The sequence below is a fragment of the Garra rufa genome, chromosome 6 (genome assembly GCF_049309525.1).
Source record: "Garra rufa chromosome 6, GarRuf1.0, whole genome shotgun sequence".
Classification (NCBI taxonomy): domain Eukaryota; kingdom Metazoa; phylum Chordata; class Actinopteri; order Cypriniformes; family Cyprinidae; genus Garra; species Garra rufa.
Genome location: NC_133366.1, coordinates 35,608,912 through 35,681,000, shown reverse-complemented (window position 1 = coordinate 35,681,000; position 72,089 = coordinate 35,608,912). Strand labels below are relative to the sequence as shown.

The 72,089-nt window shown below is 39.8% G+C and overlaps 2 protein-coding genes and 1 pseudogene across 2 annotated transcripts; 2 read left to right on the top strand and 1 right to left on the bottom strand.

Moving 5' to 3' along the window:
• Positions 1-16,428: 16,428 nt before the first annotated feature.
• LOC141336605 (uncharacterized) lies at positions 16,429-25,759 on the bottom strand. Its single transcript, XM_073842302.1, has 2 exons — positions 25,545-25,759; positions 16,429-18,883 (listed from the first exon to the last, which is right to left on the bottom strand). The coding sequence occupies exons 1-2, from the start codon at positions 25,717-25,719 to the stop codon at positions 17,688-17,690; spliced, it is 1,371 nt and encodes a 456-aa protein (XP_073698403.1). The 5' UTR covers positions 25,720-25,759; the 3' UTR covers positions 16,429-17,687.
• A 19,726-nt stretch (positions 25,760-45,485) lies between these two features.
• LOC141336612 (uncharacterized) lies at positions 45,486-50,998 on the top strand. Its single transcript, XM_073842312.1, has 2 exons — positions 45,486-45,594; positions 48,263-50,998. Exons 1-2 carry the CDS (start codon positions 45,510-45,512, stop codon positions 49,330-49,332), a joined length of 1,155 nt encoding a protein of 384 aa, XP_073698413.1. The 5' UTR covers positions 45,486-45,509; the 3' UTR covers positions 49,333-50,998.
• A 6,187-nt stretch (positions 50,999-57,185) lies between these two features.
• On the top strand, positions 57,186-59,872 carry LOC141336614 (uncharacterized; annotated as a pseudogene).
• The last annotated feature ends 12,217 nt before the right edge of the window (positions 59,873-72,089 follow it).

The following is a 72,089-nucleotide window of genomic DNA, read 5'->3' as shown; positions in this document are numbered from 1 at the left end:
ACGGCCTCCTGAAATCTGAATAAAACTACAGTGATTGAGTGCTTTAGTCAGTCTGGATGACCGCAGCGACACACAGGACCAGCTCAAACAAGTCTCCTGATCTTCATTTTCCTGCAGGTGTATTAAAGGTATTTTGTTCTCAAAACATTTAACTTCACTAAAATCATAAAACTAATACAATATGACATTTTATTTTTTCTGATAGATGTACTTCTAGTTAAAGTTTCTAATAAACTGTGTATTGTGTCTTGTATTTATTACCCAAACTTTTCACTGTTACAGGGGAAGATATGGAGTAACAGCTGAATATGTTGGCAGGGTTTGTGCCATTAACAAAACTGAAATGGTAATAATCAATGAAACGTATTCCTTTACACTACAAAAAATGTATTTAAAACAAAATTGCTTACATAAAAACATTACCTTTGAAATAAAAAAAGATCAAATACAGACCATATTATCTTTCCATCCAATCCTTACAGAAGATTTGTTCATTTTCAGTGTGGATCTGTTATTAATGACTTTTGTTTGTAAATACATTTCCAACAACTGAAAACTGAGATATTAATATGTAACTTGTTTATGTTATAATCATATTTTAGCACAGATTATATACCAATTTAAAAAAAAAGTAATAGTCATATTTCATTATAAATAAACTTTTGTAGTGTTAAATAGAAAGAGAAAAAGAAAAATCCCTGACAGTGTTTCAGTAACTTTCCAAAAGAGGAATAAATAAATAGACAAACAAACAAAATAACAAGAGATTGATTACAATCTACAGTCAAAAGAGTAGATAAAATTTGCCAACACCCCTCTTTGTAACATGTGTAACTGTTGGAGGATTTGTGTGATCATTCATAGGAAGGTTTTCCTATGAATTAGGGAAAAGTCTATTTCAGTAGGCCAAATGTCTATCCTATAGTTGCTGCATTCCTTTGGATCGTAAAACTGGTGTTATCAGATAGTTGCCCTGGCAAATGAGCCCTTAAGGCCCAGTTGCCTTAATGTTGGTTGAATTGGGGGTTGTTTCTAGAACGCCAACCTAAAGTTGAATTGTTGGTTTTATAAGGATAATTTGTTAATGGTGCCATAGAATGCATTGAGAGAATATTTTAAATTGTTCTCTGATATCTGCATAGAAGGTATTTGGCATTGGAAAAGGTAAAAAAAAAATATGCAGAAATGGTTTTACAGGTCCATTTACAACCCTAGGATTTGCCTCTGGAATGAAATGCTCTGTTATTTGGAAGCTTAATGAATATTAATGATGAGCTCTGCTATGATTGGCTGTTGCATAATAGCTGTTGAACTCTATAGCTGGCACATGGATAAAAATATATATTTAATTACGGAGCTCTAGCCGCTTTTAATATGCGGTTTGTTGAATCTGCCGTTTTGAATCGCGGACGTTTTAGTCTCATTTGTGATCATATTTGCTTTGTGTAAAGTTATAATGTAGAGGGAGTGCTTGCCACACAAGTTGAGCTGCTCGTGATTCTCCAGATCTGTAAATCATTCGTCATCATCAGGCAGTTATTTCTCCATCATTCACCATCATCAGCGCAGTCATATCTCTGTTTATGTGGTAAGTGAAATCCTATGTATAGCAATGTAACAGGCTAGCGCTAGCATTAAGCTAACCGTGTCCCTTCAGTGACTCACGTTGTTTAACTGATGTGCTGACTTTACCAATGATTGGGCGATGCAAATGTTGGAGGCGTAACTATAAACGATCTCCACGACTGTTTCGACTGCCTTCATGTGCTATAGTAATTATGGTAAATACCAAAATCCTAGCTAAAACAGAACCATTAGTTAGTATTGTCTTTAAAAAAAACTATACTATTCAAGATCAGTAAGATATACAGCCTATCATTTATCGTTTGCGTTTTGATCGTCCTGTAGCAGATGCATTAGGGAGTTTATAACCGTTTTAAAACCTTTACCCAAGTAGCATGTGAGGATAAATGCTGCCTTCATGTGATATGGGAAAGATGATGCTTTCCACTTGTGAAGTGGAAATTACCAGTGTGTCGTGTTCATGTGCTTTTGTTGTCGTAGTGAAGAGAAACATGGCGGACTCGAAATTTGTCCTCACATGCTACTTGGGTAAAAGTTTTAAAACGGTTATAAACTCCCTAATGCATCTGCAACAGGAAGATCAAAACGCAAACGTTAAATGATAGGCTGTATATCTTATTGATCATGAATAGTATAGTTGTTTTAAAGACAATACTAACTAATGGTTCTGTTTTCGCTAGCCTACATAAGTTTTTATATAAGCCTATATAATTATATATATTTTATATAGCCTATATAAGTTTTTTTACTTTTAACATCATGCAATGTTTACCATTCAGTATAGTGTCGTTGCTGTCCGCCATGTTGAAAGGTCAAAGTTTATCTCATCTCGGCAACTCGGGTATCATAAAAAATTTCGAGCTTTCCAGTGGAAATTACAACGTGAGTGGGTGTTCATGTGCAATTTCGATGTCGGATTTTGGTATTTACCATAATTACGATAGCACATGAAGGCAGCAAAATTCCGAGTCCGCCATGTTTCTCTTCACTATGACAACAAAAGCACCTGAACACTACACACTGGTAATTTCCACTTCACAAGTGGAAAGCATCATCTTTCCCATATCACATGAAGGCAGCATAAAGCTACATCTAAATTAATCCGGATACAACTGAAAACAGCGTTTTTGTTTTAAAATGTTATACTTCCACCCTAGCGTTTTCAGGTGTTTTCCAAAAGTTTCTCATCCACACTTGAACGTAAGAAAGTGTTAAATTTGCCTTACTGGGCATTCGTAAAACCTCAGAAAAGCTCACTGAGACTATACAAATGGAATTTTTAATGCAATTTCCTCTAGTAAGATCATTTCATTTGCTGATATATATATATATTTGCTATATATATATATATATAGTATGTAGTTTTTTTTTTAAATCATGCTAAATTACTTGAACAACAAATACATTTTTTATTTTAATTTTTTCCTTACAACTTTTTACTTTTTTCTATACAAATGGATGATTAATTTAGCTGTCTAAAGGACAAGCGCAGATCAAGGCTTAATGTCAAGATCTGGGGGCTGTTTCAAAAAACATGCTCAGAAAAGCTGGGATTAAAGTCCAAAACCTGAATTGAAATAACCTAACAAATCAATCTGGGTTAAAGTGGTACCATAAATGACCATTTAAGTTCATACAGTCTCACTAATGTGATCCAGGTTCAGTAAGTCAAGACAATTTGATGTGCACACTGGTTCTTAAGCAGTCTCATTGTCAATTATAGACAGTGTTGGGGAGTAACTAATTACATGTAACGGCGTTACGTAATTTAATTACAAAATAAATGTAACAGTAATTCGTTACAGTTACTTAGAAAAATGTGTAATTAAATTACAGTTACTTATGAAAATGTTTAAGATTACAAATGGGGTTACATCTAAAAATTTTCTTTAAAAATCTGGGATATGTTGAATGATATTAATCTTTTGCTTTGCCTGTTTTTGATATGCACGATGCCTTCTGCTAAAGCCATTTATTAAAGCGGTGCAATTCTGATGCTTTTGATTGGTTTGAATTTGCGGTGCACCACGTCTGCCAATTAGGTTAATCCTCTTTTTTTCAGCGCGTTCGTCCTCCCCTTTGTGAATTCGAGACCAATATTAAAAACATTCATAACAAATTAGCTAGCCTGCTAGCTGCCTTTACCAGACACACTTGTATTTATGAAACCTTTCACAAAAAATATCGCATTTTTTTCTCCTTGAATAAGGTTGGTAATGTCAGATCTATTTTATCACATTAACCCATTTTAATTTTGAGTGTCATTTGTAAAATCAGTGTTTCATCTGAAACGTGACTAATGATTTGAAGGATGAAATCCGCTGCAGTTTAGTTTATTTTCGAATAATATAGATCTATTTTTCTCAAGGGCTTGAAACTTTTCTCTATAATTATCGATGTTGACCAAACGTGCCACCTAGTGGACAAATCTCTCAATTAGTTTGTCCCATTTTGTCTTGCAAAATCGAGCTATCATCTAGTGAAGCACCCCAGTTGGTCACTGAATCTAAGCAGTGTTTTAGATGAAATGCAACTTTATTTAAAACAATAAAAAAAATTAAAAATTAAAAAAAAAACAATACCATGGATTTTATGTCACAGCTACAATGATGGAGTTTGGATTTGGCAGTATCTATTCTAGAATCTATTCTTTCTTCTGTTAGTGAGAAATAATTATTAGCCCTGTATGGTATAATGATTTCCCTTCACACATAGTGGTAAAAAAAAAAAAAAAAAGTATGCAGATTTTTACTATTTTTTTATTATATCAGTAAGAAGAAAAAAACGTGTTTTTACTACATTATTATAATCTAGAATTGTGTTTTCTCTTAAATATAACTAAACAAAATTATCTATTATTTTAAATAGATGCTTGAAATGATTAAGTTGAAAATATCCATTAGAAACTTAAAAGTAATCAAAAAGTAATCAGATGTAATCAGTTTCTTTACTTTTCTAAAGTAATTGAAAAGGTACACTACTTATTACATTTTAAATAGGGTAATTTGTAATCTGTAATCTATTACATTTCCAAAGTAACCTCCCCAACACTGATTAGATCAGATTGATCCACCATGGCAAGTATATTTGTCCCGTTTAATACATTTGAGTTGATGTGTTTTCCTCAGTGTATATTCTTCATAAGAATATGTAAATGTTAGAAAGTCATACAAACATTCATTTTGTTGTCAGGAGTGGAAAAGGTTTACACAAGTAAACAAGTGCTGATGCACACTAAACAGGCAGAGCACAATATAATAGTAGCTTAATTATTTCTGAGGAAAACATACATTTAGCTAAAATATGTGTTGTTGGACATTAAACGTGACACATGTAGTATCATAAACTATAATGTAAGTGTATTTTTATCATAGCAGTAAATGTAAATCAAATGTAAACTGACTAATACAGTCCTAATTATTAGCTCAAATCTGTTCCTCTTCCCAGTTAAAATGTAGGCTGGTTTCTATTATTACTTTTTTAATTTAGTCTTTTAAAAACTAGAGATAGAAGATACAACTGTCATAAAACCAAACATTTTAACCAGGTTGAGTCTGTGTCTCTTTAGTTTTTAGGATATATTATTGGTAAGATAAAACCATCTTCTTAATGTATGGACATTGTCCCTTCACACTTTGTAAAGTGTTTTTGAAACCATTGGACCAAATATTTAGAGAATTATAAATAGCAGTCTCACCTCAGGTGTTGTACCACAGAATTTTAAACATGCAATAGTGGAACCATTGATTAAAAAGACAAATTTGGACCTATATAAAACAGCCATTTCTTCCCAAAGTGTTAGAGAAGGTTGTATTAATACAACTGCTGTCTTTTCTATATTTACATGGGGTTTAGAAAGTGTTGTCCCATGTTTTAAAGTTTTTAATGACCTGTTATTAGCTACTGACTTTGGTAATTATGCTTTCCTCTTGCTTTTAGATCTTACAGCGGCATTTGACACTGTAGACCATAATATCTTTTCTCAATTAGAAAATTGCATTGGTATTAAAGGAACACTCCACTTTTTAAGTTGATTTAATAAGTTGATTTTTACCATTTTGAAATCCATTCAGCCGTTCTCCTGTTCTGGCGATATCACTTTTAGCATAGCTTAGCATAAATCATTGAATCCTATTAGACCAGTAGCATCGCGTTCAAAAATGACCAACGAGTTTCGATATTTGTTCTATTTAAAACTTGACTCTTCTGTAGTTATATCGTGTACTAAGACCAGCGGAAATGTAAAGCTGCGGTTTTCTAGGCCGATAAGATTAGGAACTACACTCCCATTCCGGCGTAATAGTCAAGGAAGTTTGCTGCCGTAACATGGCCGAAGCAGGCGCAGTAATTAGGGGTGCACCGATCCGATATTAGGATCGGAGATCGGCCGCGATATTGAAAAAATAGTTTTTTTTTTCTCTCTTCTTCCTCCGTCGCAGCCAGTGACTGTAAATATAGGTCGCAGCAGATCCTACGTCATTCATTAGCAGCACGTGTGTCGCATGCTGGAACAGTTGGAGCATAAACAACATGGAGCGAGCCAAAGAGTCGGCTGTGTGGAGATACTTCACGCTTGCCACGCCAACATCTTCGACGGCTGTTTGCAATGTTTGCAAAGGAAATGTTTCGAGGGGTGGTGGTAAAACTGCAACATTCAATACAACCAATTTAATCAAGCACCTACAAAAGCACCATGCTAAGGAGCACGCCGAATTCCTGCAGCTCAACAAAACCAAAGGAAAAGGAGACAATACAGCCACAGCCCAGCAACTACCCAGATAGCAATGAGTCGGCGGACCGCCGGCGGCGCTCCGGCGGCAGTAGAAGCGTCAGAATGGCGTAATCGCAAACATGTTTGACGGTGCTCCGCCGGCGGCAGCCGCTTTTTAAAAGCGACAGCCGCCTTCCTACCGCCATCGTTCCGCGGCCGGCCCGCGGGCCAACCGCCGGCCCGCCGCCGTTATATCAAATGCGGCCCTTCAGAGGCAAACGCTATTTTCGAGCGATCGGTATATATATATATATATATATATATATATAAGGAAAAGAAAGGAAAGGAAAGGAGGCCAAGTATGGTGACCCATACCAGGAATTTGTGCTCTGCATTTAACCCATCCAAGTGCACACACACAGTAGTGAACACACACACGGAGCAGTGGGCAGCCATTGGAGCAGTTGGGGGATCGTGCCTTGCTCAAGGGACTCACCTCAGTCGTGGTATTGAGGGTGGAGAGAGTGCTGTACATTCACTCCCCCCACCTACAATCCCTGCCGGACCTGAGACTCGAACCTGCAACCTTTGGGTTATAAGTCCGACTCTCTAACCATTAGGCCACGGCTGAATAATGATTGATCGAACCAGACAAATTTCCATTTGACGTTTTAATTCCACATTTCAAAGTACAGTAACTGTCATTGAAACATGATGTCAGATCACTGAAATATAAATAACAGAAAAAAAAAAAATTCACCTAAGTGCATAAAATAATTCTATATATTTTACATATAGCCTAGGCTACTCTATCGCTTCAGAGTTTCAAAGTAATTTAAATGTCATTTCCTAAACCTTACCTTATCATGGAAGAGTCAAGAATAAACCCTAATGACTTAAAAAAAAAAAATAATAATATGGGATTTAATTCACATATATGATTTTATAATCGCTTCAAATGTGAAAAGTAGTCAAAATGCTGTCAGTTCCACTTCCATTCTAACTCCCAACATGCTAATCATAGCCATGGCTGCTGGTCGATTTTAGTAGAAATCCTTGTATTTCAAAGCGGCTTGCCGCCAGCCGGCCGCGGTCCATTAGACGGAGGCAACTGCCAAAGAAAATGAAGCAGTCGGCCCGCCGGCGCATCTCGCAAGAAATGGGAGTGACGTATTCGGCGGCAAACGTTTCATCCCCGCCAGCGGGACGCACCTATAGCCGACACTTTAGGGCCGGCGGCAAAAAGAAGCCGTGCGGATATTTTTTGCTAGCTGGGTAACTTTGGCAGATGCACTTCAACGGCGTGAAAAGTTTCCGACGGAAAGCTTGAAAGCCTTGGGAATAACACAGTAAGTTTTAGAGTTCATTGTTTTAGATGCTCAACCGATGTCAGTTGTTGAAGATGAGGGCTTCGGTCGCCTACTGGAATATTTGGAGCCAAGGTAGTCTCTTCCATCACGCAAGTATTTTTCCGAGACCGCACTGCCAGCACTGTACAAAAAAGTGCGAACACATCTCAAAAGAGATTAAAGATATAAAGTCAATGAGCTTCACTACAGATATATGGAGCTCTGCTGTGTGTCCAATGTCGCTTTTAAGTTTAACTGTCCAATGGTTGGACATGAGCTGTACACCGCACGGTGCAATGCTTCAGGCTAAAAACTTCCATGGTTCACACACCAGCGATACCATTTCGGCTGCAATTAAGGAGATGCTTGACCAGTGGCACATTCCTTTGAATAAAGTGCACGTCATACTCAGGGACAACGCAAGTAACATGAAAAAGGCCATGGAAAACATGGGCGTGCGGAGCTTAGGCTGCTTTGCTCACACATTGCAGCTTGTAGTCAACGAGGGACTACTGTCACAACGGAGTGTGAGCGATGCCATTGCAATCGGTAGACAAATTGTGAGGCATTTTAAACATTCTCCACTTGCATATTCACGGCTGCAAGATATCCAGCTCCAGATGCAAATGCAACCTAAACGCCTGCAACAAGACGTCAAAACAAGGTGGAATAGCACGTACTTGATGATACAGAGTCTCCTGGAGCAGAAGCGAGTACTCAGAGCTTACATTGCTGACAATGACCTGCCCATACTGGTTGTAGGCTACACGGCGCTCTGTCAAAATGTCATTATATATTACTTTTATCAACTTAAGTAGTGTCAAGTTTTCATATTTAGCCTAACCAATGTTTTATTTCTGTTTCAGATACTTTACAAGTGCACAATCTGCAAAGAGTGCAAAAGATGCACTGACAAGGGAACTAGAAGACTTGAGGAGCAGCACAGCTGGAGCATCAGAGGCTGCAGAGCCACAAGAAAAGGCCCCTCGGGTGGAAGCAGCAGCAGCAGCAGCACCAAGTAAGAGCAGCTTTATGCAAGAGTTTGACCAAATTATGGAGGAGTGTGAAGATCCCAGTGCAGCAAGCAGCTCGAGCTCTGCAGTCCAACTTCATGGATATCTTGCAGAGAAAACCATTGCTGCCTCAGACAACCCATACCAGTACTGGGGAGTCAACAAATACAGATTACCTTGTCTTGCTGCCACTGCCACAAAATATCTCTGTGCCCCCTGCACTAGTGTGGAAAGTGAGAGAGTGTTTCCAACATTGTGGATGAAAAGAGAAACAGACTTACAGCAGAGAGAACAGAAATGCTTGTCTTCATGAGAAAGAATTTGCCATTGCTGATTAAGTGAGCATTCACAGGTCACGAGTGGTGTAACACTGCACTACATGTTTACAATGTTAAGTTATTATTTGTATGTTGTTTGACCAACTTTGTATTAGTTTATTCTCAGGTTCAACTGCTGTTTTTTTTAATTCATGCAGGACTTTGCACGTAATATGTTTACAATGTTTGGTAACTTGTTTGATTACTATTGTATGTGACCAATACACTATTTTGTTTCTAAGCTACATTTTATTTATTTAAATTTATTTTAAGAAGTTTGATTACTTTATATTTTAGATTTGAATGCAGAATTCTTTAAATAACACAGGTCACGAGTGGTGTAACACTGCACTACAGTACATGTTTACAATGTTATATTATTTGTATTTGTGACCAAATTGTTGTTTGACCAACTTTGTATTAGTTTATTCTCAGGTTCAACTGCTGTTTTATTTTGAATTCATGCAGGACTTTGCACGTAATATCCTCCTGAGACCCAAAGAAAAAAAGTGCCTCTTTATTGTTGTTTTTTTGTGATTTCCTACATCCTTTGGGTTAAAAAAAAATTCTACAATTTAGAGTTTTTACGTTTTGTTTTTATTTTTAATTTTACAGCATGTCCACTGTAGTGGACCACAGGACCATTTTAGTTCGAAACGACAGCCAAACTCAGACAACAAAACTGTACAGAATATGGCTGTAAAGGGATATTAATCCAACATTTATGTAACAAAAACAAAACAACTGAAATCAAGCATTTTCCATAACTTGCAATGAGTCTGTTACAGCACTGTGCAGGAATTTTGGCCCACTCATCTTGGCAGAATTGTTGTAATTCAGCCACATTGGAGGGTTTTCGAGCATGGACCGCCTTTTTTAAGGTCATGCTGTTGGCATCTCAATAGGATTCAGGTCAGGACTTTGACTAGGCCACTCCAAAGTCTTCATTTTGTTTTTCTTCAACCATTCAGAAGTGAATTTGCTGGTGTGCATTGTCCTTCTGCAGAACCACAGAGTGCGGTATCTTTCCTGTTCTTCCCTTTCTGTCTCTGTGTCTGTCTCAGTCTGCTCATCTGAGTCTCCTGCAATTTCTTCCTCTTCTTCAACATCTTCTTGTATGTTACATTCAAATTTATTCTCATCTGACAGCTCTAAGTCAGAGTCTCCCTCAACTATCTTATAAAAATCCTCTCTGCTTCAGTTCTGCCTCCTACAACATGCAGTCATTAATTACATTAAGATGGTCCTGATGTCCACTATAGTTGACATTTATAAAAGGATGATATTTTGAAACATAAACAGCTTTGAAAGCTAAATGTATTGTTACTGACACTTTAATAAACAAATATATATGTGATAATAATAGTAAAAAACATGTAAAAAAGCTAAATTTTACATATCTCTGTCCTTCCCATAAAATGTGCTCATTTGCATGTCGGCCATTTTGGATTCAGTGTAAAAGTGGTTCCTAGCATGCCAGCCAATCAAATGACATATCACTAGAAAGCCCAGGATGTCCTCTGCACAGTACAACAGGACTTGACAGAGTAGCTCAAAAAATTCAAAGAAAATTCATGAAAACACAAGGTCCACTACAGAGGACATAAGTCAATGGGCGGGGTCTCAGTTTGGTAACTTGTTTGATTACTATTGTATGTTTGACCAATACAATTTTGTTTCTACTACTACATTTTATTTATTTAAATTTATTTTAAGAAGTTTGATCATATTTTATTTTCGATTTGAATGCAGAATTTTTCTTTAAATAACAAATAAATAAGTATTCAATACATTACATCTGTTTTGTCTTAATTAGGAAAGTTTGGTGCCTTTAGTTTCTTCTACACAGTGGAAGGAAGGTATAAGGTGGAAGGTATGCAGTTTATTATTAATTCAACAATGGTATCGGTATCGGGTATCGACAGATATACAAAGCCCAGGCATCGGTATCGGTATCGGGACTGAAAAAGTCAGATCGGTGCATCCCTAGCAGTAATATCACACAGCGCCTGAAATTAGATCCCAGCTAGGTAACTTCCAATGTGACCGGTGCTAAGTTTGTGTAATTCCGGTTGTTGCAGCTGTCAGAGTTGCAGCTGGTAAACTGTTAGTGGCTGGATTTACCTGTGTGTGATTAGCTATGGTTATGTGGATTGTAAGGGGCTGTGATAGTAAGTCGAAGACGTACTCTACTACCATGTTTCATAGAATTCCCACGAAAAAAAAGCAATTCCGACTAATAAATCAATGGCTGGCTGCTCAGAACATGGATCTCAAAACACCGTTAGAAACGATCAAGAAATGGCGTGTTTGCTCCGAGGATTTTGAACCAGATGACTATTTGGATAGTTTTACCGGTACTACAGCACGGCGTCTAAAGGACACGGCGATCCAAACAATCTTCAAACTAAAGTTACAGACAGGACAACGAGGAGCATCGCCCATGGCTGTAAGTGAAACATGATTAATTGCTAACGTTACCTGTGAAATGCAACCCCTGACGACTAGGTTTGGGCGAACAGTTGGCTTAGTATTTGCTATGACCAAATTCCATGTGTGATTGCAAAAGAAAGTTATTGCGAAGTCAGTTTTGAGTAAAAGTGTACATCATGAATATAAGCCTGAAAATGCAAACTGACAGTATGCATTTAAAATCTTTATATTATATATTGTAGTGGTTGCAGGAATAACTTACTCTTGCGACAGCTGGCCATTAGGTCCACTCGGCGTGTGACGTTTTTTCTAGTTTATTTTGTCAAACCGGAAAAAAAATACTACTGCAGGATGCAGCATTGCATCCAAGTCCTCGGATGTTGCGACATGCCACTTCCTCATGAGGTAGATCCACCCTTGCCATCGATGGCAATACCTGGTCCCACTCGCGACAACACAGGCACTCACTTTCATTTTGCACCACCAGCTCGAATCTGCTCTCCTCATCCCTTCAAATCTTCAAATCGTCTCTCACAAATGTCTCCGTGGCGAGGAACGCTGCCTGTGCTGTGCATGCACGTTGGATATGTTGACGGAAGTAAACATTCGCACATGTGCTGTGTGATATTACTGTGCCTGCTTCAGTCATATTACGGCAGCAAACTTCCTTGACTATTACGCGGGAATGGGAGCGTAGTTCCTAATCTTATCGGCCTTGAAAACCGCAGCTTTACATTTCCGCTGGTCTTAGTACGCGATATAACTAGTTTTAAATAGGATAAATATGGAAACTCGTTGGTCATTTTTGAACGTGATGCTACTGGTCTAATAGGATTCAATGATTTATGCTAAGCTATGCTAAAAGTGATATCGCCAGAACAGGAGAACAGCTGAATGAATTTCAAAACGGTAAAAAACAACTTAATAACTCGGGGGAAGTTGGAGAATGAGCCTATTTCCAAAAAAAGTGGAGTGTTCCTTTAAGGGCACTGTGTAGGAATGGTGTCCTCTTCAGCGTCCTTCTCGTGTGGAGTTCCTCAAGGTTCCATTCTTGGGCCTATTTTGTTCTCTATATATTTCATCTGTAGGAAGTATGCCATCTCGTTTCATTTTTATGCAGATGATTCTCAGCTTTATCTGCCTTTGAAAAGGAAAGATGCAAAGTCCATAGCACCATTGTTGGACTGTCTTGAAGACATTAAAGCCTGGTTGGCTCTAATTTTTTTTTTTTTAAGTTTAATGAAGAAAAGAAAAGTTGTGGTATTTGAATCCAGGGGTGCTCGTGACTCTTCTCAGTTGGAGTTTTAAGATTATATGTGAAGCCCAATATAAAAAAATGTGTTATTATGGAGTGAAAACTGGATAAACAGGTTAATTCAGTAATTAAAGCTCAGTGTTTTCAGTTGAGGCAATTATGCAAAGTGAAGTCTTTTCTATCTTTTAGTGACTTTGAAAGAGTTTACATATTAGGTATTAACCAGGCTTCTCTCACACATTTGCAGTTGGTACAGAATGCTTCTGCTCGAATGTTGACAGGAACACACAAACGAGAACATATTACACCAATTCTAGCACCTCTCCATTGGCTTTCTGTTCATTTTAGAATTGATTGTAATCGATTTTGGTTTTAGTGTTTAAATCACTAAATGGACTAGCATATTCTGACTTAATACAGCTATACACTCAACAAGAGCACTTGGTGTGAAAAAGTGTTGGCCCCCTTCCTGATTTTTTAAAAATGTTTAAAGTTTGTCACAATTTAATATTTCAGATCATCAAAGAAATTTGAATATTAATAAAAGATAACAAAAGATGCAGTTTTTAAATGAAGGTTTATTTTAATGAAGGGAAAACAAAATCCAATCCCACATGTCCCTGTGTGAAAAAGTGTTAAAACATAACTGTGTTTTATCACACCTGAGTTCAGTTTCTCTAGCCACACCCAGGCCTCATTACTGCCACACCTGTTCGCAAACACTCGAGCCATTATCTACAAATGGTGAAAACATGGAACAGTGGTGAACCTTTCCAGGAGTGGCCGGCCGACCAAAATTACCCCAAGAGCGCAGCGACGACTCATACAAGAGGTCACAAAAGACCCTACAACAACATCTAAAGAGCCTGCACAACTGCATGAAAGAGACTGGGCAAAAATGGCCTGCATGGCAGAGGTCCAAGACAAAAACTGCTGCTGAGCAAAAAGAACATAAAGGCTTGTCTCAGTTTTACCAGAATCTTGATGTTCCCCAAGACTTTAGGAAAAATACTCTGACGAGGGACTGATGAGACAAAAGTTGAACATTTTGGAAGGAGTGTGTCCCATTACATCTGGTGTAAAAGTAACACAGCATTTCAGAAAAAGAACATCATACCAACAGTAAAATATGGTGGCGGTAGTGTGATGGTCTGGGTCTGTTTTTCTGCTTCTAGACCTGGAAGACTTGCTGTGATAAATGGAACCATGAATTCTGCTGTCTACCAAAAAATCCTGAAGGACAATGTCTGGCCATCTATTCATGACCTCAAGCTGAAGCAAACTTGGGTTCTGCAGCAGGACAATGATCCAAAACACACCAGCAAATCCACCTCTGAATGGCTGAAGAAAAACAAAATGAACACTTTGGAGTGGCCTAGTCAAAGTCCTGACCTGAATCCTATTGAGATGCTGTGGCATGTCATGCTCGAAAACCCTCCAATGTGGCTGAATTACAACAATTCTGCCAAGATGAGTGGACCAGAATTCCTGCACACAGCTGTAACAGACTCATTGCAAGTTATCGAACACACTTGATTGCAGTTGTTGCTGCTAAGGGTGGCCCAAACAGTTAAGTTTAGGGGGCAAACACTTTTTCACACAGGGCCATGTGGGTTTGGATTTCCCTTCATAATAAAAACACTTCAAAAACTGTATGTTGTGTTTACTTGGGTTATCGTTGATTTATATTTTAATTTGTTTGATGATCTGAAACATTAAAGTGTGACACATGCAAAAAAAAAAAAAAAAAAAATCAGGAAGGGGGCCAACACTTTTCCACACCACTCTTTATTCATAGTCTCTTTCTAAATTTGTTGCATTTTATTCCCTAGGAGACAAAAATGGTACAGAAACATTGAGATCAGTCTGTATATAGATTATAGATATACACAGTTGCAATCGAAATTATTCAACCCCCTTGACCTGCAAGACATTTTTCTGCAGAGAACACAATTCTGTAAAAACAACTGAACAAAAGCATCAGTACACTATTAGAGAAATGTATTAATACACATTTGAGTAATTCTGAAAAACGTAAGCTGATGAATAATGGAGAAAAAAAATCAAATTGGCTCTAAATGTTCATGTTCAAAATTATTCAACCCCTAAAAGTCAAAATTGGTGCAGAATCTTTTATTCTTTAAAACCGCCAATAAACGCTGCCTGTAAGTGCTTTGAAGCTTCTGTCACCTCTCTACTGCAATCTTGGCCCATTCCTCGCCTGAAAAAGCTTTCAGATCACCCATAATCGTTGGTCTTCACTTTCCCACTGCTTTCTTCAAATGCAAACAAATGTTTTCAATGAAACTTAAACCTGGAGACTGAACAGGCCACAAAATTACATTCAATGACTGATCCCTGAACCAAGCATAAGTCAATTTTGGATGTATACTTTGGGATGATTGTCCTGTAGGAAAGTCCACTGTTCATCAACTTCAGTCTGTCCACCAAAGGCATCACAATTCTTGCCAAAATGGCCTGATACTTCAAAGAATTCAGGATGTCTTTTATGCACCAGACATACCACTGATCCATAGGTCCAAAAAGTTCCAGTTTGGTCACATCACTCTATAAAACATTCTTGCAGAACTCCTCGTGTCTATCTAAATTAATTTTAACATGTTCACGTCGGCCTTTTTGTTCTTCTTATGCTGCCTTCATGTGATATGGGAAAGATGATGCTTTCCACTTGTAAAGTGGAAATTACCAGTGTGTCGTGTTCAGGTGCTTTTGTTGTCGTAGTGAAGAGAAACTAATCACGGCGAAGGTTTGAAGTGGCGGAAAATTAGTGGCGGACTCGGAATTTGTCCTCACATACTACTTTGGTAAAACAGACCAAATAAAATAACATGAGAAAATTGCCTCCTTCAGAACACTGTACCGCACAGCACCCTACTGGAGGCGAGCCACGGCGAGCTAGCATCTTCTCTTGATGGTATTTTTAAAGACAACACTACGTTTAAATAACGACGTTATTAAAATCCTTTATGCCCCAGCATTATGGGGGCTACAAACGAACCAACTAAACAACAGAGAACTTTTAACATCATGCAATGCTTATCATTCAGTATAGTTTCGTTGTAAGAGCAGACTAAGATCGGAAATATTATGTTGTGACAACATTAGGGGATTACCTGGGAGCCCCGATCATCTCTGATTAAAGGCAGTTCATCATTGAATTCAGTGATGTGATCATCAGCTCAGCTCAGTTCAAATAGTATATGATATCGCTGGAAATAAAGTGTCCCCAACTAAACAAACCAGAGGCGACACGGGTGACAGAAATGGAGGGAAAAAGTCCTTGGGAGAAAGGGGGGCATGTTCTCCTCAGGCCAGACGGACCAGCAGAGTAATTTGATGCTGCAACAAAGTCGGATTGTGCGGAGGAACTCGAAACGAACACTGGTATGCAGTTCTTTCTATTGGTTGCCATCCCCTGGTCTAAATTAAAGGGGGTGTCTTAATGTTTAAAAACAATAGCAAATAAGATGGTCAGATGGTATAAATATAATAATACAAATAAAAGAAGCTGTCATATAAATAAATGGGATGAGGCTCACTTTCAACTGTGGTGTGAAAAATTGTGTATCTTTCAGAAATCATTGGGTCTCATTCATGAAACAAGCTGAATTAATTTTTGGTTAAATTATTCGTAACGCCATTCTGACATAAACTTTCAAATTAAAATGTTTTTTAAAATGTTAGCTGATACGACAGAAACGTACATCTGCTCCCTACCTTGTGTAAATGGTACCTTTTAGCAAACTGATGACACTGAATTTTGGTGCACTCCCATAATAAATACAATTTCATTTGCTCTTGCCCTGTTTTTTATTCATTTTTTATTGATGAGTTGATAACAGTAAAACACAGCACTCGTCACTGTCACTATTTACCCAGCCGTAAATATAGGAGGGGCAAGACAAATACAGACCAACCATCTTACAACAATATGGGCAAAGGGTGGGCAATTTGACCATGGTTTGAGAAATTTTAATTCATCAGATCCATCTCTAGGGGTTGGGTATCGAGAACCAGTTCCATTTTAGAAATTATTCGATAAGACACGCGCATTTTGATTCAGCTTAACGATTCCCACGTTCGTATTTTAACATGATTTTTAAACTATTTAAGTGCAGGAAGAAAAAGAACTTTGATTTACCCGACATTTAAATACGTCAGCATATCCTCATAAACAGTGTTTTTTTTTTTTTTTTTTTTTTGCCGTGAATGAACGTAAACAGATGAGAAAGAAAATGCATGTGTAACACTATTTTTAGATCTGTGTTCGGTGTTAAAGAGACAGCGTATAATAAACCTGCCGCCTGTCATTAACGTTAATCAAAGAACAAGAGAAATTCATGAACTGACTGAATATCTTTCGTCAATTTACTGAGGGATATGAAAAGAAAACCATGAAGTGTTTTTAAACTTTGATTTTAATATCTGTACCTGACATTTCTTCAGTTTTGTTTATTTATTGCTAATTGAGTTGTTTGTTCCTGTTTTATTACTTGTCTTTAACAATGTAAGCACTGAAATTTACATTAGTCTATTTTTTTCTGTGGTATTTTTGGGTAAAACCATTGGCAGAATGAAAATGTTTGACATCTAAATGTTTGGCTTAAAACTTTTTAATGGATTTTTTTCTTTTTTGAATCAGAATTAGGAATCGGAATCAATAAAATTCAAACGATACCCAACCCAGCTCTTTCTAACTCTCAAATTACAAACAGTAATACAAATGAGATACAGATAAAATAAATGTTTTTCAAATACAGTAGATTTAACATGGATACATTTATGTAGCATCTTTTGTTGTTCTATTAACATTAATGGCAGACAGGTATTTAATTAGGCTGCTTTCTCTTTAAAACAAAAATTCCACATGATAGAGATTGGAGACATGATAAGAGAACTGATTTCTTTCAAAATAGGTCCGGACACTAAAACTAGAACTGAAATACGTGACTGTCCCAGGAAAAATGGGATGTCCGTTTTACACGCAAATTACTCAGAATTAACTCACGAATGAGGCCCCATGTTACTATTGCCTCCTTTTCCTAAACCTCTGATCATACGGATTAAAATCAGCTTTTTCTTTTCAGGATGGGGTGTTTGCATATGCCGTTTCAGGTCTATGTGATATTTGAAACTCTTTTCACACTTAGCACACTTGTAAGGCTTCTCTCCAGTGTGAACTCTAATGTGATTCTTAAGGTTTCCTTTAATCGTGAAGCTCTTTTCACACTGAGGGCAGGAGAAGGGTTTCTCTCCAGTGTGAACTCTAATGTGGATCTTAAGGTTTCCTTTAACCGTGAAGCTCTTGCCACACTGAGGGCAGGAGAAGGGTTTCTCTCCAGTGTGGATTCTAATGTGATCCTTCAGCTTTTGTCTTTTACTGAAACTCTTTTGACAGTGTTGGCATTTGTGAGGCCTCTCTACGACGTGATTTTTTACATGATTCTTGAGGGCATTCCTGTCTGTGAAATTTATTTTACACGCATGGCATCTAAAACGTGTCTCTCCAGAGTGACTCCTCGTGTGAGATTTGTCTCCAGAGCAAATCTTCATGTGATGTCGCAGGTTTCTTTTATATCTGAAAGTCTCTCCACACTCACTACAATCAAAAGGCTTCCCTCCCTCATGGAATGCCATATGAGACTTCAAACCTTCTTTTCGTGTGAAGCTTTTCTCACACAGTTTGCAGGTGTGGGGTTTCTCTCCAGTGTGAGTTGTCATGTGGACGTTAAGGTTTTTCTTCTGTTTAAAACTCTTTCCACACTGAGAGCAAATGAACGGATTCTCTCCTGCATGGATTTTTAGGTGGATTTCAAAGCTCTCATTTTGATCGAAACTTTTTCCACACTGTTGGCAGGTGAAAGGTCTCTCTTTGTGAATTCGCATGTGAAGGTTAAGATCTCCTTTTCGTGCGAAGCTCTTCCCACACTCTTGGCAGGAGTAAGGCTTCTCTCCAGTGTGAGTTCTCAAGTGACTTTTAAGTCTTCCTTTTACTGCAAAACTCTTCCCACACTGAGAACAGGTGAAAGGCTTCTCTCCGGTGTGAACTTTCTTTTGGACTTTAAGGTTCTTACCAGGTTTAGTTTTATGAGCCTGCGTGGAGCTCAGAGATTTTTCCTCAGCCATGAAATCATGGCATTCCTCATTTTTCTCTTCCATTACATTCAGTTCTTGCCTCTCCTCTTTCAGTGGCATCATTTCTAAAAAAAAAAAAAAAAAAAAAAACAAGTTAACACCCGTGTATTGGTAAAAAACTACAGACATGAAAAAAAGAGAAAAAAAAAAACCATCAAATCCAACCTCATGTACGCTAGATCCTACAGTGACATGTGAACGTTTGGGAATCCCTTGCAGAATCTGTAAAAATGTGAATAAGTTTGACAGAATAAGAGAGATCCTAAAAAAATGCATGTTATTTTTTTATTTATTAGTGTCCTGAGTAAGATGCATTACATGAAAGATGTTTACATATAGTCAAAAAATAGCTGGAATTATGTTTGGAAATCCTTGGTTCTGGTTACCTAGATGATCTACCACGGTTTTTGTTTAGTGATAGTTGTTCATGAGTCCCTTGTTTGTTCTGAACCAGGGGTGCTCCACCCTGTTCTTGGAGATCTACCTTCCTGCAGAGTTCAGCTCCAATCCTGATCAAACACAACTGAGCCAACTAATAAGGATCTGAAGAAGCACTTGATCATTACAGACAGCTGTGTTTGATCAGAGTTGGAACTAAACTCTGCAGGAAGGTAGATCTCCAAGAACAGGGTTGGGCACCTCTGTTGTAAACAGTTAAAACTTCAAAAAAATACTCCAGGTCGTGCAGATTCTTCATTTTTCCAGCATTTTTGTGTATTTGAACTCTAACAATGACTATAATTTGAGATCCATCTTTTCACACTGAGGACAACTGAGGGACTCATATGAAACTATTACAGAAGGTTCAAACAATGACTGATGCTCCAGAAGGAAACACCATGCAAAACAACTTATTGAGTTTGAAGATCAAGGTAAATTGTACTCAAATCATCTTCCGGGAAATATGCAAGTATCTTCGGTTGTTTCTGAAGGGCAGTACTGAATGGAAAAATATATATATCTTAGCAAAATAAGACAAATGTGGACATCATCTTTAATGCATCGCGTAGTCCCTCAGTGTGAAAAGATGGATCTCAAAATCCTACAGTCACCGCTGGAAAGGGTTCAAATATGCAGAAGATGCTGGGAAACTGAAGGACCTGGAGGATTTTTCTGAAGAACAATGCTCAGTTTAACAGATCAGGACAAACAAGAGACTCATGAACAACTATCACTGAACAAAAAAGGTGGTAGAAAGGGATGATAAATTGATTCGCGGATAGATTCTGAGATCTTCTAAATGCATCGCATTTCTCTTTAGATAGCAGATGGCACTCTAATCTAGTTTTTATCCGCACTCTCAAACACTCACGAAGATGAGTGCAGACGAGTCATGTAATTTTACCTCGGCTCAGAATGCTTTTATGACGTGAGATTAATGTAAACAGCCCACTGTGTACAACCTTTACTTTCAGCCTTCAAACTTTATGAAGGGTTATTTCAGGTTGAAGTGCGTGTAAGGATTTAGAAGCAAGCAGAGTACAGCTGTTTCTAGGGCAAGCAGTGCTACTCAGGACAGTACTTCATAATTTTTTTGATCTCTCTTATTTTGTTAAAATAATTAACATATCCACAGATTCAGAAAGGGGTTCACAAACTTTTGCATGCCACTGTATTTCCATTAAACAATTACAAATGGTTTAACCTGTAATCTCAAAACCAAAACATATGGTTATCAATACAGCATGTTAGACAAATACCTTTTCAAGGAATTTTCTCTTTTTTTAATCGAGAGTTTTAAAAGAAGTGGGACAGAAAGAAGGGGACTGGATCGGGAAAGGTCCACGAGTCAAGACTCAATTTTTTGGACGCCTAAAATGCAACAGCATTGTATGTCAGCATACTGTCCACGAGGCTATTGGCACCGACAGACAGATGTGCTTGTTAAATAGACATCCATGATAACAGATTAGTGGTGGGAAATTAGAACAAATAAATGAGGAGCTCTTTTCCAAAACGCTAAAAATCCATTTTAATAGTTTTCATGAAAATGACATTTTTTTTACCTAGATACATACAATTTGTTAATATTCCATTTATCCTGTTAAAATGGTCTGTTGGCTCAGTCTGAACATGTTAAACAATGATTGTTATATGAAACAACAATATTGTAGATTATAAATTCAAAGTGTTTTTTTTTTCTTTTCAAAATGCTACAATTGGTTTATGTTAAAAAAAAAACAAAAAAACAAGAGAACATGCAGCATATGACATCAGGGACTCATACTATAAATTAATATAATTCAAATAAACGCAAATGCATGAAATAAACAAAATAGTAATGTTTCAATATTGCCCACCACATAAAACAAAGAATTAAAAAAGAACACATAAAAATACCATTAGATAATAAAAATACAACGTTAACATTACATTCAAAACATTTAGTAACACATTTAGGCTAATAGTCATTCAGTGCCGAACCTGTAAAAACTAATTACAATATTGAATAGGCAAGTTATTCATTAATACATTCAAAGTCTTTTTATAGAAAAGTGTCAAACCTGTAACAAGTAGGACTAATTTGTTCACTGCATATGCATGAAAAAAAAAAAACTTATTATTAAAAATATTCAACAGTGATAACGATATTCAATAGTCAAGTCAAAGGCAAACCTGTAAACAGTGGGACCATTGTCTGCTATACCTGAAACAAATCATAGTATGTGTGTGAGATGTGCTTTGAGTGTGTCAGAGGAGAGAGAGAGAGAGTGTGTGTGTGTGTGTGTGTGTGTGTGTGTGTGTGTGTGTGTGTGTGTGTGTGTGTGTGTGTGTGTGTGTGTGTGTGTGTGTGTGTGTGTACCTGGTATTCATCACGTTGTGGGGACCAAATGTCCCCACAAGGATAGTAATACCAGTAGATTTTGACCTTGTGGGGACATTTCTTAGGTCCCCATGAGGAAACAGGCTTATAAATCATGCACAATGAGTTTTTTTGATGAAGTAAAATTGTGCACAATCTCCTGTGAGGGCTAGGTTTAGGTGTAGGGTAGGTGTAGGGCGATAGAAAGTACGGTTTGTACAGTATAAAAACCATTACGCCTATGAAATGTCCCCATAAAACATGTAAACCCAACGTGTGTGTGTGTGTGTGTGTGTGTGTGTGTGTGTGTGTGAGCATAGATCACTCTGCATCTTCATCACAATGGCCTTCATTGTCAGTCACCTGATACAGTGTATCATCATAATAAGCCCTCACCACTTCAGAGACACACCTATTGCAATAGTGCCAGCACATTGTGCTTCTTTGCGGCCTTCACGGAGGTCCGCTTTGGAAGTAACTCTGGTTTCAGGTCAGCCCACCGCTTGCCCTGCTTTAATACACTATGGAAACAATACTCCCCATTGTAAGCCATCTTTAAACCAACCTGGTTTATACTCAAATCAAGCATGCGTGCTTCACTGATTTTAAAGCTCGTCTTAACACACTCTTTTGTGGCTGACCTATAATCAAACCCTTCCCAGTCTGTGCCATAAATGTGAACGTGGCCGAATTGCTGGAGGATGGTATGGTATTCCTGTGGTAGCAAAATTGTTTCTATTTTCCTGATCTTCTGCTCAATTTTGCCAAAGACTCTGTCTGCTGGGAGAAAACTGTGGCCCCTTATTGGAAAGGTGTGGGAAAAAACTGACAAAGTTCCATGAGTATGGACACCACGTTCATGTTTTGGTTCTGCCCAAAACAAGAGTCGCCGAACAGTCGAAGCCCCATGGATCTGCCGACTTTGTCCTAAAGTCGAACCTTGAGGCAGTCATTCAGCGCAGAAGCAATCATATTGCTGTCTTTGGTACTCTCATTCTCCTGCCACACGTAGAGATGGACATCATCTTTTTTCTGGTGACTGTTCTCACCATGGTGAACAACAACAGCAAACAGGTACAGATACATCTGCCATGAGTAATAGGCCTTTCCTATATGATGTTTTGCATCATATCAAAACAGAGGGTCACATGGCCTTCAGCAACCCTGCCTAACAGGTCATAAAACATGCGTGCTCTCCGACGATGCAAGATGATCTCTGTCTCAGTTAGGTGTGGAACTGTAATCCTAATCTTGTACTTGGCACAATCAGAGCATGCATCTGTAGCTGGGTGACCGAAGCCAAGATTGAAATCCTTGGAGAACACAGAGTAATAGAGAGAGTAGCTGGTATGAATATGGTTCTGAGCCTCAAAGAGTTCATGCATCTTGTGCACATTCAGATCACTGGGGAGATCCTTGCAGGCTGGCCCTGCAGGTGACAGACTGGATGTGCTTAACAATGAGTTGCCTTCTCCTGTGCCTCACTGTGCCGTGCACCGCCTCTTCTCTCTGGGCGAGCCTCAGCAGTCTCTGCGTAATATTTAGCCACCCGGGACACGCGTTCTTTGCTGATGCCTGTGAAAGTAAATAGTTTAGATTGTCATGCATTGATTAGAGCCAGTATGAAATTAACAGAGTTACACACAACTAACTTGCTATAGTTAATGTTAGTGTCTGTACTTCCATTAGCAAGAAAAATGTATGTTCACATTCTCACTGATATGTGATAATAATGAATTTCTCTGAATTGCAATGAATTCAGTTCCACTTCCTGTAATTTCAATTCAATTCAAAATTTAATTCACTGAACAGGGCTCTACGCTTACTTTTCTCGTTAGGAGTTGAAAAATTGTAGGAGCACAGTCAATATAATAACAATAATCCAAAAATCTGATAAAAAATGAGACTTCCCATTACAAGGTGAAATTGGACTTAACTTGATTTACTGGGGATTTAACCTTTGTTTTTACCTGTTCATGTTTAATCAGGCTCAGAGGTGACATGAATCCCATCAAATTCATAAATTCATGTTGAGATTAATGTTTTAAATATAGTTTTGAATACAGAAATATTAAAGATTTAAATAACTGAAAAGATGGGCAAGACACTGATTTAATGACCAAATCATATTAATTTGATTCGTTTGAACGGATGGTTCATTCAGGAATAAAGCAAGTGAATGTCTTTATGAATGGGAATAGTGTTATAGTCAGACAATGTAAGTCACTTAATAATAACTTCTTGTCTATTTATATGCTGTATTAAATCCATATCTCTCTTACAAACCCAAAATTAAGAAATTAAAAGCTGTCACAAAGCTATCACAAAGCTCTATTATAATCAACAAAGTTGTCTATACTGCATAATCGATTTCTAATTCACACACTGTTTATGAAAGGATTGGTGAGATATGTCTGTGATACATTACTCAAGAACACATAGAAACACAAATACGCTGATCGGGTCAGCTAAATATTTTCTCATAGTCACACGTAGTAATTTTCAGTGTCAAATGCGAATGAAATGGTCGCACTGTAGAGCCCTGAATGAACTGAATACAATTCTGAATTTTGCATAAGTAGGCTAGTATTATTATCAATACTTTCTATTTCACGTTAGCATGCTTGTTTACAGCAAAAGATCTTTGCCTCATGGAATAAACCTACAGAATGGTATTAAACTAGGCAATACTGAAATGAAAGTTGTACTCACCAAACACTTTGATGAAGGTCGCCTTGCAAACGGAGAGCCTCTCCGGGTGACTGCTGCACAAAAGACTGAACCTGACTGATATGTTTCGGTCTTTTTGTTTGTTTACGTCCAGTACTTTAAGACGCTGCCTTTTCACCCATGTTATGTCCAGGAGATGAAGTATGGCTCTGTCCTGGTCAACCTTGTTTGGTCTTTCATTAAAACTTCAGATAATTCATCGTCAGGTCGTCCGCTGACAGTTTCTCGGCCTGACAGAAACCGGTCGCACCAGCCTTGTGTTGACATCCCACGGTGGGTATTAACGCGCCCCCTGAGTGACGGACCTCCTTCTATTGTTGTTTTTTATGATGTTCTTTGTCCAGTCGGTGTTTTCTACACCCATGTGTAGGTCTCATTGGCTAATCTAGGCCATCAAAAGTGTTATTATAGTTCAAAGAACTCATTTTGAAGACTGTGTGCAAACAAACAGAGCGCGCCTTGTTGGATTGCATCGAACGCTCAATTCTGATTGTTCGAGAGGACATATCGCATTTAGGCTAAAAACAGGTTCAGCGCTTATAGCGTTTTGGAAAAAAACTGCATCTTGCAGTACATTTTAAACAAGGAAATATAACGATTTTGCATCAAACATTGATGGAGCAGTGAATAGGTTGCACACACGGCAAAATGGCATGACAAACTCATTTTTTTCAATTTGGCGTTTATCGAGTTTTGGAAAAGAGCTCTTCAAATTCTGTTCTCTCGACTATAATGTGTAAATGTATAATGTTATACAGTTCTGAATATTCAGCTTCCATGTGCATCACAGGGAAATTCGACAAACAAAAACAGCACTTACTGCATTTCTTTCTTAAGAGAAGAAAGTGTTTTTCAGTCTCATTTCCTTTTAAAAATGAGGATTTTTACGAGGTGTTAAGAAAATAATGTTTACAAACCCTGAATTAAAAAAAGTGACTGAGGATGAACAAAAATAATAATAACAGACAACAAACCTCACTCACATTCACGGTTTGCTTTTTGTAAGTGTATTTGTAGACACTGTAGTGATAAAAATGAATGATTTTCATTGCTTTTAATTCAGAAGTAGATACTGAGATTAATGTCAGAACAAATACTTGCTTTGTTTGGCTATATGTGTGACTAAATAAGACAAATAACAGAGATAGCGATATTTATAAAACATAATCACTAAAAAAGTGAATGAAACCAACCTGTTTGTTCCTCAGTATCTTCACGTTTGACTTTGAATGATTCTTCAATCTCCACATCTTCACTCTCATCTTTAATAAAGGCCATCTCTGTCTGTTGTTCCTCAATATCTTCATGTTTGATTCTGAAAGCATCTTCAATCCTCACATCTTCACTTTCATCTTTAAGAAACATCATCTTTATAACAGAGTCACTTCAGCAGAGACACAGATGCAGGAGTGTGGCGCAGCCTTATGACATCAACCCGCCTCGACAAAATAAAAGTCCTCTTCACCTAATAGACACTCACTTACAGAAAACACACACTCTGTCAGATGATGGATTGATTTAAAGGATAAATGCCAGATTTCCAAAGCTATAAATACTACTGAGATTTTAATTTATATTTATCCTTCTGTTGACTTCTATTGACTAAAATAATTATCCTTTGTAGTAAAATTTAATTTTGAACCTTTTAAATAAGTGTACGATAAATTCCAGCTTAAAAATATTAAAGGTAATTTTTCAAGTAATGATAATGAAATAAAAGATCATCTTTCCATGTCCAGTTTTAAATAGATTTAGCAAGTAGTTCTTTGTGTGCATTAAATTGATTTATGTGCCTTTGTTAGAGAAGAAACATAGTTTTAGGAAAAATGACTAGTCATAAACTATATAATTCTTGCAGAATTCTTTATTCTTAAGGCCAAATTTTCAAGATCCAACTAACACTGTCACGATTCCTTGATTCAATTTCCAGGACTCCATTTTAAAATGGATGCATATGACTACTTTTTCCACTTTAACTGATGTCAATTTTCCCCCCTGCATCTGATCTAATCTAAATAGCTTTTTTTACTCAGTGTTTTAAGCTTAGTTCACTCCAATAAACAACTATCCATCAAAAAACAAGGAATCTCAGAAACAGGTTTACTGTGCTCTTTTTCTTTACTTCACGTGCTCGCGCATCTCAGTGATGTCACACACTCAAATTACAATTTAACCATACATGGTCTGTCACACCCTGCTGACCATGTATAACATATTGTAACATCTTTCCTTTTTTTTTTTTTTTTTTTTTTTTTTTTTTTTTTTTACTATTATGTGCACTGTATGTAAGAAACAACATAACATAACAACGTGTGCACAACAACATAACACAGCATACTCAAAATTGCACTTCAGTGTCTTAAGAACAATTAAACATATTTAAATAAAATCTCTCAAGTGTGTGGGTCTCTTAACTATTCTGCCACTTCTAGTTATCACAACGCTGTTGTTGGTGTCTGAATGGTGTGTGTGTGTTATGTGTGACTCTGGTACTGTCTTTGAATGTCCCTCATCTGGATGATTAGTCTGATCAAGCTTGACCGTTGTGTTCCGTGTGTCTGCTCTCTGTGGTCCTCCAGGCACAGTCCTGAGATGTTTACGATTTCTCCGTACAACAGTTCCATTTTCCAGCTTGACAGTGTATGATCGGTTATTGGTCATTCTTTCCACCTTTGCCGGTGTCCAGTGTGCTTTACGTTTCGTGTCCAGTTGAACTCTTACTTGTTCTCCCTCCTGCAGAGGTCTAAGATCTTTCGCTCCTCTGTTGTAGTAGTAGGCTTGTTTGCGTTGGTTGACTTCTACAGCATGCTCTGTGTTTACAACACCTGGCTGCAGGAGGCTGTCCCGTGTCGGCAGTAATGATTTAGTTCTTCTGCTCATGAGTCTTTGGGCAGGACTGGCATTGAATCCCTGAGACGGAGTGTTCCTGTGCTCTAGTATAGCCAGATATGGATCAGCTTTTACTCTCTTAGCTTTTTCCATGAGCTGTTTGGCCGTCTTAACTGCAGATTCGGCTTTGCCGTTGCTTTGCGGATATGCTGGAGATGACGTCACATGCCTGAATTCCCAAGCTATGCTGAACTGTTTGAATTCCTGAGAGCTATACTGTGGCCCGTTATCAGAGATTACTGTGTCTGGAATCCCGTGTCGTGCAAAATGGGCCTTTAGCTTGTGTATCACTGTGCTTGAGCTGGTATCCGGGAGATAATCAATTTCCCAGAAGTTGGAGAAATAGTCAACTGTGATGAGATATGCTCTGTTGTTGAATGAGAATAAATCTGTCCCGACTTTTGCCCAAGGCCTTATCGGAATGTCATGTGCGCACATTGTCTCTTTCTGCTGTCGCACATCCACAGTTCTGCAAACAGCACACTTCCCTATGTATTCTTTAATTGCAGCACTCATCCCATGCCAGTATACACAGTCTCTTGCTCTTCGTAAGCAGCTTTCTATGCCTAGATGTGACGCATGAATTCTCTCCATGATCTCTGTCCTCAGCTTTGCTGGTATTAGAGCTCTCTCTCCTCTAAAAATCACTCCATCTTGCTCACTGAGCTCTTCTCTTATAGAAAAGAATTGTCTTACCTCTTCCTTCAGCTGAGTTTTCTCCTCTGGCCATCCCTGAGCTATCACTTGCTGCAACATCTGAAATGTCTCATCCTTAGCAGTTTCTCTCTGTATCTTTTGTAGAATCCCTTCTGATATCGGTAGGTACTGCAACATGTTGATTGTCTCAATTTCGGTCTCTACTGATCCTTCTGCAGCACACTCTGGTAGGTATGCTCTGCTGAGAGTATCTGCTAAGTGCATCAGTCGACCTGGCACATAGACAACATTAATGTCATATCGTTGTAGTCTCAAAAGCATTCTCTGTAATCTCTTGGGTGCATTAAGCAATGGCTTTCTTACGATGGTTTCTAGGGGTTTGTGGTCTGAATGCACTTCTACTTTCCTGCCATAGGTGTACTGGTGAAATTTCTCCATTCCAAAAAGAATTGCCAGGCATTCTTTTTCTATTTGTGCATATCCTTTTTCTGTGGATGTAAGGGCTCTGCTGCTATAAGCGACTGGTTGCCCTGCCTGCAAAAGTGCTGCGCCCAGTCCTGTCTCAGAGGAATCACATTGAAGAACCAGGTCCTCTTCTGGATTGTAGTACTTCAAAACAGGTGCTGAGGCAATCATTTGTTTCAGTTTGTTGAATGCGTCTTCCTGTACATCAGTCCACTCCCAAATCACGTCTTTGTGTGTCAGTTGTCTCAATGTGTCACAACTGTCTGATAAGTGTGCGCAAAATTTGGACAAATAGTTCACCATACCTAATAATCTCTGGAGTCCCTTCACATCTGATGGCCTGGGCATCTCCAATATGGCTCTCACCTTCTCTGGGTCAATCTTTAGTCCTTCGGAAGTCAGTCTGTGTCCAATGTATGACACCTCTTTCTGTCTTAGCTTGAGTTTGTTGAAATTTAGTTTGATGTTTCTGTCTCTACAACGGTCCAGGAGTTGTCTTAGTTTTGTGTCATGATCTTTCTCTGCTGCCTCATCGTTGTCGCCTTCCCCACAGACAAGGATGTCATCCGCTATTATCCGAATTCCTGGAAGCCCCTCCAATGCCTGAGTCAACCTGTGCTGAAACACTTCTGGAGCCGGGCTGATTCCCATGGGCATTCTAATCCATCTATACCTGCCACATGGTGTTGCGAAGGTAGTGAGGTAGCTGGACTCTTCTGAAAGCCTTATGTGCCAGAACCCGTCCTTCACGTCACACACAGTAAAGACTCTCGCTTTGGTCAGATCGGGGAGAACATCATCAATGGTGGGCAAGGGAAAATGTTGACGTCTCAGAGCTTTGTTTAGTGGTCTTGGGTCGATACAAATTCTGAGTTTTCCAGATGGTTTCTTCACCACCACCATGCTGCTAATCCAATCCGTGCTCTTTTCCACCTGAGCTATAATGCCTCTCTCTACAAGGCTTCCCAGCTCATCTTTTAGATGTTTCATTAGTGCCACAGGAACTCTTCGCTTTGGAAGCCTCACCGATTTCACTGCTGGATCCACCTCTAGGTTATATTCTCCTTCCAGGCATCCATCTCCTTCAAATACATCAGCATACTCCCTATGCATGTCGCTCTTGTCCCATGGTTCCGTTTCTCTGCGTCTTTCTGTGGTAACAATATCATCAATTGCCATAATATTTTCATGCTGTATTCTTACCAGATCCATTGCTTGCACGGCCTTGTTTCCCAGCAGGGGCACTGAAGAGGTTTCCTCCACTACAATAAATTCCAGCCTGTACAGTTTTCTGTTTCTTGGGTTTCTTATTTTTATTCTGCATTTCCCTACTGGTTTCAGGGTGCTCTTATTATACATGACCAGAATCTGTTCAGTCTTTTCCATCACTGTGTCAGGGTTTAACTGCTGAATGGGGATTACGTTACAACTGGCTCCGCAGTCTAGTTGAAATTTTACTGGTCTTTCTCCTATCAACATGGTTGCAAACAGTTGTTTTTCCTGTTTGTCCTCCCTCATTTGTGAACTAAGGCTTAGAATTTCCTGAAACGGTTCCTCTTCTATTTCTGCTACACTGTGTATTCCTTTTCTATTAGTCTCTTTTGTTTTGCATGTAGCAGCAAAATGGTTCAGCTTGCCACATTTTCTGCATTGCTTTCCATAAGCTGGGCAACTCAGTTTTTTCCACTCATGCTGTTTTCCACAGAATTTACACTTAGATGAAGAAGTTTGTTTGGCAGTCTGACCTTGTTTAATTCTCCGTACTGTGTGCACTTCTTCAGCTTTCTGTCCCTCAATGGTCATCACATTCTCTTTTGAGAGTTCTGATGCTCTACAAATCCTTACGCATTTCTCAAGTGTCAGGTCTGACTCTCTTAATAGACGTTCTCTCACTTGTGAGTTCAGTATGCCGCATACAATTCGATCTCTAATCAGAGAATCTTTAGCCGATCCAAAATTGCACGTGTCTGCCAGCACTTTCAAATCAGTAATGTACTTGTCAATCATTTCGCCCGAGTTCTGATTTCTGGAGAAAAATTTGTACCTTTCCACTGTTTCGTTCGGTGCCGGATTGCAGTGGTTTCTAAACGCGGTTAACAGCCATTCCAACGTCAGTTCTCCGTCAGCCGGACGGGCAGCGCCTAGCGTCTTACTCAGTTCTCTCCCGGTTTCTCCGATTAGATATTGGAAAACTTTTACCTTCGTCTTGTCATCCGCATCTGTAAGCGATAAATCAATGTACAGGGAAAACTCCTCTTCCCATGCTTTCCAAGCTTTTGGTATGTTCGTTGCATTCCAGTCAAAATTCGCTGGAGGCTTCAATCCGAAAGCACCCTCCATGATCGGTACTCGTCTCTAATTGCTTTCTCCGTAGCACTGTAGCTCAGTCTTTCAGTTTTCTTATTGATAATTTACCGCTGCCACCATGTTTTAAGCTTAGTTCACTCCAATAAACAACTATCCATCAAAAAACAAGGAATCTCAGAAACAGGTTTACTGTGCTCTTTTTCTTTACTTCACGTGCTCGCGCATCTCAGTGATGTCACACACTCAAATTACAATTTAACCATACATGGTCTGTCACACCCTGCTGACCATGTATAACATATTGTAACACTCAGTGTTAAAATGTGGTGCTGGTTTAAGATGCTCATTTGGTGGTTTATGCTGGTCCTGCAAAAAACTATTGCAGATGTTTTTCTGCAATTCCACAAATTATAGAATTACTGAATGAATTAAGGATTTCATTCTGAATTATCTTGACTTGTGTTTTAGAAGCTGATTAAAGTTTCCGTCCATCATCATCATCATCATCATCATCATCATCATGGCCTCTAAAAGATAAACCTCATCTTGCCAGAAACTGCACACTACTGGTTATGGCTCATTCCTGGTATCCAGTAACATTTTGGCTCCATAATTCTTGGGGAAAAAGGTTATCATTCTACTAAAATAGCGACATGTTTAACTATCCAAATACATACTGAACAAGCTCAGGGATTCAACAAATAATAATTAGGGGTAGATTGTTCAGAAACTGGCTGTGAAAATATTCCACACTGTTTGGGACACAAAGTGTTAATAATGTAAATGCTAATCAATAATGAGCTTGTCTTGGGTGATATATATCCCTTATGCCATGATAGTATGTTTTAATAATTTTTGAAACAATAACAAAACTATTATTAATGAACAGAACATGTCTTGATTATTAAGAACAGGTACTTTTTCTGTGACAATGTTTGCTAACAGGATGGTAAATGATACAAAAAGTTGCTCAAAAACAAGTATTTGCTGTTAATGCTTGTCACCTGACAAAATAAGACAAACGTATGGCAAATATTTAACTTTGTTGTCAAATTATTATTTAAAATGTGTCACGTAGAGAAGAAGAAGGAGATCTGGGTCCAGGTGCAGGTAAGGAGTTTTAATATAAATAAGCAAACAAAACACAAACAAAAGGCCAACACGGCACAACACAACACAACTTGAATATAATACAAAATAAACAGAACTGAAAACACGGTCAAGAGCAGGATCCAGGAACACACAGACAGACTAGAAGACACACGAAGACAATGCAGCCAGAATGAGCAGTGAGACATGAGAGTTCTTATAGACCAGATAATAGTGAGCAGGTGTGAGTGTAATCAGTGCTAATGACAAGACAGGAGTATGCAATCAGGAAGTGCAGTGCAGGAACAGCGACCTCGGGAGGCTGAGGGAAGACCCACAGCCCCGATCATGACTGTACCCCCTCCCTACAGAACGGCTCCCAGACGTTCCCAAAGTCTGGAGGGAGGAGGAATGGAGGAAGGCAACTCGGGGTGGGATGGCGGGCCAGGCCCGTGCAGCGGAGTCCCATGGACCGGCCTAGCCACCCGAGGAACGCGAGCCGGCCCCGCCTCCGCGTCAGGAACAGAGATAGCGGTCTCCGGCGCGTCAGGCACAAAGATAGCGGTCTCCGGCGCGTCAGGCACAAAGATAGCGGTCACGGCCACGTCAGGAACCGAGACAGCGGTCGCCTCCACGTCAGGAACAAAGACAGCGGTCACTTCCGCGTCAGGAACAGAGACGGCAGTCAGTGTCGCATCAGGAATAGAGACAGCGGTCACTTCTGCGGCAGGAACAGGGAGCGCGGTCGCCTCCGCGTCAGGAACAGAGAGCGCGGTCGCCTCCGCGTCAGGAACAGAGAGCGCAGTCGCCTCCGCGTCCGGAACAGAGACCGCAGTCACCGCCGCGTCAGGAACAGAGCGCGCGGTCACTTCCGCGTCAGGAACAGAGACGGCAGTCAGTGTCGCATCAGGAATAGAGACAGCGGTCACTTATGCGTCAGGAACAGAGACGGCAGTCAGTGTCGCATCAGGAATAGAGACAGCGGTCACTTCCGCGTCAGGAACAGAGACGGCAGTCAGTGTCGCATCAGGAATAGAGACAGCGGTCACTTCCGCGTCAGGAACAGAGACGGCAGTCAGTGTCGCATCAGGAATAGAGACAGCGGTCACTTATGCGTCAGGAACAGAGAGCGCAGTCACCTCCGCGTCAGGAACAGAGAGCGCAGTCGCCTCCGCGTCCGGAACAGAGAGCGCAGTCACCGCTGCGTCAGGAACAGAGAGCGCGGTCACTTCCGCGTCAGGAACAGAGACGGCAGTCAGTGTCGCATCAGGAATAGAGACAGCGGTCACTTCTGCATTAGGAACAGAGAGCGCGGTCGCCTCCGCGTCAGGAACAGAGACGGCAGTCAGTGTCGCATCAGGAATAGAGACAGCGGTCACTTCTGCGTCAGGAACAGGGAGCGCGGTCGCCTCCGCGTCAGGAACAGAGAGCACGGTCGCCTCCGCGTCAGGAACAGAGACGGCAGTCAGTGTCGCATCAGGAATAGAGACAGCGGTCACTTCTGCGTCAGGAACAGGGAGCGCGGTCGCCTCCGCGTCAGGAACAGAGAGCGCGGTCACTTCCGTGTCAGGAACAGAGACGGCAGTCAGTGTCGCATCAGGAATAGAGACAGTGGTCACTTCTGCGTCAGGAACAGGGAGCGCGGTCGCCTCCGCGTCAGGAACAGAGAGCGCGGTCGCCTCCGCATCACGAACAGAGAGCGCGGTCGCCTCCGCATCAGGAACAGAGAGCGCGGTCGCCTCCGCATCAGGAACAGAGAGCGCGGTCGCCTCCGCGTCCGGAACAGAGAGCGCGGTGAGGGCCGCGTCAGGAACAGAAACAGCGGTCGCCTCCGTGGCAGGAACAGAGACAGCGGTCGCCGCCGCGTCAGGAACAGAGATCGTGGTCTCCGGGGCGTCAGGAACAGAGAGCGCAGTCGCCTCCGCGTCAGGAACAGAGAGCGCGGTCACGGCCGCGTCAGGAACAGAGAGCGCGGTCACGGCCGCGTCAGGGACAGAGAGAGCGGTCACGGCCGCGTCAGGAACGTCACAAGCGTTCGCCGCCGCATCAGGAACAGATTGAGCGGACGCCCTTCCTCGGAAAAACGCCTCCGCCCTCGCCAAAAAGTAGGGGCGCGTCCGCGCCGCCTCAGCATTAAGGGCATCCATCGCCGCCAAACAGGCGTAGATGGTCTCAAAGCGAGCGGCCGACGCCGCCTCAAAAGACATCTCCCCCGCTGGACCCAATGAGGATGGCTGCATTCTGTCACGTAGAGAAGGGGGAGGAGATCTGGGTCCAGGTGCAGGTAAGGAGTTTTAATATAAATAAACAAACAAAACACAAACAAAAGGCCAACACGGCACAACACAACACAACTTGAATATAATACAAAATAAACAGAACTGAAAACACAGTCAAGAGCAGGATCCACGAACACACAGACAGACTAGAAGACACACGAAGACAATGCAGCCAGAATGAGCAGTGAGACATGAGAGTTCTTATAGACCAGATAATAGTGAGCAGGTGTGAGTGTAATCAGTGCTAATGACAAGACAGGAGTATGCAATCAGGAAGTGCAGTGCAGGAACAGCGACCTCGGGAGGCTGAGGGAAGACCCACAGCCCCGATCATGACAAAATGTCTCTAACAGGGTGGAACACCAGTGTTAACAGGTTCTAGCAGTCGATGAGCTTTCTGTCAGGGTGGAACGGTCAGTAAGCAATACTATGCAAAAGCGGCAGTCCTTCCGGTGCACTTAGTGTCCGAATTCACTAACTCGTTTTCATTCACTCCTTCAAGTGGACTGTACGAGTGGACTACTGAAAACAGATGATGAACACTAATAGTAATTATTATGTGTTGCAATCAAATTTGTAGCAAAACTGTGTAGTGTTGTTTGTTGTTTCAAGGCTGGCATCAAAGGTCCTGTCACAAACAAGTGCAAAATAAGTAATGGTGGAAATCCAGGGAAATGCAGGAAGTGGAAACAAAAAGACACTCTATTAAGATAAAACAAACAAAATCCAGGAACTGACAAAGTGTCAAGATTTGGTAAGTGAGGACCCAAATGCAGAATGAACAGTTTGACAGTTTATTGACTGGACAGGGCAAACAAGAGGAAGGGCAGACAGTCGCACACACGGGCCTGGGAACACACGACTAGGGAAGACAGGCAGGAAGTGGAAGGAGAGGCAGGTGCAACCCCGAAGAGAGTCCGGGCGGCCGGGAGCAGCAACCAGGGGGAACTCAGGAGGCCGAGCAGGAACAGACAAACACACAAAAGACAAGACGACAAAGACAGGCACACAAAAGAAAAGCTTCAAAAACTAAGACGGGGAAGAGCTAGGTAAAACAATAAGGTAATAACGGACTAGAAAAATCAAAACAACAACAAAAGGGAAAAAATAGAATTAAAACAAAAGACCAGAAGAACTAGATAAAACAAAATAAAGATATCAAAAAGACTAGAGAAAACAAATCAAAAGAATAAAAGTAAATAAATGTAAACTAGAATTTAAACAAGAGACCAGAAGAGCTAGGTAAAACAAAAATAAAGATATCAAAAAGACTAGAACGGGAAAGGCAAAAACTAGGGCTCAGAAGAAAAAAAAAAAAAAAAAAAAAAAAAAAAAAAAAAACTAAAACTAGACTAAAGGGGAAAAAAACACTGAGAGTTATCTAGGACTGGACCGAAAAATCTCAAAGATTAGAATACACAAACTCACAAAACGAACCAGCAAAGACAAGAGGGAAGGAGCACAATATAAAGGGAGGAAAGGACATGAGGATCAGGTGAGTACAATTAGACAAACGAGGACCAGACGAGAAAAACAGGTGACAACACTCAGACCAACTAGGACTAAACAAGGGGGCGTGGCAACAGATAACCAGGAGGCAGGATGAGGGGAGCACATGGCAAACATAAACAAAGACACAGCCATGTGCTGACACACAAGACAAACAAGGAAACATTAAACAAAGACAAGACAGACAGGGCTGTCAGGGCAGGATCATGACAGTACCCTCCCCCTGACGGACGCCACCAGGCGTCCATAATGGGCAACGGCCAAGGGGGTATAAACTGGGAGGGTGGGTGGGGTGGCGGGTTGGGAAACCCAGAGTAGCCAGGGGAACTTGGAGGAAAAGGAGGGGGAAGGAAAAGTCCAGGGGGTTGGCTTGGGACAGAGGAGGGGGGAGGCCACCTTAAAGGCCCACTAGGTCCAGGAAACACAGGGGGTGGGATAGGAGGGCCAGGAAAACCTCTAGAAGCCCCTCTAGGTCTGTGGGTGCTCTTGATTTTAGGGAGCTTGGGACTTGGCTTGAGTCAAATCCGGGAAGCCCTCCAGGGCTACTGGAACTGGTTTAGGGGATGAATCCGGGGACTCGGGAACGGCGGCCATCTTGGCCGGAAACTCAGGATTGGCGGCCATCTTGGCCGAGAACTCAGGGACGGCGGCCTCTTTGGCCGGGGATACAGGATCAACGGCCATCCTGGCCAGGAACTCAGGGACGGCGGCCTCTTTGGCCGGGGGCTCAGAGTTGGCGGCCATCTTGGCCGGGGACTCGGGATCGGCGGCCCTCTTGGCCGGGGATTCGGGATTGGCGGCCATCTTGGCCGGGGACTTGGGATCGGCGGCCCTCTTGGCCCGGGGATACAGGATCAACGGCCATCCTGGCCGGGAACTCAGGAACGGTGGCCTCTTTGGCCAGGGGCTCAGAGTTGGCGGCCATCTTGGCCGGGGATTCGGGATTAACGGCCATCTTGGCCGGGGACTCGGGATCGGCGGCCCTCTTGGCCGGGGATACAGGATCAACGGCCATCCTGGCCGGGAACTCGGGAACGGCGGCCACTTTGGCCGGGGATTCGGGATTGGCGGCCATCTTGGCCGGGGACTTGGGATCGGCGGCCCTCTTTGCCGGGGATACAGGATCAACGGCCATCCTGGCCGGGAACTCGGGAACAGCGGCCTCTTTGGCCGGGGGCTCAGAATTAACGGCCATCTTGGCCGGGGATACAGGATCAACGGCCATCCTGGCCGGGAACTCGGGAACAGCGGCCTCTTTGGCCGGGGGCTCAGAATTAACGGCCATCTTGGCCGGGGATACAGGATCAACGGCCATCCTGGCCGGGAACTCGGGAACGGCGGCCTCTTTGGCCGGGGATTCGGGATTGACGGCCATCCTGGCCGGGGACTCGGGATCGGCGGCCTTCTTGGCCGGGGATACAGGATCAACGGCCATCCTGGCCGGGAACTCAGGAACGGCGGCCTCTTTAGCCGGGGGCTCAGAGTTGGCGGCCATCTTGGCCGGGGATTCGGGATTGACTGCCGTTTTGGCCGGGGACTCAGGATCGGTGGCCCTCTTGGGAGCCGACTCAGGACGCTCGGGTGAGATGCGACCTGATCCCGAAGGAACAGCTGTGACCTGACTGTGCTCAGGAGGAGAGGCTGCATCCTGACCTGCCTCGGGAAGCGTGGCAGTGTCCTGACTGGGCTCAGGAAGCGTGGCAGTGTCCTGACTGGGCTCAGGAAGCGTGGCAGTGTCCTGACTGGGCTCAGGAAGCGTGGCAGTGTGTTTGGCCAGCTCTGGAATGACTGGAGTGGTTTTAGCTGGATCAGGATTGATAGCAATGGGCTTGACCGGTTCTGGAACGACTGGGATGGACTTGGCAGACTCCGGCATGACTTGAGCAGGCTCGGGAGACTCAGAGACTAAGGCAGTTTTCTGGGCTGCCCTCTTCCTTCTCTGCTTACACTTCGGAGCCGACACTGGAGCGGACTCAGGGGCTGGAGCCGACACTGGAGCGGACTCAGGGGCTGGAGCCGACACTGGAGCGGACTCAGGGGCTGGAGCCGACACTGGAGCGGACTCAGGGGCTGGAGCAGACACTGGAGCGGACTCACTGGCAGACGCAGCAGATCGAGCCGCCCTCTTCCTACGATCCCTCCGTATTCTTGTGGGAGTCAGAAGATGATGGTGGACTTGACTCGGAGGGGAAAGAAGGGCAGGCTGGTCATTGCGAATATCCTCTTGAGGGGTATGGTTCTGCCAGTGCTGGCGGTGGTACAGATAATTTGAGAACCCCCAGAAGTCCAGAATTTGAAGGTGCTCCATCTCCCATAGTGGTAAGGGGTCGTCTAAGGTGAGGTTGAAGGTCCCCTTCAGGGCTGCATCATCATAGTCAAGACCCCTTGCCATGGACCAGAAAAACTGGGCATAAGACCGTGGATCCTGGCCCTGCTGACGAAGCGCAGACACCGCCCGCCGAAGTGCCAGTCTCTCCTCTTCAGTGGCTGGTGGCACAAACTTAACGCTCATTCTGCTGGGTCCTCGAGTGGCTGGTTCGTTCTGTCAAGATTTGGTAAGTGAGGACCCAAACGCAGAATGAACAGTTTGACAGTTTATTGACTGGACAGGGCAAACAAGAGGAAGGGCAGACAGTCGCACACACGGGCCTGGGAACACACGACTAGGGAAGACAGGCAGGAAGTGGAAGGAGAGGCAGGTGCAACCCCGAAGAGAGTCCGGGCGGCCGGGAGCAGCAACCAGGGGGAACTCAGGAGGCCGAGCAGGAACAGACAAACACACAAAAGACAAGACGACAAAGACAGGCACACAAAAGAAAAGCTTCAAAAACTAAGACGGGGAAGAGCTAGGTAAAACAATAAGGTAATCCCTGCTGAAAAAACCAGCATATGCTGGTTAGGTATGTTTTGGTGCTGGGATGCTGGTTTTAGCTGGTATATGCTGGTCCTTTGCTGCTTTATGCTGGTCCCTTGCTGGTTTATGCTGGTCCTTAGCTGGTTAATGCTGGTCCTTTGCTGGTTTATGCTGGTCATGTTGCTGGACAAGGACCAGCATAAACCAGCAAAGGACCAGCATTAACCAGCAACATGACCAGCATAAACCAGCAAAAACCAGCAAGGGACCAGTATAAACCAGCAAAGGACCAGCATATACCAGCTAAAACCAGCATCCCAGCACCAAAACATACCTAACCAGCATATGCTGGTTTTTTCAGCAGGGATAACGGACTAGAAAAATCAAAACAACAACAAAAGGGAAAAAATAGAATTAAAACAAAAGACCAGAAGAACTAGGTAAAACAAAATAAAGATATCAAAAAGACTAGAGAAAACAAATCAAAAGAATAAAAGTAAATAAATGTAAACTAGAATTTAAACAAGAGACCAGAAGAGCTAGGTAAAACAAAAATAAAGATATCAAAAAGACTAGAACGGGAAAGGCAAAAACTAGGGCTCAGAAGAAAAAAAAAAACTAAAACTAGACTAAAGGGGAAAAAACACTGAGAGTTATCTAGGACTGGACCAAAAAATCTCAAAGATTAGAATACACAAACTCCCAAAACGAACCAGCAAAGACAAGAGGGAAGGAGCACAATATAAAGGGAGGAAAGGACATGAGGATCAGGTGAGTACAATTAGACAAACGAGGACCAGACGAGAAAAACAGGTGACAACACTCAGACCAACTAGGACTAAACAAGGGGGCGTGGCAACAGATAACAAGGAGGCAGGACGAGGGGAGCACATGGCAAACATAAACAAAGACACAGCCATGCAAAAAGCAGTAGGCGAGCAAAAAAGTATGTTTGAATCTTCAGTATTCATAAAAGAGTAGGCGAGAATTAGTAGGCGAGTGCACTAATTCTCACGAGATTCGGACGAACGTATACTTAAAGTGCGTTCGAATATGCCTACTTACCTACTATATAGTGGGAAAAATGAGTACGTGAAGAAAGAAGTACGTTCGAAACCTCAGTATTCATAAAAGAGTAGACGAGAAATCCCCGGATGTCCTACTGCTTCAGCCCAGATTCTGAAGTGTTCATCTGATGCACACTTTTCAATCCCAGGAGGCCACAGGAGGCCAAAGCGTCATCATCGAACGTGATTGAGAACCGCGACGAGGCTGTTTACAAATGTGAGTATTACAAACCAAAACACGGTTCCCTGTCTTAAAAGCGTATTTGTTGAGCTACTGTATCGTAAACTGCTGATTTGCATAAGGTGTCAAGACCTGTAACATTAAAGTATGTTTGTGATTTCGCTGTAAAACACGTTTTATTACGTATAGCGACCATATACATCTTAAAGATGATTACTAAATGTTTAACAACTGACAGGAACATGTTCTAAGAGAATTAAATGAGCACATAACAACACCAAACAGACATCTAAATGAGTGATGGACGTTATGTGAGTTTATGTAGTATTCTCTGTTGTCAACACTGCTTTAGATTAATGTAATGTAAATAAACACATGTACATATGGTAACTAAACATGAGTTATCTATTTCAGTTGTCTATTAGTACTGTTGATAAATTCAGGAGCATTTGTATTGGATAAAAAGCCAATTAACACAACATCATAAATGTAGTATTGAGCACACGAATGAGAGGGAACTGAATCTTGTGTGGATGTTACAGCGACGGATGAGACAAGTATGCTTGTCTGGTGAAGAGTGATTGATGAAGCAGTGCTGCCATCAAAGGCTTTGAGTGAGTACACTACAGACATCTATTTAAACCTTAAGTTGCAGTTTATTAATAATAAAAAATAAAATAATAAAAAACTTTAAGCACTTTTCTGATTCTAGATTTCTGTGCCTTTGTTGCAGCAGGACCTGAAAGGAAAGGTGACAGCAGCATTTGTGGGGGAAAAAGTAAAATCTGAAACTTAATATAAAGTTAGGTAATTTTGTTACTTCTAATACAGAGATCTAATGAAATTGTGCTGGTAAAATGACAACTTTTGTATTGTATTTGTGCATCTTTGTATGATCTGAAATGTCTGCTGCAGACTGGTGTGTGCAGTGAGAAAAGAGAAATCCACAGCAGCATCCTGGAAATGGTCTAGTACCATCAATGGGACCCTCCATCACTCCACCTGCCCTTTGTCTTCATCATCCGAGACCAAAGAGCCAGTGAGAGCATCCAGAGAAAGACTAAAATACCAAATGTCTGAATAAAGCTTTGTTCCATGTGTCTTTATTTATGTTCATGGTTACTTTATTATTTTACTCATATATCCATGTTGTTATCAGTATAAAATATAAGTTTCATTAACATATGCATTAATTAATTACTTGATGGAAAAAAAACATGCTTGTTTTACTAAAAAATATAATTAATTATTAGTCAGCATTTATCATTATTATTGATCAGTGCATTCTGAGGTAATCTTAATTTCTAAGTAGTAATACTTACATTTTTTGTGTAAAGTCAACTGTCTTCTCCAAACACAAGACCTTCGAGAAGCGGATCCACATCTCCTTTGTGCAGATATTGCAAACATGGAGGAAGATGTACTAGGTAGGGTCGTTGGGTTACTGATGCTATGAGGTGTTTGAGCAACTGTTTTGCTTATTTTCTTTTTATTATTAGTACTACATAACTAGTTATTACAGGCTCAGGGAAAGATGGTATTTATCTTTGACAATGAACAATCATAATGAGAAAAACTGAAAACATAACTACAAATTAAACTACTTGCTTACATCATAGTATGTGATTATATACACAGGGAAATATGATTAAATATCTCTGAATAATCCAAATATTCACATCATAGTTTATCAAAAATTGGATTTGTTGTTTTTGTTATTGATAAGCCTCAGGGATGAAAAGAGAAATTCAACAAGAATTTAAGCTATAGTTTTGCGTGTGGATAAACAATTTTGAACATAAAACAAAAGTAATAACTTTTGCAAAAAATAAAGAATTTGGGTTTTCCTAACAAAAATTATTTCTTTAAGAATTAAAAAATACAAAAACCTAAATAAACCCAAAACGTATCCGTTATACTACAATCACAATAAAAGAACAGCTGTTTCTTCAACATGACCACAAAATGAACAAATTTCATCAATATCAAAATATTTATAGAAAGATGAATTAAACCTGTCACTATATGTTAAGTTGTTACACTTGTTATAACATCGTTGGTCACATGATAACGTCAACATGGCAGAAGAGTTGCAGATCACATCCATACTCAACGAGATTTGGCTGTAGAGTACGTATTCTTTTAGCACTCTTTAAGTAAGTACTTATTGAAAATAAGTACCTACTCATTGAGTATGCGGTTTCGAACGCACCCAGTGTCTTACAGGTTTGAAACAACATGAGGGTGATTAATTAATGACAGAATTTTGTTGGAGCTAAACCAATCACAAGCAAGTTTGGACACCATGGTGTAGGATTTAACATACATGCATTATGTATCTACGTGATTTGATGTTGATTGCTTTGTGCCATTTAACTGGGGTTAACTTTTATTTGTTTTTCCACTTTAGACCTAACAGCACTGAAAAAGGAGAGAGAAGTACTGAATGCATTTAAGGAGAATGATCTTCATGATTCCTTACAGTCTGAAAACAGAAACATAAAGCAATTTCAAAGTAATTCAATTGACAAAATTAAAAAACAGTTGAAATTAAAACAGAGCATTTGAATTTATCTTTTGTTTCATCATTCTTATTAGTTCCTTTGAAATGTTTGCACTAATGCTGTCCATGAATGTAGGTTACACAACAATAAACCATGTACATCATGGTGGACTTAAACTACAAAAACGTATGGTTATTAAAAGATACAATGGAAAAAGTAGAATTCTTCAAAATTCCTAAAGGATTCAAGATATAAGAAAATTTTTATTGGAATCCTGTGGATTTTTTTTACAAGGGGGTTTACACCGTGTTTTTAAAAAACTGTAACGTTCAATATGATCCTAAATAAGATAAACATAAGGTTTATTGTTCATATAAGATATAACTGGTGTTCTTGTTTTGGGGGGAAGCGAGTTGAGCCAGGGTTTCCACTGTCTAGTTGTATACAGCATGACTCCTTTTGGGCTGGGGATAATTATGACAAGACAATAAGATGAAATATTGAAAAACTGATTAATGCATTCTTAATAGAATTGGTACTGTGTGTCACTGCGGTCATCCAGACTGACTAAAGCACTGGATCACTGTAGTTTTATGGGAGGCCGTTCTTACAGGTGAAGACAAAGCTCTCAGATCACAAGCTTAAACACAGTATTTAAAGGATGTGATCAGTTCTAGTTCAATCGCTCAGAGTCTTGAGTTTCAGCTGCTCTAAAACAATCAGCAGAACTATAGCACTCATGATCACAGAGATCAGGGAAAGACACATTCACACACAACTCAAGTCTTCATTAGCATTAACAATGACAACAATTAAAGTGGCAGAAACATCAAGAGCATCACACATAAAAGATGACTGATTATTTAAACAGATGTGTCTAAGGAATAATTACTGCAAAAGACATTTATTAAAGAGCGTTAGAAAATCAGCAAAGATAAATGGAATTTCAATTTTAAAATGAATATTTTGAATGTTTATATTAATCTTTTTGATTAACTGGGACTGTGAAAACACATAATTTGGGCCTAGAGTTAAAAATAATTTCTCCTTTAAGGCTACGTTTACATTAATCTGGATACATTTGAAAACGGAGTTTTCATTTTAAAATGCTCTACGTCCACACTAGCGTTTCCAAGCGTTTTCCAAAAGTTTCTTATCCACACTGAAACGTAGGAAAACATAAAATTCGCCTTACTGTGCATGCGTAGAGCCTCCAAAATTATACAGACGTAATAAGTTTTCACGCAATTCTTCTGACGGGATAATTTACGGAAATATCTCATCATCCACTGACGCGTCTATATCGCGCTCATTCATATTTGATCTGAAAAGCAATTGTCATCATATGTCATCCGTTTTCACAGTCCACACTACAACGTGAAAATGGCGTTTTCAAATTTATCCACTTTGGCCGGAGTTTTTAGAAATAATCGTTTTCTGTGATAAAAACGGGGTTTCGTGTAAATGAGAGGCCAAACCGCAGGGAAATATCTGCGTCTTCCCTTCGTGTAAACGGGGTCTAAATATGTTATTTTTTCATATGAAAACAAACATTGTATCAATATAACACTTCCTCAGACAATTGTATTCATTTAATCAAAAAACATGTTCAACTTTTGCTTTCTCATACAGAACAACCTCCTCTACAGTAACAAGTCTGATTTTAAAAGTGGCCATATTACGGAGACTGCCCTGCTCTTGGTTATTAAAGCTCTGTGACTGGCAAGAGCAGCTTCTAAGTCATCTGTACTCATTTTGCTGAATTTGTCACAGTTGTGGCACAGTTATCCACCTGTTTGTTCTGTCAGCCTCAGTGGGGTGCAGTCGAGACTGAGTGGCAGGTTGCTAAAACAACAGTAGAAGGACATAAGATGACATGAAACTGCAAAACAAATTTTAACAGACATGTCTATCTATTATAGAGCCTCCAAAGATGATAGTCTGTCCACAGGCCTGCATGGAGCACTTTTTCCATTTGAAAAGATGAAACTCGTTATTTACTGATATTGTCTGCACCATTTTCAGGTCTGCGGGTTCCATCAATGCATCCATTGACATTTGGAAACTCTGTAAAGAGATAATTGTTCAAATTATTGTGGCTGTAATCATATATACAGTATGAATGGCTAGATTAAGTAGTGCTAGGCAATACCATAGAAAGGACAAACCTGCCACTCTGTGTAATTTGAGGTCAGGGAACTGCACAAAAGTGTGTAAGAACCCTTTCAGGTCAATCCATACTGTACGAATGGCCGTACATACAGTAGCCTTTCCACGTGTTCTGCATTATCCACATCGTGCAAAACGCTCCCTGCTTTCTGGACTACCCCCAGATCTTCACCACTTGATGTTGTAAACATGACGTGTAGTATATACTACATAAATAATTAATGTGAAAGTAAATAACTAAATAATATTTTACATGTATTTATCAGTTTGTATAGTCAGTTTTAAAATACCAAAGATGATTGTTTTGCCTTTTAAATCTCACATTTTAGATGAACCACACACTGTACTAGTAGTTATTATCAGCACACAGTAATACAGACAGCATTTTTTTTTTAAATCTATTTCACCAATAATAAAACTCTGAAAAACCTATCCATGCACTTTTGTGACTGTAGACACAGCAGCACTTGAACAGGACTTTTATTTTGATGTGGTGATGTGACGTCATAGCACTGCACCGCGTTCTGCCTCTGTGTGTCAGCTGAAGAAAGGTTTGTGGTTTTAATATTTTACATTGTTTAAATTGATACACTTTTGTTTATAGTGTTTAATTACAAGCGATGTAAAGTTAATTAATTATTATTAAATGTAACATCGTTATACTTAATATAACATATAAATGTTAGTTTGTGTAAATAAAGCTCCCTATACAGTGAATCAGTTAATCCTAAACACGAATTCAGTATCTGGCAAGTAGTGAGCTTTTCTGAACTCAGAGTCAACTGAATCAATGCTTTGCTAAATGAGTCACTGTTTCGCTCGAATTGATGCACGCTAAGAGACCTGCTGCTCAAAACAGTGTAAATGCAATAATGACATTTACAAACCGCAAGTTTCATTAAAGTGTAATTTATTCAAAAATAACATACAAATGAGTATTCTTTATATCTTAATACATAATAAACTTTTTATATAATGTGTGTCCCTTTATAAATGTTAGTGTTAGGTTTCTTTTTTCTCTCTCAGGTAATTTAAATCCATTAATTCTCACTCTAGCTGAGTCCCTTACCAGTGTCCCTGAACTAGGGATCTGATTGAAATGCACCCAGATATTGTTTGTATTTATTTTTCTTTCTGTTAATTCTTCTCATCTTAAACAGACAAAGTGTCCAAACACACACTATTATAATGACCTTTTTTAAAGAGGAGAGTGAAGACATGAAGATTGAAGAAACATTCAGAGTCAAACATGAAGATACTGAGGAACAAACAGGTTGGTTTTCATTCTCACAACTCGGCTCACTCATTTGATATCTATTAAAATGTGCAGCTCTACAGAAATGATACTAAAGCAGTGGTTTGCCAAACTTCCTGCTGCCGTTTTTGACGTCACTTCCTGTTTGTTGTAGCGCATGTCTTGAGTTGAAGCTCCGTCGAGTTAAACTATTATTTTCTATTTTTAAATCTTAAAACAATTCTATACACCATCATTTTTGTTTTGCATAACATGTGAATATACCCCCTGTTGTGTAAAATCAGTAAAATAAGGCTATCCCTGCTGAAAAAAACAGCATATGCTGGTTAGGTATGTTTTGGTGCTGGAGGCTGGTTTTAGTTGGTTTATGCTGGTCCTTTGCTGGTTTATGCTGGTCCAAAACATGCCTAACCATGCCTAACCAGCATATGCTGTTTTTTCAGCAGGGATTACAGTAGTCCCAAATTATTATTTTTAATTCAGTTAAATTAGTAAATTGATATGAGCCACTGAGTCATTTTAAAATGTACAAAATAACACAGTGAAAAAAGAGTGGGATTTTGGGGTTACATAAACTACAGTTACTAAGGTAAATACACAGTGTTAACAATGTATACATATAAACACAACAGTTTGTTCTAGGGTCTGTTCTTCATACGTCATTAACTTAAAAAGTGTCATAATAAAAAGAGGGTCACCTAGGACAGCGGTTCCCAATTCCAGTCCTCGCGCCCCACCGCTCTGCACATTTTGCATGTCTCTCTTAGTTAACACACCTGATTCAGATAACCAGCTCATTAGAAGTGAGGTCCGTGCAGGAACTGCGATCCGATTGACATGGTCCCTGCAAAGTGTTCATTGCTCCCTGCTCCCTAAGCGGGGGAAATCTGTTTACTATACTTCGAAACATTCATTCACATATTTGCACTACGCCACCGCATGTAGCGTCTTCACACACAGATGAAACTTACTAGAGAAGTGTGACATAAGTGCATCTGTAAATAAATGCATTTAAAATTTACGTCTCGCACGCTTTAATGACCTTCAAATGGAACACATACGCTCGCTTCGAACTAATGAATAATGGCGGATTATCCTGTGATGTCCACTTTGAAGGGCAGTAACGTTGGAATAGAACAAACGTCGGAAGCGATGCGTGAAACACACAAAATGTGCAGAGTGGTGGGTCGCGAGGACTGGAATTGGGAACCACTGACCTAGGATGCCTTGAGGGTGAGTAATTCATGGGGAAACTAAAATTTTTGGGTAAAAATATCCCTTTAAATCATGCTAATTCTTGTCCATAAATACCAAAACATTGCTTAACCCTAGAGAACGGCATGGTCTGTATTGTAAAAAGATCTAACAGCACCTGAAGAAATGTATGTAACCCAGTTATATGCCAAAAACTAGTAATTTGCAGCTTTAATAAGCACAGTTTATGTACTGCTATGGTGCTTTAATCCTGATTGAAATAGCTCACAAATACAGTTTCTCTCTAAAACTGATGAAAGCTGAGATCTGCTAATGAAATTTGAGATCTGTCTATAATTGCTCTGTTCTCCTCAAATGACTGATTTGCAGCAATATTTTACAGTGAAATTATACCAGACAACATTGTTCTAGTATTTTTTATTACTTTTCTGACTTCAAGAACCATTCGGCTCTGTAATTTATAAAACACTGAGAAAAACAATAAATTTATACATTTTTATGTTTATAGTCTTTTATATTTATAGTCTTTTATATTTAGTCTTAAGATAAAAGCATTCCATTATAAAAAAACAACAACAAAAAATGACTATTATTGAATTATTTCTAGCTTTACACAGCTAATAGCAAGTTGATGTTTTATAATATAACTAAAATAACTAAAAACATTTTAAAGAATACATAAAATGAATATAGTCTTTAGTGGTTTGATAAATATTGAATGGAATACAATCTGAACAGCAATTTGAAAACATAAAAGCTGTTTGACTTCCTTTCTTCTCAAACATGTCAAAAAGTAGCACACCTGTTGTCTCTACATTGGTAACCTTGCACTATATTTGCTGATTCATAAGCACCACCTGCTGTCAGAGAGTGAATTTTAATTCATCTCCTTGTGTATTTTGGGCTTGTTTACAGAGTATATACCACTTTTACTCAGCATACGGGCAGTGTGGATAAACTGAACTGGTTGATGGAAGTATTACACAGATCTGTGTGTATTAGAGAGAATGTGTGATTGATTTGAAGTGGGCTTTGGCTGAATACATTTTGCAATTACATCTCATGTCACCTCAGGCCCAAAATCTGCAGCAATTAGAAAAATTGCAAGCTCCACTGAATCGTTATTTGATAAAGATTTGATATGGTTAAATTCTGCAAATCACAGAAACGCTAAATCTTGGAGGGACTGTTTAAACATGGCATGATAACAGTTGGTAACTTCCATTTTTCATAAGGGGTTTGATAACTCCCAGTTTGAAATGTATTTGGGACATTTCCTGAAGAAAGTAACAAGTTAACAATCTTGAAAAGAGGATTGCAGACAACTCATCTTTCAGAAGCTTAGTGCTGTCGTATTCAATTGCAGACCTCGCTCAAACCCCGTTCGTCCCTTGTTTTGAAATGTATTGATGTTTTGCTACTAGGTGCCATTAACATGGGATTAACTAGTATTGGTCTCTTTCTGCTTTAGACCTGATGCTGCTGAAAAAGGAAAGTGAAGAACTAAATGAAATAGAAGACAAAGATCAGTATAAAAAACATGATTTAACTGGAGAAAATGTGTTTAGTTGCTCACAAACTAAACAGGCTACACAAAAGAGAACTCAAAAGACAGAATATAGAAGTAATTTCATCTGCCAACAGTGTGGAAAGAGTTTCACTAAAAAAGAAAGCCTTGAAATCCATTTAAGAATTCACACTGGAGAGAAACCTTACATATGCCCTATATGTGGACTATGTTTCACTCAAAAAGGAACCCTTAACAGACACATGGGAATTCACACCGGAGAGAAGCCTTACACCTGCGAACTGTGTGGAAATAGTTTCAGTCGAAAAGAAGACCTTAAAAACCACATGAGAATTCATACTGGAGAGAAGCCTTATACCTGCCAACAGTGTGGAAGACGTTTTTGTCAACAGAGAAACCTCAAAGTCCACATGAGTGTTCACACTGGAGAGAGATATTTCAACTGCCAACAATGTGGAAAAAGTTTCACTAAAAAAGAAACCCTTAAAAGGCACAGTAGAATTCACACTGGAGAGAAACCTTACATCTGCCCTCAATGTGGACTGAGTTTCACTCAAATAGGGTCTCTTAGCAGGCACATGAGAATTCACACCGGAGAGAAGCCTTACACCTGTCAACTATGTGGAAATAGTTTCAATCAAAAAGGAGACTTTAAAAACCACATGAGAATTCACACTGGAGAGAAGCCTTACACCTGCCAACAGTGTGGAAAAAGTTTCTTTAAAAAAGAAACCCTTAAAAGGCACAGTAGAGTTCACACTGGAGAGAAACCTTACATCTGCTTGCAATGTGGACTAAGTTTCACTCAGAAAGGAAGCCTTAACAGCCACATTAGAATTCACAGTGGAGAAAAGCCGTTCACGTGCCCTAAGTGTGGAAAGAGTTTCTCTCAACAAGGAAACCTCAAAGTTCACATGAGAGTTCACACTGGGGGGAAGCCTTACTTGCTCAAGGGTCTCACCTCAGCCATGGTATCGAAATTGGAAGAGAGTGCTGATCATTCACTGGTGTAAAGCACGCCGCCACTGGAGACGCCAGTGGAGACACGTTCTCTGGAGTGACGAATTGCGCTTCTCCATCTGGAAATCTGATGGACAAGTCTGAGTTTGGTGGTTGCCAGGAGAACTACAGGAGTCTGACTGGATTGTGCCAAGTGTAGTTTGGTTGAGGGGAGATTATAGTGTGGGGTTGTTTTTCAGGAGCTGGGCTTGGCCCCTTAGTTCCAGTGAAAGGAACTTTGAAGTGTTTCAGCATACCAAGACATTTTGGACAATTCCATGCTCCCAACTTTGTGTGAACAGTTTGGAGCTGGCCCCTTCCTCTTCCAACATGACTGTGCACACAACGCAAGGTCCATATAAAGACATGGATGGCAGAGTCTGGTGTGGATGAACTTGACTGGCCTGCACAGAGTCCTGACCTCAACCGGATAGAACACCTTTGGGATGAATTAGAGCGGAGACTGAGAGCCAGGCCTTCTCATCTAACATCAGTGTGTGACCTCACATATGCGCTTCTGGAAGAATGGTAAAAAATTCTCATAAATACACTCCTAAACCTTGTGGACAGCCTTCCCAGAAGAGTTGAAGCTGTTATAGCTGCAAAGGTGGCCCGACGTCATATTGAACCCTATGGATTAGGAATGGGATGTCACTTAAGTTCATATGCAAGTCAAGGCAGGTGAGCGAATACTTAGTGTAAGTTGCAATATAGTGTAAGTTGGAACCATAAAATCCAAATGACAAAAAAATCATTACAAATAAAGTTACTCTCTGATATTTGCTGAGTGAATAAAGCATGATAGCAGAAACGGTAGACCTCATAATTTTCTCTGACTAGTGCTTATGCAAATCTATTGTAAGTTAGTTGATTTGGATAAAATCATCTAATAAGGGAATGAATGTGAAAAAATTGTATTGCAAACAGGAAGTATAATTGTTTTTGGTCATGACTGCAAACTGAAACCTGGCAATGTCTTGTTCCACATAGTGTTGCTTTCGTCAACGAAAATTATGACTAAATATGGTCGTCAACGAACCTTTATCACATGACGAAAACGAGACGAAACGAAACGAAAATGCTGGTCATGTGACGATGACTATAACAAAATGTATAATGCAATATCGTTGACGAATAAAAACGAGACTAAATGTGGTTTACAAAATAAAAACTATGCTAAAATGTCTCTTCATTTTCGGCGACGAAAACGAGACGAAACGAAATGTTATAACGTTAGATTGATGTGCGCATGCCCAGTAGCCAGAGCCTTATCCCTTCTAGCCTAAACCACAGGCGACGTCACTTTCTCAAGCCACACTCGCGGCTACAAACAAAGTTAGGTTTGACACAGAGAAAGGTTCGTCTTTGGGAGAAAAAGAAGAAACGACTCATACATTTTTTCATACTTTTTAGTAGTGATGGGAAAATTAAGCTTTCCAGCACCAAAGCGTTCCCCTCAACTGGATCTAAAAAGCTTCATTACTCGAAGCTTTTCAACACGTTGCACACTAATGACATCTTGTGGTCAAAGGTGGAAAAAGTTTATTTTGCGTCCCAGATGTCAAAGCGATTTTTGGACAGTTTCATAAAATGAATCAATGTGTGCTACGAAAACCATAAGAAATATTTTACTTACACAAATTAATTAATTGGTAAATAAACTTATAAAAGTACAAGCATGATTTGTGCAGACATAGAGGATCAAATAAATTAAGGATATTGTTAAATTGACTAATATTATTAGAAGTGCTTTTGAAGCGGAATTACTAGAAAATGAACATGCACAAAACTACACGTACATATTTATTCGTATTATGATTTATTCTTAATAAAGAAGTGAATGACACTTGAATCCTGTGCAAGTGGTTCGTGTTATTTGAATCAGAATACGAAGCAGTCAGTATTTATTTTATTTCAATTTATGTGTGTGTACTTCTAACATGTTTGGTAGGTAAAATAAATGTTGTAATTTCAAATTAGAGCATCTTCCATGTCTGGAATGGATGTATTCTTGAGCTTATAAGGTAAGGTTGAAATGGGTTTGGCTAAAAGAAAACATTGGTTTCGTCTATACTTCTACTTATACTATTTTGACTGGATTAAATAAAATTGCATTACTAAAAATAGACTAAAATACAATTTTCATTGACAAAAAATTGACTAAATGTCATCAGTTTTCGTTGACTAAAACTAGACTAAAATGTCATCAGTTTTCGTCGACTAAAACTAGACGAAAATAGTCATGGGTAATTCTGACTAAAATAAGACTAAAATGCTCAGACTTTTAGTCGACTAAAACTTGACTAGACTAAAAAGAATATGAACGTGACTAAAACTAATAAAAACTAAAATGACAGCTTCACACAAAGACTAGACTAAAACTAAAATTAAAATCGGCCGCCAAAAACAACACTAGTTCCACATTTGGACGCTGTCCTGAGCGCTGCCCCTGACTCATTCTGGTTTTGTCAAGCGAATGGTTAAGCACCTCTATGTTGTTGTATATAGCTAATGCAGCATCACCACCAAGGTTTGAGCATTGCTGCAGAATAAAGATCATTTTAAGTTCTTTGCTAAAAATACAACATCCTGGAATATATTACGTGTCATCACCTTGGAATTATAAGGTTCTTCCTCACATGTTTATCAAAATTTAGTTATTCACATTTGTATTTTGTGACAACTTGTTTACTTGCTTCTATTTACCAAGGGGCATGGTGTGCAAAAAACTTTGGAGCTGAATATCTCAAAATTGCTTAAATTATAATTCCAAATTGACAAAATGTTGGGATGATCTCAGAGTGTCTGTCTGACACTGACATCTAGTGGACGTTTTATTATCTGTGACTTTACAGACTGGCAGACAAACCTGGTTTTCACATGACACTCAAAACACAGAACCATGAAAAGTGTTGCCAGATTGTACATGTTTCCATCCAACTGGGCTTCTTTTGATCAGGCTGGGCGAGAGAAAAATACTTTGGGAGGGTGAACAAAATTTTGGCAGCATATTGTTTTTTTATTCACCTTTTTGTTTGGTCAATGTTATTTTAATACATTTGAACAAGTGTTAAGTATAATTATACAGATTATACTGTAAAACTGAAAACTGTGTTCAGATTTACAGTTCCTTTGTTCCCCATCAATATTTTCATTTTGTGTACCAAGAAATATGTAGTCATTTCAATGATAATTAGGGATGATCAGAATCAGAAAGAGCTTTCTTGCTAAATGTGTTTATACATACAAGGTGTAGAAAATACAGACATGGTGCAGACATAGTTATTATTTGGTTCCCGAAGTCCAATATCATCTCCACTGTTTTAATTGTGTTCAGGTTGTTGTGACTGCACCAGACGGTCAGCTGCTCAACCTCACTTCGATAATAAGAAGGATGAACTTACAGTAAGTAGAAGCAATGATCAGATATTTATTCACGGGAGGGTAGAAAACAGAATGGAGATTGTAATATACTAGAAACGTCCCAGCTGGTGTGTTGAGGCAAGTTGGAGCTAAACTTTGGGCATCTCTGGTGTATTGTGCAGCATATATTGTGTACCTTCTTGACACATGTGTAGTTGGATGAAACAATTTTTCTTTTGCCATCCGGTGTTATGGTGGACTTAAGGTGGGTGAACTCCACCAAGAAGATTGTAAATTACCTCTCTCTAGTCTGTGTGTCTCTCAAAGGTGACTGGCAGCATTGTCTCTACTGACAGTTAAACTTTAAGTTCATTTTCTTCAAGACCACGCCGTTGCTACCTCGCATGAGAACTGTCATGATGTTTTTAAGTTGTTTATCGTCAGAGATGCGCTAACAACATTAGCGCAAATGCTAACGTGAGTGCTAACTTTTATCCTGTTGTTTACCGTATGTATTAGTTTCACCATTGTCACTGTAGCTTTTGGTTATTTTGCTGTTTTGGGCTGTAAGGACCTTTGTAATAACTGAAATAGTGTGGCGAAGTGATATAGAAATGTACTGTGGTCAAAAGCTGCCTGGAACTACGTTCGCCGTGCGTTTCCCTGAAAATAATGCACACCTCTTGAACGTTCGTCAGCCTATCAGAGTCAAGCATTCAACGGCCCTGTAGTATAAGTGGTCTTAATTGTTTTACACACACACACACACACACACACACACACACACACATAAACAATTTTTCTTTATGTATAGTTTATATAGTTCACCTCTGTTCCTCATGATTTTGTTTTGTACATTGATAATTTGTTATTTTGTTACTGATTATTTAATAAAGTATGTATTAATACAAACCAGTTGAAAGTGTGTTTGTGTGCAGCGGGCAAATTGGCAATTTATGTCTGTGAACACCATCTGCATTCTGTTCGTGATTTTTTCAGGAGCCACAAAAAAAACAACCATTAAGTCTGATGTGTTTATCACCTTCCTACCATAAACACAAATGTTTAGTGTCGCTATGATCTTAATGCTAGCAAATATGCTAAACATAAATAGGATCATTAATCAATTACAAGTTAAACATTGAATTACTAGTCTTTACCAAAGTAATATTCTCTCTCTTTCCAATTCCTCTATCTTTTCCCTCTTTAAATATTTAATTTGGGGGGCAGCCATGGCCTAATGGTTAGAGAGTCGGACTTGTAACCCAAAGATTATATAAATAAATAAATAAAAGGTTGATTGGTCTAAAGAGTGTATTATGTCAGATTTATAGTCACTCCCTCAGCCAAACACTATGCAGCAGCGTAACTAGTTTTATGTATGAATAGCAAGTTAAGAAAACACAAAGTATAGTGTTGTAAAAGTAGGCTACATTAATTTAAAAACGGAAAACATAATAGTTTCTAGATATACAAACATAAAACACATCAGTGTGTAAACGGGACTTTTGTTTTGGTGATGTGACTAGCCCTGCATTTGTTGTGATTCGGCTGAATAAAGGTTTGTGGTTTTTACGTTTTATAATCAAAGCAAACTGTTGTCAGTTTAAACGTTTTTACAAGCTACCCAAAATAAACGAGTCAGTCTTAAATATAACATTGAATTGCTATGTTGTTGTTGCGAGTAAAGTGCACCCTCATATTAACAGAAAATGCGCGACTCATTTCGCTCCTTATTTGTGAATTATGCTGCCTTCATGTGATATGGGAAAGATGATGCTTTCCACTTGTGAAGTGGAAATTACCAGTGTGTCGTATTCAGGTGCTTTTGTTGTCGTAGTGAAGAGAAACATGGCGAACTCGGAATTTGTCCTCACATGCTACTTAGGTAAAAGTTTTAAAACGGTTATAAACTCCCTAATGCATCTGCTACAGGATGCATCAAAACGCAAACGGTAAATTATAGGCTGTATCTTATTGATCATGAATAGTAGAGTTGTTTTAAAGACAATACTTACTAATGGTTATTTTAGCTAGCCTATATATACGTTTTTATATAAGCCTATGTATAGTATATATATTTTATATAGCCTATATAAGTTTTTTACTTTTAACATCATGCAATGTTTACCATTCATTATGGTTTCGTTACTGTCCGCCATGTTGAAAGGTCAAAGTTTATCCCATCTCGGCAACTCGGGTATCATAAAAATTTTCGAGCTTTCCAGTGGAAATTACAACGTGAGTGGGTGTTCATGTGCAATTTCGATGTCGGATTTTGGTATTTACCATAATTACGATAGCACATGAAGGCAGCATTAGTACATCGTTCAAGTAGAAAGTGAGAGAAAATGCGAATCGAATCATCTGAACCGAATCAGTGGAGAAATGATTCAGTGATTTGAAGAGTTTGAATCGACTCATTCAGTGACAATAAACAAACACAAACCATGAACTTTAGGTTTTTTATGGAATTGTAATCTATTAAATGTTATGAATAAATAATTGAATGGCAAAAATAAATAATAAATGCCTATAAATTATTTTAGTCAGGTAATTTTGCATTAAGGATTACTCTGACTGAGTACCTTACCAGTGCACTGACCACTGTAGTGAGCACATAGAGATTTATTTTGCATTTATTTTTGAGAATAATTTACTTTCTGTTAATTATTCTAATCTTAAACAGGACAAAAGTGTCCAAAGACACAGAAAAACCCTCCTGAATCAACTGAGATCCACGTGACACGCTATTATAAAGATGGTGTTTATTAAAGAGGAGAGTGAAGACATAAAGATTTGAAGAAACATTCAGAGTCAAACAAGAAGAAACTGAGGAACAAACAGGTTGGTTTATTATTCTCAAAGCTTAACTGGTTTGTCTAGCTCTACAGAAGTGAATGATATTTGTGAAGAATGTTTATGAGTGTCGTAATTAAAGCGGTTTGTCGACAGACATGTTGAGATCACATGACCAGACACATGATAATATCCGGCTTTCACATTGGACATTTGTTATTATGGCATCATGCTTTTAGGTTGTAACAATAATACAGAATTTGCCTGAACATTTTTTTTTTCTGTAACATTAAACCCAATATCTGCTTCTAAAATTAAAACCATTCATCACTTAATTATGCAGCAGTAGCTGTTGTGCCAATTTTCTGTTCCAATAAGTCAAGAAGCAGAAAGCTTTTAGTTAATTCTTGCAAGAAATTTGGGCAATTAATTAAAATACAGTTTCAGCTTCCAACGATTATGAAAATATAATAATCAAGATAAAACGATTAATGTGCACCATTCTGCTCATTCCCTTTCCAGTGGTGCAGTTTCACTCCTCCATAAAACTTATTGTGCAAATCAGTGAAATTATGTGTTTGTGTTTTTACAGAGAACTGTTCTGTGCATGAACTTTTAGCTTAAACTGCATACCTAAATGCTCATATACACACAAAACTGTCAAAATGCTGCACTTGATTATTGATAATGATTATTCACATAAACCATGGTCAGTTATGTCTGAAGTGAACACAAACAGCTGAGAATGAAAATATGTGTGTAACAGTATATTGGATCCATGCAGCTCTTAAAACAACAACAGCTCACACTATTCCCTCTGCCATCTGTAATGATAACCAAACTACACAAGATAAAAGCATTTGTAGCTGTAAAAAAAAAAAAAAAAAGTTTAATTCTTACAGTGAAGACTATGCTGTTTTATTTTACATTTAATTCTATTTTATTTCTCTTCATCTGTTCACTGATAATTAGATAAAAAAAGATAATAAGATAAGATAATAAAAAATTAAGTATGGAGGGTTAGTTAACACACAAGTAACCTATAACTGAACATCATATGATACGTTAATATGTTAATGATACTTAATATGATTTAAATCTTAATATTTTATTAGGAAGTATGTAAAACCAAATATCCATGTCTTTAATTTGAAATGCTTCCACACTATAGGGGGGAAAACACTTCACTGGTGAAAAACATTGATTATATGTTTACTTTAAATTTCTTTAGGGTGAAATATTACTTTTCATATTTAAGCCCAAAATAGGAGCTTATCTTCTGACTGAATAACAGGAGCTAAATAGAAGACGATAGAATGAAAATATGATAGAAATGCTGATTAACTGATGACAATGAACCAAATAATAGATCAATAAATACAGAGGAACAAACAGGTTTTCATTCTTAAAGTTGAATTCATTTGATCCTTAGTAATATGTCCAGCTCTAAAAAAATAAATAAATATTTTTTGAATAATGTCTTATCAGTGTTGTAATAAATAGATCTATTATAAGATTATACAATTGCTCCTTTCATCAGTATCACTTTGAATAATGGGAATAGGTTTTGCGATTACATTTAACTCCTCCTTTAATAGTTCAGTGTGTTTAAGATCTAAATGTTGCTGGGTTTGATGTTTGTGCTTTGAGCAATTTAAAATGGTGTTAATTTGGATTTGTCTTTTTTTGCATTAGACCTGATGACACTGAAAGAGGAGAGTCAAGAGCTCAGTGAAAAGGAAGGTGATTTCCAGCATGGAAACATGATTTCATGGCTGGAGAAAAATCATATAGTTGCTTACATACTGAAACAAAAGCTCAGAAGACAGCAAAAAGAAGTGTTTTTACCTGCCAACAGTGTGGAAAAACTTCCAACAGAAAGGAATACCTTAAAGTCCACATGAGAATTCACACTGGAGAAAGACCTTACAGCTGTCAACAGTGTGGAAAGAAATTCATTCGAAAAGGAAACCTTACTTTCCAAATGAGAGTTCACACTGGAAAGAGACCCTTTGTCTGCCAACAGTGTGGAAAGAGATTTACTGAAAGAGGAAGCCTTAATGTTCACTTAAGAATCCACTCTGGAGAAGACCTTTACCCTGCCAACAGTGTGGAAAGAGTTTCATTCAAAACCACATGAGAATTCACACTGGAGAGAGGCCTTATGCATGCTCTCAACGTGAAAGGAGTTTTGCACAAAAACAGCCTTTATGCCCACATGATGATGCACACTGGAGAAAAGCCTTACACCTGCAAACTATGCGGAAAGAGCTTCGGTCGAAAATCAAGCCTTGATAAACACACAAACATTCAATGTACAAGGAGTTTTATACAGAAATATTCCCTTGTTCTCCACATGAAAACTCATACTGGAGAGAAAGCTTTCACCTGTCATGAATGTGGAAAGTGATTCACTCAAAAAAGACGCCTTCAAACACACATGAAGATTCACACTGGAGAAAAGCCTGATCAGAGTTTTGACGGACACTGAGTAGCTCGCTTACATGTACAGTACAATCACACCAGAGTGATAAGACTACAATTTGTCATGTAACTGTAAATACATTTATTTATTTATTTTTTTTTTTTCCCGCTCACATGTGACTCAGATCTGTTTTTGTCATGACACTGTGAACAGCACAAACCACATGGAATTTCTGCCATTTGTGGTACTAAATCTGATAAAGGTCAGATGTTTTGCAATGTGACCGCAGTGTGAGTCACCTAAAAGATTTAACATACTACTCAATGTTATCAGTTGTGAAAGAACTCACAAGCATCACAGTTAAAACTCTACAGTGCCTTGCACAAGTATTCATACCCCTTAATTTTTTTTCACATTTTGTTTTGTTGCAGCATTATGTTAAACTGCATTAAATTAGCTTTTCCCCACATCAATTTACACTCCATACACCATAATAATGACAAAACAAATTCTACAAATTTATTAAAAATTAAACACTGAAATAAGCACATTGCATAAGTATTCATACCCTTAACTCAGTACATAGTTGAAGCACCTTAACAGCCTCAAGTCTTTTTGGGTATGATGTGACAAGATTTGCACATCTGCATTTGTCCATTATCTGCCATTTTTTGCCTCACCTTTTCACCTCTCAAGCTCTGTCAGCTTGGATGGGGGCTGGCAGACATTTTCTAGAGTCCTAGTTGTTCCAGTCGTCTTCCATTATGGATAATGCTTCTGTGAACCTTCAATGCAGCAGATTTTTTTCTGAACTCTTCCCTAGATCATTGCCTTAACGCAAGTCGGTCACTGAGCTCTACAGGCAGTTATCTTGACCTCAGGACTTGGTTTTTGCTCTGATATGCATTTTCAGCTGTTAGACCTTTTCTGAGAGGTGTGTGCCTTTCTAAATCAGACTCATTCAAATGAATTTGAAACAGTTTAACTCTACTTGAAGGCTAGTAACATCTAGAAGCAATATGAATGCTCCTGAGCTAAATTTCGAGTGTCCAAGAAATTAATACTTATGCAACGGGATCTTTTCAGTTTTTTATTTCTAATAAATTTGCACAAATGTTAAAAACTTATTTTTGCTTGCCATTATGGAGTAGGGAGTGTAGATTGATGTGGGAAAAAGTTATTTACAGTAGTTTAACATACGGCAGCAACATAACAAAATGTAAAAATAATAAAGGGATATGAATAATTTCGCAAGGCACTGTACATACAAGAAAAACATGAGTGCTCATATCATGAAAGTTTCAAAACTGTATTATGTCACATTCTTGTCTTTTATTTTTCATATTACCTGTGCATAATTTCGCTGGCTTATAATAACACATAATCATTTACTTTATATCCTCCGTGTTTATTTCTGGCATGCTGCACAAGTGTTGCCAAATCAACCGTATCTTCGCAGAGTTGGGCTACTTTTTCCACTGTTTCCTCTGGTTGTTTTCAAAATTTGTGGGTTGACCCAACCACTGTAACATGGTATTTACCTCCTGAACACAGTTGGGCGAGTTTTAGAGTAGTTTTGAGAGGCAATTGGGCAGATTTTGTTGTAAAAACCTGGAAACCCTGTTTATATCATTTGTTTGCACATGCGGGCCAGTTCAAAACCATGATCTGTTCACACTAGAAATCTGATATTAGTCACATTTAAAGCAAAAATGTAAACATTTACACTACAAACTCTGTTTAGTCTGTTTTTTGAAACCTTTTGAGAAGGTTTCAACTTTAGTATTCAACATATTGTTCAGAAATGCAAACAATTAAAAACTGAAATTTGTTTTGAGCCACAGGAACACAGAGAACCCTTTGTCATGGATACATTTTGATTATTCGAATTGATAGGAAACATCCTGAAAATTACTTTAGATACTTTCATTGTACTTCTGCTTTTTTTTGCAGTAAAAAATGGCTCATCTTACCCCACTCTTCCCCTACTGTTTCGTATTTTCTACTTGCATGTTCATCACCTTCTCAGGGTCTTGTAGGATATATTACTTTATGAATTTGTTGGGTTTTGTTCTCTATTATCATGCTGTTTAGGAAATGTTGGAATTTGGTTACCGTAATTTGTGTCTAAATGTCAGTATTTGACGTCAAATGTTGGAATTTGCTTACTTTACAACACAATCTAAAAACATCAAAACTAACATTAGATGTATAACTTACAATGGATTTTGTTTGCACAACCTTGTAACCAAAATTGAACCAACCTGTGCCTGCTGAAACATGGAAATTAGATTCATGTATAAATTAATCAATGCATGACGTAAATGGGAAATAAAAGTATGAATTTTTATAGAATAGTCTGTTTAGTCAGCTTTAAAATTCAATATCAAACATGCCTTTAGGTCAGGGGTGCCCAAACTTGGTCCTAGAGGGAAGGTGTCCAGCAGAGTTCCAACCCCAACTGAACACAGTTACTAGACCTTACCAGGTTTTAGACAGAGTCTCACATATTATATGTGCTACAGACTTTCAGCACTCAATTAGACAGCAACTCTGAATACCTCTGACATGTTTTTTTTTTTGGTTGATTTTTTTTTTTTATTATACACCAAAAGAACAACAAATACAAATGCAAAGACAACAAGAACAAATCGACGGATATGATAAAAACCAGTGCTAACTATTGTAATAACCTGCTTGTCTAGTTTGAGACTGTTGTCCTGGTGAAATCCAAGATCTTTGACATCTGCTGTAAGAAACGGAGTAAGTGCGCCAAGATCAATCGAATCGCCATTTAAATGTTTATTTGTCCCAAATTTAATGATTTGGGTTTTCTCGTTATTAAGCAGCATAAAGTTATTTGTAAACCATGTTTTGATTTCTTGCAAGCAGGCTTCTAGTCTTTTGTACGCTAAGTTGTCATTGCGTTTTAATGATAAGATATCCCAAACTTACTTATGATGGATCCCAGGGGCAACATTTACAAAGAAAATAACAGTGGTGCTAATATCGAACCCTGGGGCACACCACAAGTGAGCTGAACCGACGAGGATGAAAAGGTGCCAAAGCTAACAGAGAAAGTTCTATTAGACAAGAAAGACTGAAACCATTTTAAAACTGTGCCTGAAATACCAATGGAGTGTTCAAGCCGGGATAAAAGAATCATGTGATCTACAAAATCAAAAGCTGCACTCAAATCCAAGAGTACTAATGCCATGGTATGACCTGCGTCTGTGGTCATTAAAATATCATTGAAAACTTTTAACAGCGCCGACTCAGTACTGTGCAAGGTTTTAAAGCCAGACTGAAAGATGTCAGTGATAGAATTAGTTTGCAAATAGTTTTGCAGCTGGAAAAAAACAACTTTTTCAAGAATTTTGGATAGAAAAGGCAGGTCAGAGATGGGTCTATAGTTTGCATGATTTGCTGCATCAAGTGGGGAAGTGGGGTCACAGTAGCAAGTTTAAAACAGGCTGGGACCGTCCCAGTGGACAGATAGTTATTAATAATAGATAAAATGTCTGAACCGACTGTATCATAGATCATAGAATAGTGCTGATTTTGTCGGAGAAAAAATTAAGGAACTTTTCACACTCAAAAGAGGAAATAACAGAAAGAGAGCTGACAGAGGCATTTAGGGCAGAATCAATTGTTGAGAATAGCGTTCTGGGACAGTTAGGGATCGAATATCGTCATTGATCCAGGGCTGAGACTTGTTTCGAGGACAGATAAGCTTTTGAGGTGCAATAAAATCCAAAATGTCAGAACATTTGTTACTGAAAAGTGAATCTGGTCGCCAACATCTGAAAATAATGTGACCGAGTCGGAAATAAGCACATTGTCAGTCCCCAAATAAAGTTTGATGATTTGAGTGTGAAGTCAGACGGCGAGACCAACATGCTTGGCGTGATAAAGAGCTGGTAGAGATGTAGAAAAGAGCACTGATCTGTGGTCAGACAATGGAGTGTCACAGATGTCAATGTCTACCACAGATAACCCAAAAGTCAAAATGAAATCAAGTGTGTGCCCATGAAAGTGTGTCGGACCATTTACCCATTGATCAATGTTCAGGGAAGATAAAAGGTTTATAAATTCCTTGGCCAAAGCATTGGCAGAGCATGCAGCAGATATGGATATTAAAATCACAAACTATTAAAATATGATCATATCTGCTAAGAATATCCCCTAGAAAATCAGCAAACTTGTTTATAAAGTTGTTAGATGAAGAGGGACGATAAATTACTAAGAGTAAGACAGGATGAGAACAGTCCAAATAGATTTGTTGCACCTCAAAACTACTGCAGAGAATCGTAGGTAATTACCGGCAATGTATTTTATTTTTAAAAACAGTCACAAGTCCACCTCCCCGGCCAGTCAACCGGGAGGTATTAAAATAGTCATATTCGGGAGGAACCAGTTTAGAAAGAGGCAAATCCGGAACAGCCGAGCAAATCCATGAACCACTGCGCTCCGCAGAGCCCCAAGAGATGTGAAGGCGGCAGGCCGCTTCCGACCGCACTTTCGACAGCGGGGAAATCGTGGCCCCGATGCCCATGCCAACTTCAATCGCACACCCACACCGCTCCGCTTTCCACATCGTCTCCGGCGTCTCTTGCATGGAATCCCGAGGACACACCCGCGTAGGTAGTCAAGGGAACGAGACTGCGATGGTGATGAGTAGAACTCAAAGTTTCTTAGATTGGCTGAAACTCCAAAAGGCTTTGGCATAGTATGGTAAATATTAATGAGTTGTTGGCGGTCATATACAAGTAGCGAATGGCTGCATAAAACAAATAAAATCAATAAAAACATAATGAGTAGCACAGACAGTGGATGGCACGCCAAACACACCGGCGCCATCTTTGATTAAACTTAGTTTTCAAATCTTTTCCAAACAAATCTTTTCCAAACTCAATGATTCATTGGTTTGAATCGCTAGAATCATCGCAAGTTTTTTTGAAGTTTAATCTATTTAATGTAATATACTAATCATTATTGTAAGCTAAATCATGTTTGTGCATTTCTTGTTCTTTATCAACTGAATTTTAGTCACAAAGCAGTTTTATTACGGTAGTCAGTTAATTGCAGAAAAAATGTCCCATGTCCATGATGGACAGATCGGTCTCTGGGATAATTACAGTTTATCAGGTAGGAAATCTAAATGTTCACAACTTCAATTTTGTTTATCTGTATCAAAGGTGCATTTCTCTCTGAAGGCACGTCACTGTTCTGTGGAGATGGTCAGAAATTTCTTAAACAAGTGAACCCCTGTAAACTTTTCAGTCCAAGGATCTAGTAAACGAATGCGTTCAAATAGTAAATTCAAAATGTCTCTAATACACAACACCATAGGTCGCAGGTATAAATTGATTTTGATGGTGTTGTTGCGTGACTTGCGTAAAACTTATATATATATATAGCCTAGAATCTAGACGCGCCCCTAGCGGCAGCAAATTACATTTGCTTCCAAGGTCAGTCTAGTTACTCTCAATTCACTTAAAATTCTGAAAAATCCAAGATGTACCGGGCCAATCACGAGTCGGTGGGCGGGCTTAACATGATGACGACTGACCTGCGACCATAAGTTCCGTCAGACATGAATTCCTGGTTCCGTGAATTAAGCGTGGAAAACTGAACAGTATTTATATAATTTTTTACTTTTGATACACAGCCACGTCCATGTGTCCTGAGCAGGAGCTCGTTACATCTGAACGCGCTGTGGTGTAGAATACGCAAACACCGGAAGCGATCTGTGGCGTGTATATGACACTCATTGTTTACACAGCACAAGAGATTGTGGATATAGCGGCTATTCAAAATGGTAATTACTTGCGCTTGTCCTGGTTGTTCAAACCTATTTAAAGCTAAAAGATTACGTTTGCTTGCGCAAACTCATCCTGGACTTTTTCACCGATTTCCCCTTCCGGTGTTTGCGTATACTACACCAGAGCGCGTCCACATGTGACGAGTCGAATCATAGATATGCTAAACTCGTGCTCATGACGGATGGACGTGGCTGTGTATCAAAGGTAAAAAGAAAATGATATAAATACTGTTCATTTTCTTGCAAAACCCGATCGTTTCGTGTCTTAGGACATCAATGTATCGTCACGAGCCGCAGGGTGTAATTTGGATTTGTCTGTGCATGTTTACTTTTAAAGGTTTAGTGCCCATCTATGTCTATTATTTGGCTGACAGACTGCACAGTGCACTGATTTTTGTTAAAAATCTTCGTCGCTCTGACTACGTCACCCGACCGACTACGTCTCTGATTGGTTGTAGCGCTATCCTATTGCGTGGAGAGGAGTTTGAAAGACAACCGTTTATCCCACCCCTCCGGTTGAGCCCTGTCTATGGAGAGTGCCCAGACCCTACATTTATGTGGGTCTGGCTTGCCAGGCTAATATATATATGCATTAATATATGATCGCCCCCTCTTGGTATTTTAGACGCCCCCTCTTGGTATTTCAGCCAGTCAGGACTGGCTGACACTGACTTAGAAACATAGGTTATTAATGAAAATTAAACTGTCTCCTTTCTCTTTTTCTGACACATTCATTGTCATTATTTTTGCTGGTGCTTTTTTAAAGCAACTTCATCCCCATGTCTAAAGAGCTAATCAGTCAGAATGCTAAGAGGAATCACATTAATACCTGTAAAACTTGAACATAAGCTGTCCACCTGTTTACATTCACTTTAGACATGCCTAGTATCTGTGTTTACACTAATCTCCAAATTAAAATCATTCCTCTGGCTTTCACGACAACGAGCTCAACAAATGACCCTCGAATTCTGGATGGACTTTTGCTTATTTATCTTTTCCAAAGTTGGAAAAAGTATACCTGACAGCAAATAATTAAACAAAGAAATCGAAAGTGGCTGTTAATGCTGGCATCATAAGGACAGCATTAATGCTTTTTCTACAACAGTGTCACGGCTACCGTGGGAAAGACTAATAAAATAGGAGTGGTGGAATCAAGTCGACTCCTTTGACGAAAAGGAATGGGTACACAATTTTTCCGTAAACAAGACTAGCTTCTAGTTTCTATGGGCTGACAGTCTCTGTCATAAGACACCCTATTAAGAAAAGCGATCCCAGTGCGCAAATGTGTTGCCCTTGCCTTTTGCCACGAGAACCGGTGATCTCTTTCAAGCTTAAAAGTGCCGTGCACATTTTACTTTCACATTCAAAGTAGTGGCTGTCATGATCGGGGCTGTGGGTCTTCCTCAGCCTCTCGAGGTCGCTGTTCCCCTTGCACTACACTCCCCTTAGTCGTTCACGTTTGTCTTGTCATTTGCACTGATTACACGCACACCTGTTCACAATTACTATCAGGGCTATAAGTATCATCTCCACTCACTCTGCATTCATGTCTGCATTGTCTCGTGTTTGGTATGTTCTGTGTTCCCTGGATCTTTGACCGAGTTTTCAGTTCTGTTTATTTTGTATTGTTTTAAGTTTCAAGTTATTGTTGTGCCGTGTTGGCCTTTTGTTTTGTTTGTTTATTTTGTTAAGTTTGTCCATCTTACCTCACCTGCATTTGGACCCAGACCTCCTTGTACGTAACGTGACAGAATGCAGACATCGCTGATGGGTCCAGCGGGGAGGATTTTTTTTGAAGAGGCGGCGGACGCACGTTTGGGGGCGGCGACCACCCGCTCTGTTCCTGACACGGTGGGGATGTCTTTTGAGGCGGCGTCGGCTGCTCGCTTCGAGTTCCTCTACACCTGTCTGGCGCGGATGGACGCCTATAGTGCCGAGGCTGCGCGGAGGTGCCCCTGCTTTGCGGCGGGGGCGGAGACGCTCTTCCGCGGGAAGGCAACGACGTCCGCTATCTCCGTGCCTGAGGCGGCAACGTCCGCTATCTCCCTGCCTGAGGCGGCGACGTCCGCTATCTCCGTGCCTGAGGCGGCAACGTCCGCTATCTCCGTGCCTGAGGCGGCGGCGTCCGCTATCTCCGTGCCTGAGGCGGCAACGTCCGCTATCTCCCTGCCTGAGGCGGCAACGTCCGCTATCTCCGTGCCTGAGGCGGCAACGTCCGCTATCTCCGTGCCTGAGGCGGCAACGTCTGCTATCTCCGTGCCTGAGGCGGCAACGTCCGCTATCTCCCTGCCTGAGGCGGCAACGTCTGCTGTCTCCGTGTCTGAGGCGGCAACGTCCGCTATCTCCCTGCCTGAGGCGGCAACGTTCGCTATCTCCGTGCCTGAGGCGGCGACGTCCGCTATCTCCGTGCCTGAGGCGGCGACGTCCGCTATCTCCGTGCCTGAGGCAGCGACGTCCGCTATCTCCGTGCCTGAGGCGGCAACCTCCGCTATCTCCCTGCCTGACGCGGCGACGTCCGCTATCTCCCTGCCTGACGCGGCGACGTCCGCTATCTCCTTGCCTGACGCGGCGACGTCTGCTGAGGCTCCGCTGGCGGCAAGGCATGCTCGCGGGACCCCGCTGCACAGCCCTGGCCCGCCATCCCTCCCCCTGACTTGCCTTCCTCCGTACCTCCTCCCTCCAGACTTTGGGAACGTCTGGAAGCCGTTCCGTAGGGAGGGGGTACTGTCATGATCGGGGCTGTGGGTCTTCCTCAGCCTCTCGAGGTCGCTGTTCCCCTTGCACTACACTCCCCTTAGTCGTTCACGTTTGTCTTGTCATTTGCACTGATTACACGCACACCTGTTCACAATTACTATCAGGACTATAAGTATCATCTCCAGTTGCAGTTCAACCAACAACAAAATACAATGGCAAAATCACTTAGCCTATGCATAAATCATATAACTTTTATTAACAAAACTATTGTCATAAGCTATTCATTATATAAAATAACTAATTACTTTCACAAGGTGTAAACAGGTAAACAAAACTAAGTAAATACTATGGCACCAAATAAGGCAAGGCAAGTTTATTTATATAGCACATTTCATACACAATGGTAATTCAAAGTGCTGTACATAAGAGAAATTAAAATCATAATATAAAAATCATCACAACAATAAAAACAGAAGATTTAAGAAAATTTAAAATGATTTAAAAATTGATTTAAAATTAATTCAAACAGTAGAAATGATTCTACATTAAATAATGCAGTCTGTTCGAACATAGCACAGTGCTCATTCAATAAATGCACAACTGAACAGATGAGTTTTGAGTCTGCATTTAAATGTAGCTATTGTATTAGCACATCTGATCTCTTCTGGAAGCTGGTTCCAACTGTGGGCGGCATAATAGCTAAATGCGGATTCCCTTTGTTTTGTGTGAACCCTTGATAATACTGACTCGATCCTAGTGATCTTAGTTGTCTGTTGGGTTTGTATTCAGTGAGTATATCTGCAATGTATGTAGGTCCTAGGCCATTGAGTGCTTTATAAACAAGTAAAAGTACTTTAAAATCTATCCTAAACATAACTGGAAGCAAGTGTAAGGACCTGAGGACTGGTGTAATATGCTCTGATTTTCTGGTTCTAGTCAGAATCCTGGCAGCAGCGTTCTGTATGAGCTGCAGCTGTCTAATGGTCTTCTTGGGAAGGCCAGTGAGGAGACCATTACAATAGTCCACCCTGCTGGTGATAAAGGCATGAACAAGTTTCTCCAAATCTCGACGAAAAACAAAACATCTAATTCTTGCAATGTTTTTGAGATGATAGTATGCTGATCTAGTTACTGCTTTGACATGGCCAGATTCTTGACTTGATTTTTTGTTATTTGACCCCTAGTGTCAAGGTACGCATTTACCTTATGAACTTCATCTTTGTTTCCAAACGCAATGACTTCCATTTTCTCCTTGTTTAACTGAAGAAAGCTTTGGCACATCCAACTGTTAATTTCAGAAGAAATTAGAAATGTAGAAACTTTATTAGCAAAACGAATAAAAAAAGCTTGGAGACACGGCATACACCTTGATGTCAAATAAAATAAATATGTTTTAAATTAAGTTTAAATAACAGTAAAAATCAGCAAAAACTGGGAAAACAATTTAAAAAATGTTTACAAAACTTCTAATATCACCTTAAATAAACGACAAAAATCAAACAGGCTTTTTAAAATGCTTTCTCACCTTCTTGTCAGTCAGCTCGACCCATTCTCCTCAAGTGTGAATTAAATCTGATCTGTGATGCGACTGTTTTTAATTGTACTGTCTGTTCTCTAACTGAACTAAATAATTGTATTACTATAAAAATAATCAAAACGGTGGTGGCAGGCGGTGGGCGGTGCTGCTGGGGAGAGAGAGAAACTTCAAATTGTGTAGATGAGGGCAAATAAATCTGACAAGTAAGAGGGCTTACCTTTACCTTTCTGTCCATGTTTTTTTTAATGTTCTTGTAAAAAGGGGTCAAACTTGGCAGTCAGTTCAACCAAAAACGGTAATTTCCGTTGTGTGGTGGTCCCAGTTTTTCCCTTCTCTCCCAAAAACTTGGCCACAGCTACTACACACTACTCAAGAGCCGGCGCCAGCCGAGCGCTGAAGAGGGGGCGTCTGAAATACCAAGAGGGGGCGATCATATATTAATGCATATATATAAGTTTTACGCAAGTCACGCAACAACACCATCAAAAGCAATTTATACCTGCGACCTATGGTGTTGTGTATTAGAGACATTTTGAATTTACTATTTGAACGCATTCGTTTACTAGATCCTTGGACTGAAAAGTTTACAGGGGTTCACTTGTTTAAGAAATTTCTGATCGTTAAACGCTGCTTCTTTTTCGTTATTATGTAGCCTACTGATACAAATTACTTGGGTGCGGGCGCAGGCAGGCGCATCAGATATCATCAATCATCAAGTATATGCAAACTGGCGCAACGGTCCTGTCTGCATCATCACTGTCTTTATTGGGTGTTTTTATTGAATATTTACATTTATTCACGTATGACTGGATTTGTTGGACTGTCATAATTTTGGCTAATGCAGGACACTACTGAATGATGCGCATCAAGTGGGTATACGCAAAGCCACCCGATAAAGAAGTGGGTATTCGCCACATATACCTTACTCCACTGCTGCTACGTGACCTAAATGTTTATTTAACTGAGTATTACAGTTTTTGCCTGTTGCTTGAACACATTTTGCAAAACTTCGCTCATTGTGCCAAAATTCTAAACACAAGTAAACATGACACAACACTGGGAAATATACCATTCACATCTGTGTCAAATTGAAACTCTACTCTCAAAACCTAAACTCTGCTATCAAAACTTAACATTCTTTTGTCAAAATGTAACTCTGTTGACAAAATGACACATACTTGCATCATATGCATACACTTTCAGATCAGGGGGAACACACTAGTCTACTTTATATAAAACACTGCAGTCTTTGATTTTCACTGTTTATTCAGAAGTTATATTTTCAGGAGACACATTTTCCAACAACCAAAAAAGCAAGGGCGATATCCTGCAGAGATAACAAACACCATAGTATACATACGTTGTGTGAAACATTTCACAATGCATGGACCAAAAATACACAATAAAAACAAAATAAGTAATACCGGTATTATCATTGAGACATAAGGTGCAAGCGTGCCAAATAGGCTAGAGAGAATACCCCAATTCCAATTGTTAGTTCTAGACTTTAGCTCATCCTCATATATCTGGGATGAGATCTGCTTCATAGTAGCTACAGCAGTGCCAATTGATCCCTCGGGCTCATCATTTGCAGGTATGTATGTGCAGCATTTGTCACCTACAACAGAACAAACCCCTCCCTGCTGGGCAAGAAGCATGTCCAGGGCCAACCTGTTCTGCACGACCACCTGTCTCAGTGCACGCAGCTAGCTTTGTACCCCTACCAGTGCAGCTGTGGTGCTGTTAACAAATAATGCCAGTCGATAATGCATGATGTTCTGTTGTCTCAGTAGGTCAGAGACGCCGAACTGAGGTACCATAGACTTCCAGAACCGAGTCAAGTGTGACCTCATCTGATGTTCATCAGGGATGTCCTCGTTGTCCACTGATCGTTTGCTCCTGAAAGACAAATCACGTTGTGTATGCATAACAGTCACACGATGTTGCAGCTGCACTGGTGCACAGAGACCTGTCCAGCTCATCCTGTAAGTGTTGTTTACAGTGTCCTCACCACAGTACCAGTACCAGTCATCAGCCAGCACTGCACCTTTCGCTGGCCAGGGATCTTCACAGAGCGTGAGCAATTCAATGCAGGCAGTGTTCCTAGAGGTGTAACAAGCAGTTCTATTATTTCCCTTAGCACATGCTGCGGTGTTCTTCTCACATGAGCCCCTCTCGAACCTTGGACAGTAGCTTTGCAGCCACCTGTCTATACCCTGCCCTTGGTTTATTATTTGTTTACAATTTGTAGCACTTGTACCTGTCACGCTTTCACCTGATGTCCCATTAAAACAATAAGGAAACATAAAACCTTCTGGTAACACCAGGCTAACTTTTACATCAACAGTTTCAGTTTCATTTTTACTTAATGCACTACCTTCTTTCTTGCACGTTTCATTCATACAACAGTAATTATGGTACCATTTAGTTTCATCAGTATAGGGTGTTGTTACCCTCTTTACACACCTAGGAGACCATACATACATTTTCCCTGCATAATATGTACAGAACACAGTGAAATTGGGGGGTTCATAGTTATAGACAAATGGTTTCAAGGATACAGTTATTGTGGTGCGGAATAATTCTTGAAACACCACACATGATTCATTGGTCAGTTGACGCGCTGTCCAGTTGGCATACTGCCAGAAGAGGTTTCTTTTGGCCTCCTCCTTTGAAGCGTTGGGTACCATGAGTCCAGCTAGGACAATACACATTATTGCTCTGGAAAACAAAAACAGTTAGTACATGTAATACATTGTTCTTCATTTCAAGGGTTTCACTCTGGTTGCATGAATCCACTGTGGAAAAAAATCAGTTAAAACAGCAGTTCTGGTCACCGCTAGTATCTCTGTAGGCCCATCATACAGAGAGTCATTAAGGCCCTCGGTTTTTAGTTTCTTTATCAATACTTGATTGCCCACTTCAAAGGGGTGTGAGTTAGCTTTAGGGATCTCAGGGTGTTTCATGTTAACCCTTTCCCAGAACTCAGTTAATTTTTCTATTAGGCCTACAGAGTACTCAGACATATGATCAGTTAATACCACACCTATCCCTACCATTCCGTGGCGCCAAGGGATGGGGAAAGGTCGGCCCATCACCACCTCATAGGGTGATAAGTTGTCTAAATTTGGCTGAGGCATCATTCTTAGGTCTGCTAAGACAATTGGAAGAACCCTTGTCCAATCGGATGTATTCATACTGATCATTGCTTTTCTTATCTTTTGTAAAGATACTTTTGATGTGAAAGGTGTGCCCTTATCGGAATCTATTGATACCGGGATACCATATCTGGGTGTGATTTCTTTGGTTAAAAACTGCACTACAACGTTTGCATTTTCCTTCGCACATGGAAAAGCTTCTACCCACTTAGAAAATTTGTCCACAAGCACCAAGAGGTATTTAAAAGGTCCCCTCTTGGGCATGTGTGTGAAATCAACCTGCCATTCAGTAAATGGTTGGTTAGGCCTCGGCAGGTGTTGATGTTTTGCTGGAGGTTTGCTTATATTATTTTTAGCGCAAATTAAACATCTGTCAAGAATGTAATTAACCGTTTGCGGTAATTGGTCGACGCAAAATAAATAAGATCTATCTAGTACCCCTCTTCGGCCGCGATGAGTGATACCATGAAATTCGCGGACGAGAAATGGTAAAACAGACGCAGGTAAACACAGTCGACCATCTTTGTCACGCCAGAGGTCATCAGGTCCCTCAGACGCAGAAAAAACTGACAAAAATTGACGGTCAGTCTCACTGGCTGCTTTCTGGACAGCGACAAGGTCAACATCTGGAATCATTGACGACGTCATTTTTGAGGTTGACACTAGAGCTATATTAACATGGGGGCTTGGAGGCCCCTCTTGAGCAGCCCTTTTTGCATTTAAGTCAGCCAGTGAGTTACACTTAGCCTCATCTGTGTATAAATTCGAGTGACCCTTTGTTTTTACTATAGCTAACGACAAGAGGCCTCAATAAGTGTTTCAACAAGATGCTGTTGTTTACTGAAGAAAATAATTTGCAGTTTCATCAGCAGAAGTCAGCTTCAACACTCTCGATGGAGTGCAGACAGAGACTGAGTGCAGATAGAGACTGACACACACACACATAGAGGCTTTATCTATCTTCAAGG

What these genes read in the sequence shown, in the direction of transcription:
- LOC141336605 (XM_073842302.1), bottom strand. Translation starts at nt 25,719, where the DNA reads ATGATGTTTCTTAAAGATGAAAGTGAAGATGTGAGGATTGAAGATGCT. An exon ending in AGATACTGAGGAACAAACAG is followed by an intron (nt 18,884 to 25,544) that starts GTTGGTTTCATT and finishes TTTTTTTTTTAG; the next exon opens with AAATGATGCCACTGAAAGAG.
- LOC141336612 (XM_073842312.1), top strand. Translation starts at nt 45,510, where the DNA reads ATGACCTTTTTTAAAGAGGAGAGTGAAGACATGAAGATTGAAGAAACA. An exon ending in AGATACTGAGGAACAAACAG is followed by an intron (nt 45,595 to 48,262) that starts GTTGGTTTTCAT and finishes TTTCTGCTTTAG; the next exon opens with ACCTGATGCTGCTGAAAAAG.